General features: G+C 71.8%; 5 protein-coding genes across 6 annotated transcripts in view; 2 read left to right on the top strand and 3 right to left on the bottom strand.

The window, feature by feature from the left end:
- The window catches only part of CDT1 (chromatin licensing and DNA replication factor 1), a 3,357-nt gene extending 3,015 nt beyond the window's left edge, over nt 1-342 (top strand). Inside the window, 1 exon segment of the mRNA XM_054697615.1 lies at nt 1-342. This exon segment is cut by the window's left edge and continues 116 nt beyond it. Coding sequence (XP_054553590.1) covers nt 1-48 — 48 coding nt within the window. The 3' untranslated portion in view covers nt 49-342.
- On the bottom strand, nt 161-2,324 carry APRT (adenine phosphoribosyltransferase). The gene is made up of 5 exons (XM_037515745.2): nt 2,222-2,324; nt 1,948-2,054; nt 1,325-1,458; nt 1,056-1,134; nt 161-947 (listed from the first exon to the last, which is right to left on the bottom strand). Exons 1-5 carry the CDS (start codon nt 2,299-2,301, stop codon nt 805-807), a joined length of 543 nt encoding a protein of 180 aa, XP_037371642.1. The 5' UTR covers nt 2,302-2,324; the 3' UTR covers nt 161-804.
- A 465-nt stretch (nt 2,325-2,789) lies between these two features.
- GALNS (galactosamine (N-acetyl)-6-sulfatase) lies at nt 2,790-16,516 on the bottom strand. The gene is made up of 14 exons (XM_037515741.2): nt 16,393-16,516; nt 13,266-13,389; nt 12,821-12,895; nt 12,148-12,250; nt 10,819-10,962; nt 9,789-9,855; nt 9,593-9,720; nt 9,315-9,454; nt 8,557-8,660; nt 7,030-7,166; nt 6,406-6,508; nt 5,310-5,431; nt 4,793-4,910; nt 2,790-3,399 (listed from the first exon to the last, which is right to left on the bottom strand). The coding sequence occupies exons 1-14, from the start codon at nt 16,510-16,512 to the stop codon at nt 3,313-3,315; spliced, it is 1,572 nt and encodes a 523-aa protein (XP_037371638.1). The 5' UTR covers nt 16,513-16,516; the 3' UTR covers nt 2,790-3,312.
- A 333-nt stretch (nt 16,517-16,849) lies between these two features.
- TRAPPC2L (trafficking protein particle complex subunit 2L) lies at nt 16,850-19,793 on the top strand. 2 transcript variants are annotated; one of them, XM_037515744.2, is made up of 5 exons: nt 16,851-16,927; nt 18,035-18,207; nt 18,669-18,756; nt 18,862-18,941; nt 19,586-19,664. In XM_037515744.2, the coding sequence occupies exons 1-5, from the start codon at nt 16,895-16,897 to the stop codon at nt 19,629-19,631; spliced, it is 420 nt and encodes a 139-aa protein (XP_037371641.1). In that variant the 5' UTR covers nt 16,851-16,894; the 3' UTR covers nt 19,632-19,664. The 2 variants fall into 2 exon arrangements, with proteins under 2 accessions (XP_037371639.1, XP_037371641.1); XM_037515742.2 differs by lacking the exon at nt 18,862-18,941 and having other exon boundaries at nt 16,850-16,927; nt 19,586-19,793.
- Nucleotides 19,794-24,544: 4,751 nt separating this feature from the next.
- On the bottom strand, nt 24,545-39,161 carry CBFA2T3 (CBFA2/RUNX1 partner transcriptional co-repressor 3). The gene is made up of 14 exons (XM_037518045.1): nt 39,033-39,161; nt 38,025-38,031; nt 36,885-36,962; nt 34,098-34,339; nt 33,938-34,027; nt 30,713-30,894; nt 30,006-30,229; nt 28,264-28,349; nt 27,672-27,867; nt 27,152-27,220; nt 26,396-26,586; nt 25,737-25,985; nt 25,449-25,617; nt 24,545-25,071 (listed from the first exon to the last, which is right to left on the bottom strand). Exons 1-14 carry the CDS (start codon nt 39,144-39,146, stop codon nt 24,545-24,547), a joined length of 2,424 nt encoding a protein of 807 aa, XP_037373942.1. The 5' UTR covers nt 39,147-39,161.
- Nucleotides 39,162-64,778: the final 25,617 nt, after the last annotated feature.

Genomic DNA, 64,778 nt, shown 5'->3' with positions numbered 1-64,778 from the left:
GTCACTAGGAAGCTGGGCCGTGTGGCCAAGGCGGAGGCTGCATTGTGAGCCGTGGCCCCCCCCCACCTCGCCGGGCTTTTATCCCTTGCACGGAGGCGCCAAGTTCACTCCACCGCAGACCGCCTCGCCGAGGCCGCCTCTGCCCGGCCGGCCTGGGCTCCCGGCCTGGGGCCCGCCACGTGCACGATTGTCATTAAACTGATTTGCTGGTGACTGGTCTCTGCTGCCGTGGGGTGGTGTCCGAGCCCAGCCCCGTGCTGCTCTTCAGGGCGGGGGGCTTTGCCGCGGATATGTTGAATGACGCCCCTAGAGAGATCTGTGTATTGATGCAGGATGGGGCGAAGACCCCCTCGTGTGGGATGGGAGGGATCCCTCAGAGATGGGGGGACCTGCCACGCTGGTTTTGGGGCAGAGGAGGGGCCTCTGGGAGCTGCTCCCTGCTGGAGCACCCAAAGATCCGTCCCGGGCTCCCAGCGCTGAGACCGAGAAGGTGGTGTCTCAGGGCAGCCGCCCTGCTGCAGGTGGGGTGCCCCCTCACCCCACACACCCCTCCCGGCCTCGGACACCTGGGCAAGTGGTGCGCCAGCAAAACCATTTATTATGTTCGGGCTGTGCTGTTCCAGGGCCAGACCCAAAGGACCCGGGCTTGGCTGCATCTAGGCTGTCGGCTCCAGGCCGGCACCCACTGGAAGGGCCGGGGGGCGGAGAAAGTCACAGGACGTTGTGGGTGGGCAGCCAGTGCGCCCCCCTCCGCCAGCAGCCGCCTGAGGCAGGACCCTGCTTGCTGCAGGTGCCCGGATGGGGTCACTCATACTGCAGCAGGGAGAAGAAAGGCACGGCCCCCAGCGTCTCCCTGCCTTTCAGCGAGGTCAGCTCCACCAGGCTCACGCACTCCAGCACCTCCGCCTGCAGCTGGCCCAGCAGTTCACAGGCGGCACGCATGGTTCCTGGGGGAGGCGGGAGTGAGGCCCCTCGCCTGCGCTGCCCCGGGCTGCAGTCCCACTGCTCGCCAGCGGACCTAGGGTGCCCCCCGCCCCTGTGCCCGGGGCCCTCACCGCCAGTGGCCAGCAGGTCATCCACCACCACCACCTTCTGCCCTGGCTCCAGGGCATCCCTCTGGATTTCCAGCTCAGCCTGTGATGGAAGCGCAGCCTTAGAAGATGGCCTCCGGGCCAGAGTCGCCCCGGCTCCACCTCCTGCCGTGGTCCGCGTGGCCCCGCTCAGTGTCTCGGCCTCTCTGAGCTCTGCGTTGGGTCCTCTTCAACGTGTGCTCTGCCTGCGCAGCTCTCCTGGGGCGGAGGGCCGTGGCGACGAGCCCACTCACCTTCCCGTACTCCAGTGTGTAAGAGGCGGACACGGTGGGGCCGGGCAGTTTCCCCCGCTTCCGGATGAGCAGGCAGCCCAAGCCCAGCTCCTGGGCCAGGGAGGGGCCGAACAGGAAGCCACGGGAGTCCAGGCCTGTCAGGCAGAGCGGGGGTGTCGGGCGCAGCCGTGCGGCTCGGGAGCCGCCAAGGAGCCTGGCCTCGCTGGCTCCAGACAGCCCAGGGGCACCTGCTGACCAGGGCGCGGTAACCTTGGGGCCTCGGGCTATCACCTGACCTTTAACCCGCTACTGCTGAGCCCGGGGGCAGGCTGCGCCGAGGCGGGAGGAGGCCTCCTGAAGGGCACCGCAAGGACGCCTGCTCCGTGGCCCTCCGGGCAGGGGGGCTGGAGCGTCCGAGGAGGTGACCTGCGGGCCGCGCCCGGTCTTGGTGGATTCCCCGCGCCGGGGGAGGCGGGGCCCGGGGAGCCGAGCTCTGGCCGCGCCGGGCGGACGCCACGCGGTCAGGGCGACCCACGCCCGGCTGGGCCGGGAGGTGCCCCGGCGGAGGGGAGTGCCCGCCCGCCAGCGCGCCCACCGAGGCAGGCCCCGGGCGGGGGGCCCTGGGCGCCGCCGCCCGCACTTGCCCGCGATGTAGTCGATGCGGCCGCCGTGCGCCGTCCGCAGGTGCGCGGCCAGGAGGCCGATGCAGGCGCGGAAGGAGTCGGGGTCCTTGAGGAGCGGCGAGATGTCCCTGGGGGCGAGGCAGGTCGCTGACCCGGGCCCGCCCCGCAGCCCCCGGGGCCCGACCCCGGCCCGGCCCGGCCCGGCCCGCCCGCGGCGGAAGGAAGCCCGCGCCCCGCGCCCCGGCCGCCCGGAGCCGCGGCGGGACCCTCGCGTCGCCCGCCCGGCCGGCCGCACCTGAACAGCACGCCCGGGACGGGGAAGTCCGGGAAGCTGCGGATGCGCCGCGCCACCAGCTGCAGCCGCGGGTCCGCCATGTCCACGGCACGCGTGTCCGCGGAGGGCGGGGCGGGGCGGGCGCGCCTGCGCGGGAGAGCGGGGCGGGGCCTGCGCGGGAGGACGGAGGGCGGGGCCTGCGCGGGAGGACGGGGGCGGGGCCTGCGCGGGAGGGCGGGGCGGGGCGGGGCCTGCGCGGAGCGCGGGGCGGGGCGGGGCCTGCGCGGGGCGCCGCGTGTCACGGAGTCGCCGCCGCCAAGGCGCGCCCGTCCCTGCCGTGCCCGACGCGCGGGGGCCGCCCCGGGGGCGTTCGCGCGGGGCCGCCGGGCGAGTCCAGGCCCCAAGACATGCGGCCGCGCAGCTCGGACCAAACTTTGGGGACCCCCCGCGCTTTCGGCCGGGCCGGGCTTGCGCGAGCCCGGGGAGCCCCGCACGGGGCCGAGGCAGCCGGCCGCGTCGCGGCCTCCAGATGCGCGGGGCGCTCGGCGGGAGAGGCGGCGCCCCTGGCCCGGGCGGCGCACCTCGCCAGCCCGCCACGACCTCCTCAAACTGATCCCGTAAGCAGAAGGCCGGGCTGGGTGACCCGCCGTTTATTGCGAGGCTTCTCCCTGCCCACATCGGGCGGGGCAGCTTGGCACGTGGGGCGTCGGGGGGGAAAAGCCCACTCGAGGCAGGGGACCCCAACCTCGGGGGCAGGGCGCGGGTGGGTCTCCTCGGGGAGCTGGAGCTGGGGTGTCCGCTGTCCCCGCTGGGGCTGGGGAGGAAGCGGCTCACGGAGGCCCCCTGCCACCCAGGGTGCTGCTGGGGGGCCACCCGACCTCCGAGTCCAGTGCAAGCCAGCCTGGGGGCGGTCAGCGTCGGGGAGGGGCAGGGGCTGGAGTGATGTGGGGGCCGGGGCAGGGAGTCCAGGCTGGGGTTGCTCGCAGCACCTGCCACGGCTGCGGGCGGCGTCCCTGGCTGTTGGCCTGGCAGCAGCAGGCTGGGCAGAAGGCAGCAGGGCTCCTCCCACGTAGATGCCCCGCGCCTGGGCACTTGCGGCCACAGTGCAGGTGCTAGTGGCGCCAGAAACACTTTTGGGGGACAGATTCCGGGGGCGTCAGGCACTTTCCCAACTTCTCACATCCTGGGGGTGCCCAGTTCTGGAATGAAGATGGAGAACAGGGTTCACGGAGCTCCCGCCCATGCACTGGGGGGGATGCTGCCCCTGCAGCCTCGCTCCGGGCTGCAGAGGAGATGGTGACTGGAGAGGGGCCTCCGAGGGCCCCGGTTCCCCAGTGAGCAGGTCCTGGCCTCCAGGCGGCCCCTGCAGGAAGGGGCAGTGCCACCGAGGAAGGCCGGGCTGAAGGGCCTCTGCACCACTTCCGCCAGGACGCTGCCAGCCCTGCGCGTGCGGCCTGTACCGGGCGTGCTGCGGGGGCCGGGGTGCGGGACGGCAGGGTCCCCGCCTGGGTCTGCTCACTCAGGTCTCAGGGGAGTTGTGCTGGGTCGGCTGCCCCCGGTGTCTGCGTGGGGCGGGGGGGGGAACCAGGCTCATGCTGAGGGTGCTCTCAGGGATGGGACTTCTGCTTGCCGCAGAGCCCCAGGGAGGTCCCCAGCGCTGGGCTGAGCACAGGCTGCCTGTGCTCATGGCAGGCAGAAGCCGCTCACCAGGGTCCCGGCCCTCCTCACTATGCCCCTGGGGCAGCGTGGCAGCTGGCCACTGCTCAGGGGCCACAGCACACAGACCTGGTCACGGGTCAGAGAACACCACCCGAGTCCTCCCTGGGCCAGCCTGATGTGCGAGGCCAGCGCTGAGCTGGGGTATGTGGAAGGGCCCAGGGCTGGGAGCAGGAGCGTGGAGTGGTGGGGGCTGCAGAGTCCTGCACGTACATGAACAGATGCATCACCCACCCCTTCCGTGGCCACCCTGTTGCGGGTGCAGGGGCTGTCCCATGGGACCCAGAGAATGGCTGCAGAGCCTGGCCAAGCCCCTTCCTGCTGGCACCAAGACCCACAGAGGCGCCTGCGGGATGTGGCAGACACGCGGGGCGTCATGGTCACTGGGGGCTGTGCAGGCTCTAGGCTCCTGGGACTGGAGGGCCGGGCTGGGGGGCACTGAGCTGGCCTCCACCGAAGAGGCTAAGCTAAATTGCCCCGGCCTCATGGAGCGTGGGGTGCGGCCTGAACACATGCCTTGCCCAGCTTTGTGTGAAGGGTGCCCGGCAGACCCCCTCACAGGCTCGGAGTCCTTCCCTGACCTGGGTCAGCTGGTCCCCCCACAGGGTGGCCACACCCGCTGGCCGTCGGACCCAAGTGTTCGGGCAGCACAGGTTTTGGCTCACCCTGCATCTGCAGAGAGCACCCCCGTGCCACGCCTGTGCGATGAGACAGCAGCAGCAGAGAAGTGCGGTTCCGGCCGTGTGCAGCGCCCCCTCCCCAGAGCACAGGGCTCCCGGCACTGGCTGGACCCTCGCGGGCCCTGTGGAAGCGACCTGGGAGTGCAGCCCCCAGGGCGCCCCATCCTCCCGGCCCCTGCCAAGCCGGCCCACTCACCATTACAGCCGGGTCGCACACGTTGAGCTGGGGCTGCCCGGGGACCAGGGACTCCCGGTGCTGCCGCACGGCCAGGGTGATCCAGCCGAGCGCCTGCTGGTACTCGGCGTCCTCCAGGCTGCCGGAGAGAGTGCTGGGTCATTGCGGGGCCTGGGGTCGGGGGCTCGCGGGGGGCAGGAGGGACTGGACAGAGAGGCTCTCCCTCCACGGGTGCGTGCCCAGGCCCGGAGCGGCTGCACGGCTGCGCGTTTCTGCACGGAGGGCTGTGGTCCCGGCAGAGGGTGGGAAACCGCAGGCCGGCTCTGAAGGCCCAGCTCAATGCTTTCGAGGAAGCCTCCGACCAGGCCCCAGGAGGTCATGAAGGGGACTGGAGGTGACGCCACCCAGAGGCACGGCCTTGGGCCCAGGCTGGGCTCTGCGCTGTGGGGGCGGGGCGGAGGGGGCAGGCGCAGTGGGTGTGCCAGCGACGGAGCGGAGGCCAGGCTGTGGGTGCAGCGGCTCGGGCGCGCCTGCTCACCTGAGGGGGAACCGCTCCCCGGGGTCGCGCCCCAGGTGGAAGATCAGGGGCAGCTTCGTGTGCTCCTCCTGCGTGTGTGTGGTGACTCCGGGGACGCTCTGCCCGGGGCAGAAGTCGATGCCCTGGAAGGAAGCGGGGATGGTGAGGGCCCCCCTGCGCACCCCCTCCACACCCTCGGGCACCCTGTCCATGTGGGCTCCTCTGCCTGACACATCCGGGGCTCAGTCCCTCCCTACAGGCCACTGACCCCGCATGCTCCCTGGGAGGAGACACTGCCCAACTCTCCCCTCCAGGGTGCGGGGCCACGCCAGAGAGAGACCCGGGAACAAGCCCGGACTCAGGGTGACAGAGCTCGGGGAGCCCCACCCTCGGGGTGCCCTGGCCTGGGCAGGGAGTCAGCAGGGCCAGGGTCTCCCCACCCTGAGGCCTTGCCACCCCAGGGCCCTGCCCACCACCCCGCTCGGCAGCCACCGGAGCACCGAGGCCCCAGGCTGGGGCAGCAGCTGGGGGGCCCTGAAGCCAGGGCTGCACCTAAGAGGGGGTGTGGGCAGCCTGTGGTGGGTTCCCTGGGGGAGCTGGAGAGCAGCTGGGCGTTTCCAAGTGTGGACGGAGACAGGCCGTTTGGATGCAAACCAAGGAGCTGCTTAATGAAGGTCCCCGTTCTCGGGAGGCTGGCGGTGGGAGGCCCTGCCAGGGGTCCCCGCTGAGTCGGCCCCGGCCCTCTGCAGCCCAGGGGCCACGTAGCCAGGGCGGGGTTCTGCTCCTCACACCAAAGCTGGGGGCCGGACAGCACTGACCTCCGGAAGGTGGGCAGGGTAGAGAGAGCTCCTGGGACAGCCCAGGCGCGCCAGCCCGCACAGGGCCCAAGCAGCCCCCCGGCGGGGCGGTCTCGGGTCACCAACGAGCGCGGGTGTCCTGCGCAGAAAGACCTCGACCCGAGGCGGGTGGGCTCTGGGAGACCCAAGTGGACAGGAACTGAGGGGCGGGAGCAGGTCACGGGGCTCCTTACAGCCCAGGCCATCGCCACCTCTGCAGGGGCCCTGCGGCCGCATGCCCGCCCGAGGACCGGGGAGGGGTGGTGCCCGCCCCGCCCCACCTGTCTGAACTCCTCCCAGGAATTGGTCCAGGTCCAGAAGTGAGCCTTGTACCGGCCGAGGGTGACCGCCATCAGCGCGTTGCCCCGGTAATAGAATATGGGCCTGTCGGGGCGGGACCGGGTCAGGACGCTGGCGGGCGGCTCCCGTCTCCAGCCTATGCCAGCGGGAAAAGCAGACACCCCGCCCCCCGGGATTCCCGAGAACGGGCCTGGGCTGGAACGCAGCTGGCTGGGTGTCTCGGCAGGCTGGTGCCTGGGCCTGGGCCTCGCAAGCCCCAGCCCTGCAGTGGTGGGGCCCAGGGGGGACAGCGGCCCCCCAAGGCCTCCCTTGGGCCCTGGGCACCGCAGGCCGCCGGAGCTGGTCCCGCGGGGCAGAGGAGGCTCATTTTGAGCAAAATGGCAGCCGGCCTCGGAGGCAAGAAGCTGAGGGGAGAGGGGCCGGCTCCAGAGCTGGTGGCTCCAGAGCTGGTGATTGGGGCAGCACATGCGCGGCGTGGCTCCCGCCCACGGCCTGAGGCAGGAGCGAGGGGCCCAGGGGAGGAAGAGGCCCTGGACCCCAGAACCAGCCCATGGACCCTGCGTCCGCGCCGCGGGGAGCCCGCCCGTGGGGAGCACGGGGCCCACCTGTCAGTCAGTCGGCCCTGCAGCATGGCGGGGAGGAGGTCCAGGCCGTCCACGACCCTGTCCCGGGGCGGCTGCAGGCCAGCGAGGGACAGGCTGGTGGTGAAGAGGTCCATGACGCTGCCCACCTGAGGGCTCACCTGGGGGGACAGGAGGTGTCGGGACCCGCACACCCGGCCCAGCCCCCAGCCCCACGCGGGGGTGGGGTGTCCGCGTCGCAAATCTGCGACAGGGGCGTGACGGGGCTCTCCAGTGTTCCCCCTTTACCTTTTTAAGGGCCGGAAAAGAAAGGGGGAAGAAGGAAGCTGAGGGAGAGCGGCCCGCGGGCACCTGTGCCCCACACCAGGGACGTGCTGCGGGGGCACGTGGGGTCTCGGGAAGCGATTCCCTGAGGCCGCGCAGCGTGGAGGCCACCGGCAGCCGCCAGCGCTGGGCTCGGGGTCCGCGGCCAGGTGCAGGCAGGCAGCGCGTGGAGGCCCAGGCGGCACAGCACCCGGGCCCAGGCGCCTGGGAACCACGGACCCAGCACGGTGCGCTCCGGGGCGAGGCGCAGGGCGGGCAGAGGGTCCCCACCCGGAGGGCGTCCTCGCGGAGTCTTCTTGGGGCAGCGGGAGAGGGGTCCCGGCCGAGGAGCTGGGCGGGGGCGCCCCTCGCAGGACAGCCACCGGTTCCTGGCCGGCCCTGGAAGGGCTGGAGCCTCACGTCCCTCCAGACCCACGCCCCGTCCTGAGTCTGCCCTCGTTCTCACAGGGGGCACTGGTGACCCCAAGTGACCCACATGCCGAGGGGCCACTGCTCAGGACCCCTGGGGGCCACCGTGGTGGGAGAGGCCAGTCTGTGGGGGGGGGGTGGATGCCAAGGCCCAGGCTAGGGTCTGCTCAGCGAGGCCCACCAGGGACTTGGGCCTCCGTGCGCCGATGGGTGGGTCCCCAAGGACGCCCGCGGGTGTTTCTGGACAGCAGAGGGGAGGGCCCACACGGCCTTCCAGCAGGGAGCAGCCCCGGCCCACCTGGCGGCCTTGGGAAAAGGCAGGAGTCGGGTCTGCCCCGGGGCCCTGGGCAGTGGCCGGGGAGGCCGGCTGGGCGGGACCCGACTGACAGTGGTGAGGGGCGGGCTCTCAGCACCGCGCTTCCGAGACGCCGGACAGGCAGCGACCTGCAGCTGGCATCGTCCTGACGCCGCGTCCGTGGGGCCTGGACCAGGCCGGTGCAGGAGCCCCGCGTGGGGACCCGGCAGAGCGAGGGGCTCCGGGCAGGCCAGCGCAGGGGCCAGCGCCGGGGGCAGACGGCCCTGGTGTAGGAGGGCGGAGGGCGGCAGACGAGCCCGCCGCTCGGGCCGCGAGACGCTCTGGAGACGGGTCTGGACGTGGCGGCCGCGGGGAAGGGGCCCGCTTACCGCGGCAGGAGCCTCCCGCGCCAGGGCGAGTGGCTGGGCCAGGGCAGGGATGCCGCAGGGGACTGTCCAGGGCCCCCCGCTGCCCCGCCCCCTGCTGCAGAGAGGGCTTCCTCACCCCCAGATGCTGAGGCTGACCTGGCCGGCGGGGATGTGGCCGGGCCACCAGGCGATGGCGGGCTCCCGCACCCCGCCCTCGAACGTGGTCTGCTTCCCGCACAGGAAGGGCCCGTTGCTGCCGCCTGCGGAGGGAGAGCCCCGGTGACCCGGGCTGCCAGAGCCAGGGCCAGCAGGACCCCGGGGTGGAGGAAGGCCGACGCCTGCGGGGGCCGAGCCTCGGGGAGGAGACGGGTTCGGCTGCATCAGCCGCCCACATGACACCCGGGGCAGGGCTGGACCAGGGCACCCCCCTCGCCGTGCTGGGCCTCTCGGCCCCCCGCAGCTGCGCTCAGGGAGAGGGGCCCTTCCCCTCCCTCCTGGCCTGGTGGGGAGCCCCAGGGGTGGCCGGCCTCCAGGCCCCCTGAAGACAGAGAGAGGCGCGGGCACTGCAGGGGGCACACGGCCAGGGCTGCTGTGTCTGTGGGAGGTCGCTGGGGACACGTCACCTGCAGCCGGGCAAACCCGAGACCAGCTCGCCCAACATCGCATGGGGCAGGCCGGTCAGGGGCGGGGCCGGGCAGGCGGGAGGAGACCCCATCGGGCCCGCACCCCACGGCGGCACGGGCAGGGGAGCACGCGGCCCATCCTGGAGACCACGCTCCGGCACCGCCGACGCCCTTCCCGGGCTGGGGACGCTGCTCCACGGACTCGTGTGACCCCAGGCCGCTCGGGTCTTCCCTCAGCACAGGGTGGGCCCAGAGCCCCTCCACCTGCCCCGGGGCGGCGGCGGGCCCTGCCTTGTCTGGGGGCAGAGATGAGGGCGGCCCCGTTGTCGGACGTGAAGAACACGAAGGTGTTGTTCGCGGCGCCCAGGTCCTGGAGCAGACTCAGGATCGCCCCGATGCTGTGGTCGATCTCCCGGACGGCATCCCCGTACCTGTGGGCGGAGGTGGCCGGAGACACCCGTCGGCAGAGGGCGGCCGAACCAAACTCCGGGGGCTGGCGGCCGCTGCAGGTGGACCCGTGGCCCTCCCCACTCGGGGCGCAGGGGCCCACGGCCCCGCTTGATACTCACAGCCCACGCCGGCTGCTGCCCAGGAAGCGTCTGGACGCGTAGACGGGGGCGTGCGTGGCGTCCACGGCCCAGTAGAGGAAGAAGGGGCGCTGGGCAGCGTGCTGCCTCTTGATGAAGTCCAGGCCCTCCTGCGAAGCGCCGGCCGTCTGGCTGTGTCCGGGCGGCCTCCCCAACCCCGAGCCCGCCCGCGCCTCACCTGCAGGTAGAGCTGAGTGAGGTTGGCCTCCCCTGTCTTCAGGTTGATGGGAAATTCTTCATAATACCTGAAAGCAACCCAGACCACGGAGAGGTCAGCACGCGGGCGGGACAGGCGCCCCTCCCTGAGCTCAGCGGCGAGGGCGGGACCCGAACATGAGGGAGGACACCAGGGAGCCAGAGGCTGCGCTGCTGCTCGGGCCACGCGTAAGGCCAAAGGGCGAGGGGGGGGTCCTGGCGACCCCCAGAAAGCCAAGGCTTCTCTCTGAGGACACGAGAATGTTCTAGGGCAGCTGACGGCTGCCCGGGCCACGAGCACGAAAATCTGCCCACCACGTGCTGCCGAATTGTCTGCCCAAAGCCGGGCGCCTGTTTACAGAGACCCCGGGCCTCCCCGGGGGCGCAGGCGGTTGAGCGCAGCACCGGGAAGCTGTCCGCAGCCTCTGCAGCACCGGTTCCATCCCCGCTGGCCGCGGAGCAACCCACACGGCGAGCAGAACCCCGTCTCCCCGCTGCTCCCCTCAGCAGTGGCTTTCAGTCCTTCTGCCTGTTCTGCTCCCCACTCTGTCTCTGGGGAGTCCTCTCACCCCCGCGCCTCTGGCCTGTACCCCGGTTCTTGTATAGATAAATAAATCTTACAAAATCATGGCGTTAAAAACACCCATTCCAATTAATAAAAAACAAAACGAAAGCGTGACCCGCCCTGCCCTTTGGTCCCTCGGCGCGTGAGGGGAGCACCTGTGAACCACCCAGCCGGGACACAGCAGGGCAGCGGGACAAGCGGAGCTGCCCAAGTCTGAGCGCGCCTGGCCTGGCCTCAGTACACCAGCCCAGAGACCCGCGGCCACCCCCTTGGCCACCCCGGGCCCAGGAGGGCTCAGCCCCGGTGGGGGTTTGGGAGGGGCGCAGCCCCGCACATCTGGAGCCCGCCCACGCCAGCGGCGCTCCCGAGCCCTGGGCTCCCGGCTCTGGGCGCAGGACGGCCGCGGGGCAGGGCGTCCAGACCTGGAGCCCAGCGGAGGGACGGTTACCTGCCGACCATCTCCCAGTCTCTGTACACGGGGATGTTGGGCCGGACCCTGTTGTCGTAGGGTCCAAAGTGGCAGTTGGGGGAGCCAAACCACTCGTCGAATCCATGCTTCAGGGGGTGGTATTTAGGCCTGTGGCCCAGGTGCCTAGAACAGGAACCCAAGACACCTCAGGGGCCCTGCACAGGGACCCCCAAAGTTCTGGCTGCGCATCCAACCACCTTCACAGAAGACTTAACGGGCCAGCCCCAGCGCACCGAGCCCTGGCCCTCGAGGGGTGCACCGGGATCCCTGCCCCGGGCTGCCCAGGCTAGAGAGTGTCCGGCAGCACCGCACGGGCGCGGGAGGCGGAGGCCAGCAGGCAGGGCGCTCAAGCATCCGTCCAGGGGCTGGGTGGGCTCAGGGAGTTGGTGCTCGTGAGGCACATCCCCTCCCGCCCAGAACCCCGAGCCCGCCCATCTCCAGCCACCTCTGCCCAGGCCTCCCAGAGTGGTCCTCAGAGGCCAGGGCCCCTGAGCCCGCCTCAGCACTTATCCAGCCCTGGGGGCCACGTCGGGCGTCTCTGGGCCCTGTTGAGCCCACCCCCGCACCTCTCCTCCACAGTCCTGACCCTCACAAGCCCACTGACACGCCCATTCCCACCCGCGTCCATGACCCTAAGCAGAGGCCACCAGGCCCAGAGGCAGAGCTGGGGCGCGGCGGGGTCTCCTCAGCCCAGAGCCCTGCCTCAATGCCCTGGGGGCTTCCCGGCCCATCGGGGAGCCCCACAGCGCCTGCAGCAGCCCCCACACCCGCCCCGCGAGCCATGTACGTGGGCAGGCGCCGCAGGAGAGGGCGCCTGAGTGCAGCACAGGGCAGAGGGCGCCTCGGCAGTGCATGCGGGAGACCGAGGGAGGGGCCAGGGAAGGCGGCCTGGGGCTTGCTGAGCTCCCGGTGTGGGAAGGAAAGGGCGGCCTGACCTCCACGACGCCGCCTCAGGGCTGTGCGCTCCGAGCCTGGAGCGGCTGCGCCACGCGCTCAAGGCCACGTCCACAGCGTGACGGGGCGCGGCCCCTGAGTCATCACTGCGGTGGCCCCGCGCTGACCGTCCCCTCCTCGCGCCTCCATTTCACCCCGGCAGCGCCCCGTGCCTGCGGGTGGTGCAGCGCCGCAGGCAGAAGTGGAGCAGAGCAAGGCCGATGGGGCGGGCCCCCATGCAGGAGGCCCGGGCATCGCCTAAGGTGGGCCGAGGACACGCACGGGGCCAGACACAGACCTCCCGCCCCGTCTCCGTGGCTGGGCGCACACGCGAGTGCCAGGATGGCGCCTGGCAGTGCCGGCGAGCGGACTCACCACTTGCCCACGATCTTGCTGGCGTAGCCGGCCTCCTTCAGGAGCTCGGGCAGCAGGCGCTCGGAGTCGGGGATGCCGCCCGTGACCTCCTGGGGCGTGTAGGCTGCAAGGGCAAGGCTGTGAGAGTCCGCCCAGCGGCCGCCACCAGTGTCCTTACCTGGCCATGGATCTGAGCGCTGGCCTGCGGGGCCCACGGGCAGGGTCCTGGGCACTGCACCTCCTAGTTGGCACCAGGGCCCAGGGCCAACCCCGCCTCGGGGGCCTGCGCGGTCAGAGTCCCCGGCCTGCCCTGCGCTCCCTTCTCCGGAGCCGGCTGGTCTGGGAGACGGCTCCTGGGGACAACGGTGCGCGCGCCCGCTTCCTGAGGTCGCACCCGAACCCACAGCCTGTCCGCCCGCATGCTCCGCCCCCCCCCCCCAGCCGTTCTGGGGAGGGCGCCCCCCCCTCCTGCCAGACCCGCTGGGCGGTGCCGGGGAACAGGGCAGGCCACAGCGCCAGCCTCTGCCGTCCAGGGGAGGGGAGGAGCCCGCCGCGCTCTCCGACAAACACCGTTTCGACCGGGGCCGCCGCCTGCTTTACGTGTTCTAACAAGACCCTCGGCGCCGCTCAGGGGAGGGCGCCCTGCGCCCCCGCGTCCCCTCCTGCCCGAGCAGCAGCGCCGCGTGGGGCCTACCGTTCCTGGCGTGGCCGTTGGTGGTGTAGAAGCCGTTGCGGATGGGCAGCCGCCCCGTGAGCAGGGCCGCCCTCGCTGCGCGGGGTGAGAAAACCAGCTCGATGAGTGGGGGCTCCCCAGGCGGCGGTGACCCGGGACCCGTGCTCCTCAACCCGTGGCCTCGAGGCGCCTGGCGGGGCGGACCGTGCCTGAGGCCGGTCGCAGGGCCTGCAGCTCAGAGCCCCTCCCAGGACTGCCGTCCTGACGCCCCGCCCTGCCCGCTCCCTCCTGAGGTGGGTTTGTGCCGCTTCCTCTCCGCCTGGCCGCCGCCTGCGCCGCGGGTCCTGCTCGCCGCGAGCACAGTGGCCAGCACAGGCAGCAAGGTCCCCCAAGCCCTGCCCAGCTTCCTGGCTCCGGTGGCCCTGCACCCTTCGCTGAGGGGGTGGGACTCCTGCCCCACACTCACACGGGGAGCACAGGGGGTTGGCCGCGTAGAAGTTCGTGAAAAGCATCCCTTCTGCTGCCATTCGGTCCAAGTTCGGGGTCTCCCGGGAGGGCTCTCCGTACACCCCCAGATCGCCCCACCCCATCTGCGGGGAAGAATGTGGAGGGTAGAAGCAAGCTCCTCTGTCTAGGGGCAGAGAGACCAGGAGGGGCTGCCTTGCGCCCACAGCAGCAGCGCCCCCACCAAGCCTGGCCTGGTTGGGCACCGGGGGTCGGCTGCTGCCCCAGGACAGTCCTCGTGCCCACCTTTGCACAGCCTCAGATGCCAGCGTGGGGCTCACAGGGCAGCAGCCACAAACCCAGCCCTGCCTTCCACACAGAGGCCAGCCCGTGCCCAAGTGCAGGTGCAGAGGTGAAGGCAGCGGGGACCCGCCAAGCTACAGGGCCAGCGACCCGGCGGCCGACCCCAGGGAGCCGACTGACATGGAAAGGGGAGCCACAGCCACAGGAGCATGACCCTGAGGCCCAGCGGGCACCCTGGAGCCCCCAAGGGCGGGGCTCGGGCCCTGGGAATGGGACCATGTTTGCACAGTGGGTACGACCAGCAGACTGTGTGGGTGCGGGGGCCGGGCCCAAGCTGGAGACGGGCTGTGTGCATAGAAGGCATTGTGCCGGCCCAGGGGGTGCCCAGATGGGCCCGCATCCCAGGCGGGAGCCCCAGTGGGCTGCAGTGGGTCCAGAGGCACCCGGCACCTGAGGGTACCTCCCAGAGTAAGGCAGGGGCTGAGCAAGGCAGAGGCCCCCAAATTCCAGCTCCCAGATGCAGCCAAGGGCCCCTGCTCGAGACCACCGTCACTGCTCGCTCACGTCCAGCTGTGAAGGAGTCAGTGACCCCACCCGCACCGAGAGGGGCGAAGGCACCTCCTCTCTCCTGGCTGTGGCTCCTGCTCATGGGGGCAGAAGCCAGCCGACCGGGGCCCTGGCCCCCCCCTCACTCCCCTCTGTGGGTGGGAACTTCAAGGCTCCTGAGCGCCAGGACCCTGGTCACTGGCCACGAGGGGCTTCTACCGACAATGGGGCCCGTACGCGTCCATGTGGTGCGCTGGCCCTGCAGGCTAGCCCGGGGTGACACAGCAGCTGGCCCTGGGGCTCTGACTCCGACAGAGTCGGGGTAACCCTTCCCCATTCTGATTCACCCAGGCAAAGAGACTCAGGAGCCCTCAGGGCCCGCCGCCGCCAGGGCCACAGCTGCGTGCCAGGCTCCCAGGCCCTGCCCGGCCAGACCTGGGGAAGAGCCAGTCCCTGCGGAGACCGTCTCAGCCCCCACCCTTGCTGGCGCGCGTGCACAGGCTGTCTGGCTCTGAGGGTACAGGAGGCACAACCGCCCCGACGGCCGGGGGCCCTGTAAGCCCTTTGTGGGGGCCTGAGGCCGGAGTCCGGCTGGCCAGAGCCCCCCCCTGGTCAACTCGGCTCAGGGCAGCGCCCCTCCCCCCCAGGCCTATTGCTCATGAGGGTGGGCGAGGCCACGTGGGGACAGGGCAGGTGAGAGGGCAGAGCCAGGGGGGTGTTTGGGGGTGGTGCCGGGTCCCAGGGCCTGAGGCTAGGCGGTCACAGTTGGGGGAGCTGGGATCCCCATTTTTGCTTTCACTCTTCATGCGCCAGGGAAGTCCTAACCGGCACACAGGCTGAATGGAACAGGGGCCTCAGACTTTGGGGTGCAGCCATCCAAGCAGCACTCGGCCACAGGAGAGCACTGGCAGGGGAGCCCTCGACCACCCCGGACTTGGTGGGTGCGGCAGGGTCCTGCTCACAGGGCGCCCTCACATCACCTCCCTCAGAAAAAATATGTGCTGACGCCACCCACTACTCAAGACCCCCAGAGACCTCGGAGGCCCCCATGTGTGCTTTGCAGCAGCCGCCTTCGAGAGCCAACAGAGACGCGTGTTGAACGCGGATGTCCAGAGCATCATGGTTCCAACGAGGCCCCGACTCCAGCAAGAAGCGCCCTGTCCCCAGGCCAGCCCTCACCGGTGCGCGGGCCCCTCCAGATCCGGGGAGGCCATCAGAACCGCCCAAAGGGGCGGCCCCGTTGCGACTGGATATGAAACAGGAACCAGTGTCCGTGACTACGTCTGTGGGCTTCCTGAGCATGCTTGGCCGCCTGGCCGTGAGGGCCAGGGACCGGGGCGCTAGCTGCGGGCACTGGGGGGCTGGGGCTCCCCAGTGGGTTTTTATCAGTTACTTAGTAACAATCACGAGCTCAGAGTTACTCTCCTTCTCCCTGGCGGGAGGTGCCTGGGGACTTCAGAGCCGGTGGCCAGCCCCCCAGAAGCACGCCTGTCATTAGGGGCATGAACACTGCTCAGCGAGACTCCGTGCTGGCCGGCTGACAGGTATGCAGCGTCCTGGGGGGCTGTCCTCCAGCCACTCCGGGGTGAGGAAAGGGCCCCCTGGCATCTCCCGGTCACCCCAGACTTGGGGGGCCTGGCGGGCAGCTCGGCTTCTGGCTGGAGTCCCGCCACCAGTGACTGCGCCGACCAGGTGACCCTGCAGACCAGGTGACCACGGTGACCAGGTGACCGCGCCGACCAGGTGACCCTGCAGACCAGGTGACCGCGCCGACCAGGTGACCCCGCAGACCAGGTGACCTTGCAGACCAGGTGACTGTGCTGACCAGATGACTGCAGAGACCAGGTGACCGTGGAGACCAGGTGACCACGGCCTAGCACTGCACACACCGACAGGTGCCTTCTTCCCGCCCACAGAAGTGCCCTCGGGCCAGTCCCCAGCAGGGTGGGAGCAGCCTGGGGGGACGGCTGGGGCAGCAGGCGGGCAGCACCCCGGCAGGCGTGCAGGCCCCGGCGTTGGTGGGCGCGGTGCCCCCTTCCCTGCCCAGACGCTGGGCAGTGAGGTGGGGGGCTGGGCTGCCGCCCCCGCCCTCCCAGAGCCCGGGGACAGGAAACCGACCGGCTCCAGGACGGCGGACGTGGACGGTGCCGCCCCTGCTGGGCCGCAGCCTCGGGGAGGGCGGGGGCAGTGGGGGGCCCCCGCGGCCGGCCCCACGGTGGACCCGAGCCCAGGCCCTCGGCGCGCCCACGCCCCCCGGTGCCCGCGGGCCCAGGCCTTCCGCGGCTCCCGCCCGCACTCACGTCGTCCATGAGCATGAGGAGGATGTTGGGGGGACGCGGGACGCCCGCGGCCTCCAGCCCCCAGGCGCCCAGCACGAGCAGCAACAGCCGCCACGCCGTCGCCTCAGCCGCCTCCGCCATGACCGCCGCGGCGACCGGTGCCCGGAACCCGACGGGCGAGCGCGACCCCCGGCGGGGCGGGGCGGGGCGGGGCCTGCGGAGACGGGCGGGGCCTGCGGAGACGGGCGGGCGGGGCGGGGCCTGCGGAGACGGGCGGGGCCTGCGGAGACGGGCGGGCGGGCGGGGCCTGCGGAGACGGGCGGGGGCGGAGACGGGCGGGGCCTGCGGAGACGGGCGGGCGGGGCGGGGCCTGCGGAGACGGGCGGGGCCTGCGGAGACGGGCGGGCGGGGCGGGGCCTGCGGAGGGACGGGGCGGGGCCAGGGCGTCAGCGCGACAGAAGGAGGCGGGCTCTGAGAGCCGCGTGACCCCGGGGGTCACGTGACGCGCGCCGAGCCTCTCAAGATGGCGGTCTGCGTAGCGGTGATCGCCAAGGAGGTGCGTAGCGGCCCGGCGCCCCCGCAGCTCGCTCCCCGGTGCGGGCGGAGGGCGGGGGCGACGGGCGGCGGCGGACCCCTGCCCGGAGCCCGGCCGGGCCTCTCGCCTGCGCTCCGTGCGCTCTCAGAGGGCTCCGGCCCTGCCCCGGCCTCCGCGCCCCCTGCCCCTGCCGCGAGCCGGCTGCGCCGTCCCGCCGCCTCCCGTCCGCTGCGCCGCGGCCACTGCGCTGTCGTCCCGCCGAGCGGATGTGCCGCGGCGCTGCCCACGACTTCCCGGGACTTCGCGGTGCCTTAGGACGAGACCCGCGTAGCCGGGCGTCCCCCCAGGCCGCATCGCGCTCACACCCCCCTCCAGCCTGCGGCCTCCCTGCGCTCACCTCTGGGCCCTCGCGGGGTGGCCGTCTGCGCGCGGCTGCTGCACGGCTCCGCCTCGTCTTTGCCTTTTCTGGAGGATCGGATCGTGAGGCCGTCCTGCCTTAGTATTTGCCGTCATCTGTGTGTTATTTGTTGGCCAGTTTGTCGGTGTCTCCCTCGCAGCCGTCAGCTTGGGTGGGGTAGGGACAGCATGCTGCTCACATCCGCGCTGCGCCGGGCACACGACCGTGGAGGGGGCTGTATGTGGCCTGGGGGGTCCCTAGGAGAAGCCGACATGCCCTGGGTAGGACGTTTGGCAGCGCAGACACCACGGAGGTTTGGGCGGATCTTGAAGGGCTTGATGAATGGGCAGGCCCAGTGTCTCTCCAGGAGGGAGAGGTGGCAGCAGGTGATGGACGGGAGGTACTAGCTTTGGGGGGCCAGGGGGAGAGGTGGACCTTGCCCCGAGGGAGGCAGCTGCAGTCTGTGCGCTGACAGAGCTGGTTGTCAGGCCACACCCAGACGCGTTCTTCTGAACCACCTTCTCTCTCCTGCCCATTTAGCAGTATAGACATATGCAGGTGTTGTAGATGACATTGGGTCCCCTGAAGGGTGGACCCCCAGCAGTTCTTGTGAGCACTGGGCTTTAAAGAATGAGGGTGTGCCTGTGGCCAGTTGGAGATTGGCCAGGGACTCTGGCCGGGGTGACTGTGGCCTGGGTTCTCACTTCAACTGCCGTCGTCTTTTCTTGCAGAATTACCCCCTTTACATCCGCAGCATCCCCACGGAGAATGAGTTGAAGTTCCATTACATGGTGCACACATCGCTGGACGTGGTGGATGAGAAGATCTCCGCCATGGGGAAGGCCCTGGTGGACCAGCGGGAGCTCTACCTGGGCCTGCTGTACCCCACAGAGGACTACAAGGTGTATCCTTTGGGTGGGAGGCTCTCCCACAGGCCGCACAGAGGTGGCACCGGGCCGCATGCTTTTGGGCTGCTCGGTTTCTTCCCAGGCGGCTGTGCCGCTTGCCCTCCGTGGGATCCCTCTGAGCACCATGATCTGTGGGACTCCAGACCTTTAGCATGAGGGGTGTATGCCTGGCGGGGTTTGCTGTATTCTCAAGACCTTTGTGGCTCGCCCTGCAAAAGGAACTGATTCAGAAAGAGGGTGAGTGCTCCAGGGTCTGGGCAGGCGGATTCCAAGTGTGAATCAGTATAGGGCCCAGCTGCAGGCTTGCGCTGCCCACAAACCCCAGGGCTGCCCGGAAATGTGCCTACATGGTGCCTCGTGGGGGTGCGGTCTGGCCCACCTGCCCTGAGGTGGGTGTCTTGCTTCTTGGGTGGAGCTGGTCTGGGTGCTGTTTCGTGCTCCCTGACCTACTGTGCAGCTACGGCTACGTGACCAACTCCAAGGTGAAGTTCGTCATGGTGGTAGACTCCTCCAACACGGCCCTGCGGGACAATGAGATCCGCAGCGTAAGTGCCGGGTTGTGTGGCCCTGGAGGGCTGCTGCTTCTCTTCCCCTTGACTGGGGGGAGGCGAGGCGTCTGTGTGACACCCAAGGGCGGGCTCTCACCACAGATGTTCCGGAAGCTGCACGCCTCCTACACGGATGTGATGTGCAACCCCTTCTACAACCCAGGGGACCGCATCCAGTCCAGGTGGGCATCCCGCGGGTCGCCCTGCTGACCAATGGGGAGGGGTGGTCTTCCTCAGGGAGGGGTGCTGCTCCCCTGGGCAGGATTCTGACACCCCAGGACCCCAGCTTCCTGGACAGGCTCTTCCTAGGAGAGCAGAGCTGGGGGCAGAGCTCGCCTATGTGGTTTCCCAGGTGTGCTGGGCAGGGGCACCTCCACAGAACCCCGGAGGTGGGATTGTGGACAGGCCTCTGGCAAAGCGCTGCCTCATTGAGCGTGTGATGTAGAGGCCAGCTGCAGGCCCCTCCCAGGCAGCTTTTGGATTGATACGTTAGAACGTCACCGAGACACCCCCTGGGAGGTGCCCACGAGCTCATGCTCCCTGGTGTTTCCTGTCCCCCAGGCCCTGTTCCCAGAGCTCCTGCAGGCAGCAAGGGTATGCGCCATACCCAAGCCAGGGCTTTCTCATAGTATCCCCTTAGCCGCAACTGTGTCTGGGGTCCCACATGCAGAACCCCTGATCTCTGGGCCTCGCAGGGCAGGAAACCAGCCAGGAAAGGGAGGCGGTAGGAGGGATGTACGCTGGCCTCTGTGCACCCGGGACTGGGCTGCGGGGCAGCTAGGCTGGAGGCAGCGCCTGCCGCGCTGACTGGCTCCTCTCCCCGCAGGGCCTTCGACGGCATGGTGACGTCCATGATGATCCAGGTCTGCTGACAAGAGAAGCGGCTGCTCGTTGCGTGGCCTTTACCCTCCCGTCTATCGCTTCTGTGTCTCCTTGCGTGTCCTGGCCGCGCAGGCGCGTGTCCACTAAAGTCGTGTAAGGTTAGAGTTGGCTTCTTTCTTCTGTATCAGCAGAGGATTTGACACTGGGCTTTTGGGGTGGGGGCAGAGGTCAGGGTGCAGACAGCCGGACACCACTGTCCCCAGGCGTGCGGGGGCGTGGGGTGGCAGGACCCAGGAAACTTGGAGCCCTGCAGTGAGGAGGCGGGTCTGCGGTGTGGAGGGGCGGGGGGGTCCGGCCTCTGCTCTGTCCCGTGTTCTGCCGCACCCTCCGTGGGCTGGTGGTTGGGGTGGCCTGGGAGGGCAGCCTCCCCGAGCTCCAGGAGCCTCTGGCCACTGCTGCGAGGAGCCTGGGCGCCTGTTGGGGCATGGTGTTCGCCAATCCCCTGAGGCCCAGACCCCAGGCAGGCTGGCCGGCAGGGGGTACGCTGGAGGGAGAGCTGACTTTCCGCCTCCCAGAACCTTAGCAGAGCCCAGAGGATGAGCCTGGCTCGTTACCTCAACCCCTGCGATTAGGGAGCGGGCTCTGGCCCTCGTCGCGGGCAGCGCGGCCCAGGCAGGGGAGGCAACGAGGCCACTGGGCCCGCTGCCTAGGTGCGGCAGGGCCATCTGAGGCGTGGGCCCGGGCAGTGGGTGCACCTCCCGGCTGCTGGAGGGGGGCCTATGACCGGAGGGAGGGAGGGGGCTGTCCCACGGTGGGGAGGCGTCAGCAGGCTGGGAGGGGCTCTGCGGTCCACCATCCGTGGGGAGCGCGGTGGTGATGCTCGTGCTGACAGGAGCGCGTTCAGACTAAGCGCAACTGGGAGGCCCGGCGGGGCTGAGCAGGACCGACCGGCCCCTGTTCGTGGCCTTTCTTCGCTGTCCAGCGTCGAGTCTGCAGCTCTGTTGGACCCCCTGTCCCGGGTAGCACGTGGCTCTGGTGGGTCTGCAGCGCCTCCGACCTCATCTTCCCCGCCGGGGCTTCGGTGAACCGAGCTCCGGAGCCGCGGAGACAGCCGAGGGCACTCGGGGCGGGCGCGGTGGGGGGACTGGCAGGAAAGGCACTTTAAAGTGGACTGCAGCGGGCATACGGGGTGCCCTGCCCTCGTCCCTTCCTCCCGCGCGGGGACGTCCACGTGGGGTAGCTGGAGGCGCGCAGCCGTCCGAGAGCGTGAGGACGCCCCGGGACGGGGAGCTCGGCGCTGGGCTCCGCTGACACGCCGGCTTGGACGGCTTGCGTCCCGCGTCTTTCCCCGTGAGACAATAAACCCTGCCTTGCTGACGCCGCTGCTCTTTGGGCTTCTGCGGGCGCGGCCGACCGGCCTGTAGATGGCCCTCGCCCCAGGGGCCTCGCGTGCTCCGCGGCCGGACGTCAGCTGTGGCCTCTGCTGTCACGCAGAGCTGGCGGGCATGTTCACATTCCTGCCCCGAGCCCAGCCTCGGCTGCCGGCCCCTGGCCCCACAGAGCTCACAAGCAGGCTCCTGCCCTTGTCAGCCCTGGGCCGCTGCTCTGGGGCTCCCCGCGCCACGGTGTGGTCTGCTCAGGGACCCGCTGCCCACGGGCGGCCCCTTGTGCTCGCGCAGCCCGCGGCCCTCTGGGGTGAGGGAGAGGCAGGGCCGCACGGAGGTAGCAAGGCTGCGCCCGGCACCCTCCCCCTGTGTGGGAGCGGCGTCCCAGCCCCCATCAGGAGGCTGGACAAGGGTCCTCTCACCTCTGGGGCCAGAGCATCTCCTCCCGCCCCCCGGGGTCCCCACTCCTGCCTGCCTCCGCTGGGCGCGCCACGTGGCTGCTACCTGGTCAGGGGCTGGGCATGCAGCCAGGCCCGCCCCTCCAGGGGAGAGCAGGAGGCTGAGTTTTGTCCTCTCCTCTGTGCCACCCCACCCCTGCCCCGAGCGGGGTCCAGCCCTGGGCCTCAGGGCGGGGATGCCCTCTGGAGCCAGGCCGCTGCAGGGTAGGAGCCTGCCTACCCACACGGTAGGCAGCCGAGGAGAAGCGTGGAGGCCAGGCCCTGGGCAGCCCGCCTGCCCACCAGCACCTGCCCGCTAGGGCTTCTGGGAGTTCTCAGCCCTCCTGGCCTGCTGGTCCCGATGAGCACATAACATAAGCTGGCTCTGCTGGGCCCAGCTTCCAGGCCTGGCTGCTGGGCTCTGAGGGCTGGGCTGGGACTGCTGGGCTCCGTGTCCCCCCCTTCACCCCACGGACACCTCCAGACATGCCAGGTGGAGACAGGCGGGCAGCTGAGGCAGAGAATGGGAGACGGCCGCCCTGCTGTTTCGGCTCTGCTGTGTTCCCGTGAGGCCTGAGTAGGAAGCCCCCTGGGGTGGGGGCCAGACGTGGGGCCCACATAGCTCGCTCAGTGTTCTAATTCCAGGGGTGGGCCACGGCCGTGAGCAAATCAGCCGAGCCGGCAGAAGCGTGGAATCAGAGGGGGCTTCCGGGGGAGGGGGCACGTACCATGCTTTCCCAGACAGGGCAGACAGAACTGAGCTGAGGCTGCCTGGGGGAGGAAGCTTGAGCGAAGGCCGGGAGGTCAGAGTCCCTGCTGGCTGGTGGGGGTGGGTCCTGCATCTCTCCTGCTGCCCCAATCCCTCCCATGCCCCCTGACCCTCGCCATTACACGCTGGGCCAGCTTTCCGGTGGGACCCACTTCAAGGAAGCCAGATCCTGCCCTGGCCACAGCGTGTGCTGGTGACACCAAGTGCAGGTCAGCTGAGCCTGGGGTCCTGCCTCTGCCCCCAGCCTCCTGCAGGGGCTGCGAGCCGGCGTGCTGGGCCCTATCGTGGCTCCAAGCTGCTGCTCCCGCCTCATCCGCCTGGGCTCAGTCCTGGGGTGGCCTCTGTGCCTCTCCCTCCTGCCAAGGGAGCCCAGGGCGTGTTGCCCGCCCTCCGGGCCCTGGCTGGTTGTTCCTGGCTTGGTCAGCTCCTTCCCTGAATGTCTGCGTTTGGAGAAGGAGGAAGGTAGAGGCTGGGATGGAACTGGGCGTCTGCTGGGACCCCAGTTCTTTCCTCATCTCCACAAAGGCTGAACGGCAGCAGCGTGGTGGCTTCTTGGCAAAGGCTTTTCTGGGCACTCTCACCATTGGTGAGGCCTGGCCCAAGGGCCTCCCAGCCCCCACCCCTCCAATGCCAGTGTTCCGGGCCAGGGACACCCTCTCCAGGCGCCACACGGCTGCCCACACTTGCATGCCTGCGACACCAGGGGGCACTGTTGCCATGCGCTTCGCGTGCTGCCTCTGGGAGGCCTCCCTGATTGCTCCTCCTCCCTCCATGGTCCCTGTGCCCGCTGGCCCTCTGGTCTGCTGTGCGAGCCACACGCCCCAGGTCTCCCCTGGCTGGCCAGAACGCCCCACGGGCCGTGTCCACGTCTGCTGAGGAGGTAGAAGCCTATAACACAGGCAGGTCAGGACCCCGGCCTGTGTGGGTCTCGCCCCAGCCGGCCTGCCACCCCCACGTGGGGGCAGGGCAGGGCAGCAGCTGTGTCCAAGCTGAGAATGCTGGACTCAGGCCTGGCCCGGCCGCCTCCCCGAGCTCGGCCCTCTGAGGTGGAAGAGCTCGGTCAACACCCTCTGCTGACGCTGCGACACCCAGCAGAGCCCCTGCCTGCCCTGGCGCGGGCAGCACCGCCCCCCGCCGCCTCTCCAGCGACGCCCTTCCAGATACACCGTGGCCCAGGCCCGCGGTATTAATAACACTCGCCCGGGCTGCCGCGGTGGGAGCCCCGGCCCGCGCCCGGCTCTGGACAGCCCGCCCCAGCTCGGGATCAAGGTGTCCCTTCCCTCCTCGCCCTCCCCCGGGGCCCAGCCCCTCAGGGCGCCGTCCGCCCCACCCGGAGCCCGAGGCGGGGCAGTGGCACATGTGCAGGCGTCCGCCTCACTTCCGCACGCAGGTGCCAACCTGATGGCGTGAGACGCGCCGAGAGCGGGGCAGCCACCCTGGACACCCGCTCCCGGAGGACGCCCGCTCCGTGCACCTCCTCTGGGGAGCTGAAAAACAGAAGGGCAGGCAGAGGAAGCGGGGCCCCCCACCCACTGACCGTCCTGCCGCGAGAAACACCCCTCACCCGGGCCGTGGACGACCTGCCAGCCCTCGTGGGTGGGGCTGCCGCGCCCCCGTTCAGGCTCTAGGGCCAGGCTGAAGCGGGGCACCTGCCGCCAGGGCCCCGGCCTGGCCAGGCTGACCCAAAGGAGCAGAAAGCAAGCAAGACGGGGTGCGCTGGGTGCTGGGACCAGAGGAGAGACGCCGTCCTGTGTCGGGGCCCCGCCAGGGAAGGCGCTGCCCTCGGGATGGCCCTGTCAGGCCGGAGCCCTGAGACTGGCCCGTCCCCCCGCCCGACCCCGCAGGGGCCCTGCAGGCCGGCAGAGCCGAGCCGGTTCCCCAGGGGAGCGGCCGTGCCCAGCACCGCCTCGGGAGCAGACCCAAGGCCACCCCTCCGGGGGACAGGTGTGTGTTGGGGGCACTTCTGAAATCGCCCTTTTTAATCATTCAGCCTCACGAGAGAGAAGGCGGGGCCCAGACGCCACTGTCTGCCCCGGGCGGGTCCCACCCCGCCTGTGCCCTCCTGAACCCGCTGAGGGGAGCCTCTGGGCGTTGGGCCCACGGCCTGGCCTGGGGCGGGCAGGCGCTGGGGGTGCCGGTCAGCTCTCGCGGTCAGCTCTGCCTCCCGGGGCTCAGGACGGCGGGGCCGACCCCGGCCTCCGGTGCTGGGTTCTTACCGCTGAAAAGTACCCCGTCGCGCAGACCCCCCCGGGCGCCTCCGGGCCAGCTTCGGCCGCCTCAGAGGAAATGCCGCGAGCTTCCACGCGCCGCCGTTTCTGACTCCCTTTTATTTGGCAGAATCCTCCCCCCGGCACCGCGCCCGTCCCCGGGGACTATGTACATTCACATTCTCGGACACGGCCCCCGCCTCGGGCGCCCGGCGCCTGCTTCCGTGGCTGGCCGGGCGCCTCACAGCACGCAGGGTGCCCGCTGCGCCGTCCCCCGACGAGGACCCGGGCGGCTCCTCGTTCCTGCACCTCCTCCTCGGACGGCCGGGGCTCGGGGCAGGCGAGGGCGTGGGGGTGTCCCCGGGTCGCCCCGCAGCGCAGCTGGGCAGCGGCGCAGGTGCTGTGCACAGCCACTGAGTCTTGGGGGACGGTGCTGGGTTTTTTCTGCAAAAGTGTGAGGACGCGGAGGCCGTGGCGGGCCGGCGGCCGGGAGAAGAGGTAGCGGAGGGCAGCCGCGGAGGGCCGGCCGGGCTTGCCTCCGGCCCTGAGAGCTGTCGAGCCCCGGCGTAGGATCGCCGCCGTGCGGCTCTCGGAAGGACCCGGCGCGGGGTTCCGTCGGCAGAAAAGCAAGACGTGACAGAGCCCGCGCGGCGGGGACGGGCCGCTGGAGCCGCGGAGGAAGAAGCCGCGGCCTGTCGGGGGCGAGACCCCACCAGCCCGTCGCCCAACCCCCCAAAAAGGATCAGGCAAGAGAAGGGGCGGACGAGGGCGCGTGGCGGGGCTTGGGGGCGCGGGGCGGCGCCCTGGGCCGCAGTCGCGGGGCTCCCGTCACCTCGCGGCGCGGCTGCTTGGATTTGTGCTCGGAGCCCGCGGCCGACGCTGGAGGAGAGAAACCTGAAGCCACAGCTGCGTCGAGTGGGGCACGTCCTCTGCCGCCTCCCGCGCCAGGGCGGCGGCCCCCGCGGCGCAGCTCGGGTCTCCGGCGGGAGCGGGTTTTCTTTTCCCCTTTAATCCGCAGCGGGGCCCGGAGGCGTCTGCGTGCGCTTCTGAGCGGCTGTCCCCGCCCTGCCCTCCCTCCGTCCTTCGGGGAACGGCAGCCGCCAGCGCCGGGCAGCGGGGCTCTTCGCTGGAGGGAAGGCGCCGGCGGGGCCGCCGGGACGAAGGGGCGTGAGGCCGGGCCGGGGCCCCCGCGGCTCGCGGTGGCTGAGGACGTGGCGTTGGAGGCGGTTCTGTGTTTTCTTTTGGAGAGAAGCGGTAGCAGCAGACGCCGCGGCCGGGGCCGGGCCGGGCGGGGCGGGCAGCGGGGGCGGTGGCGGGGGCCGGGCAGCAGGGTCTGGGCGGGTCAGCGGGGGGCGGCGTCCGGCGGGCCCGGGGAGCCGGGGCGAGAGGGCCCCGCGGAGCCGGCCTCGCAGGGGCTGGCGGCGCCCACGGGCAGGCAGGGGGCGGCGGGCGGGCCGGGCGCGGCGGCCGCGGGGCCCTGCAGGCTCTGGCCGCACACGTGGTGGTGCTTCTCCCAGTCCTTGTGCTGGCAGAAGGAGCCGCAGTAGCGCGCCGCGTTGCAGCCGCTGCAGGTCTCGCTGGCCTTGCGCCCGCAGTTCCAGCAGCTCTGGTCGCGAGAGCGGGCGGTCAGGGCAGGCCCGGAGCAGCAGCCCGCCTGCCGAGCGGGCACGCTCCCCGAGCCGCGCGCACCCAGCCCGCCGGGCGTCACGCGAGGAGAGGAGCGTGGCAGGTGGGCCGCGCCCATGGGCGTCTGGCCGTCGCAGTGCCAGGCGGGCACGGGGGCAGGCTGCTGCTGCGTCGCACGACCCCGCCGGTTCCAGTTGGGTCCCCTCGCTCGCAGGGCCGCAGGTCTCCACCAGGAGGGCCCACAGCCCCTTCCCTCTCCTCCAGGAAGCCCTCCCGGCCTCCCCGGAGCTCCCGTACCGGAATTTGGAGCCGGGGAGAATAAAGGCGGCCAGGCTGCGCGGTGGGGTGGGGGCCAGGCACGGGCCTGTGCGGGGGTGGGGGCAGCCCTACCTCACTGGAGTCCTCCTGCTGGTTCACGACCGTCAGCGCGTCCTCGGAGGCCTGCCGGCGCGCCTCGGCCAGGGCCCGCTGCATCTTGGCGCGCTCGGTGCTGATGAGCTCGTGGGCCTTGCGCTCCGCGTCCGACACCGCCTTCTGCAGCTCCGACATGGCCTGCCGCTTCACCTCGTTCACCGCCTCCTCTGCGGGGGGGCGGCCCCGTCACGAGAGAGCCGGGAGCCCTGGCCGCCGCCCCGCGCCCTGTGAGACCCAGGGCCACAGTGCTCGCCCCACGCAGAGGGGCTCAGACCAGCAGGCAGAGGCAGCTGGAGGCGGAGCTGGAGGCAGGAAGGGGGTCTGGCCACCCCTGTGCTGATGAGGCTGGGCAGGGCCCAGGAATCTGCATCCCAGCACCTTCCAGGTGCTGCTGCTGCTGCTGCTGCTGCGGGTCCCGGGCCCCATGCTGACAGCAGCTGCGCTTCCCCCAGGGGCAGCCTGCCTCCTCCAACCCCTCGGACGCAGCACTGAGCCCACTGCTCTCCCCACACACCACCTTCGGCCTGTTAGGCTCTGGCTAGTGGCCACCCGGTGTTGGCCAGCGACAGCCCTGCCCCGCACAGGTTGCTCCAAGGCACCCCAAGCCCGCAGGCCTGTAAGGCCCAAGATTTTGCCACAAGTCGGGCACAGCTGAGCCCCTGCCCCCCATATGCGGGGCAGTGGGGAGTGTGGCCTGCCCACCCCTGGCTCCCTCTTGGGGTCCCCACTCACCAGCCTTCCTCCAGATCTCCTCGGGCATGTAGCCTGCGAGGGTCCTGGGCAGGAGCTCCCGGGGGGCATCTAGAACATAGGGGCTGCGTCACGCACGGGCCGGCTGCTGGCCCCGGGGCCCCCCTGGTTGAAGCCCTGCAGCAGCTGCTGGGTGGGCAGGTGCTGTCGGGAAAGGGACTCGGGTGCTGACGGGCCTTGAATTGGGGTGGGAGCCGGGCCCTCCCGGCCTCTCGGTGTCCACGAGCGTGGCGAGAGCCAACGGGCCTTCCCAGCCCTGTTGCTTGGCGTGTGATGGGTGCTGGCCGTGGCGCCCCTCCACGCACACACGACACTAGGTCAGGCCTCCTGCCACCCCGTGCATCCCAGCTCTCTGCACACACGCCCCATGCACCCCAGCGCTCTGCATGTCCACCCTGCCCCATGTACCCCAGCTCTCTGCACGCCCACCCCACCCACCCCAGCTCTTGGCACGCACACCCCGTGCACCCAGCTTTTGGCACGCCAGCCCCGCCCTGCGCACCTAGCTGAGCCCCCTCTGCACCCATGGAGCTGCCGAGGGGCCGGATGCCAGGCACCGGGCCCTTCTTGGGGTCCTCGGAGTCGCTGCAGCGCCGGCTCCAGTGGTTGAGGGCCTCACGGTCGGCCTCCTGGCAGCGCCGCAGCACAGTGAGTGAACGCCGCGTCTTCTCCGCCATGTCCATGATGCAGTTCAGGAGCTGCGGGCGGGGTCTGAGCTTGGGCACGGCCCACCGGGCGGGGGTGGGGGGGCGGGGAGGGCTGGAGCAGGGGTCACTTTCAGCCCAGACCCCCAGCCTGGGCACCAGGCTCGCCGGCAAGTGTGCTGGAACTCAGGGCCTCGGGCTCTGCCCCCACGCTCCAGGATCAGGCCTGCCGCGGGGGCGCCGGTCACTCCTGTGTGCCCCCGGCCCAAGGCAGCGTGCGGCGGCTGATCCTGAAGATGGTGCGAGTGGCCCCCACATCCCGCGTTACTCTGGGGAAACTCCAGGCAGAGGAGGGGCCTTCTGAGGAGCTGACCAGAGGGGTGGTCACTCTGCCCCCACCCTCAGGTGGCCCTGGGACGTGCAGCCCCTCAGCCGGGCCTGGACACTCACGTTGTTGAGGTGCTTCCACTCCTCGGCCCACTCGCGCTCCGTGAGCCTGTGGTCAATCACCTCCTCCGGCCTGGACCCGTGTACCACTGCGGGAGGGGTGGACGCTGAGGCCCCTGCTGAGCCCAGGCCGCCTGCCCACCTGCCCAGCCCCAGGCCAGCCTGTGTCCCCGGCCCAGGGAGCCGCGCTGGCGTGTGAACCTGCCCACGTGTGCCCTCCTGGCTGTACCGCCAGGCCCACTGGGACAGCGGGTCAGGCAAGCTGCTGCCCACACTCATTCCCAAGGGAGCCCTGGGCCCCGACTGGCCCCTCTCTCTGCCTCAGTCTCCCTCTCCGGACCCCACAGGAGGAGACGGGGCCCGAGAGCTGCCCGGGGTCTGTGAGGCCCCCCCCCCCCGCCCTGTGTTAGCCCCAGGGTCTGCTTTACAGAAGAGGACACTGGGCTGGCGCGGGACTGTGCTGGCCCAAGGGCGGTGGGGTCGGTCAGAACCGGCTTTGGCTGGCTTGGCCAGACCGGACGGTGGGGCTCTGCACCCCAGAAACCAGCATGCCCGAGGCTCTGTCCTCGCCCTGCTCCCTGTGCTGGGTGCCCTCCGAGACGCTGCCCGGGCCTGTACTGGGTGCCCAGGTTGGTGGACACCTCCTGGGGCTGGGCACTGTCCGCTTAGGCCCTCAGCATCCTGGCCTCCCAAACCCGCCTGCCCCCGAAACCGTAGAGGACTACTTGGCCGACGAGGTGCCCACCGCCCTGCCCTGTGCCAAAGCCCCAACCAAAATAGAGGCTGAGACGTGCCGGCAGCTGGCGTTTATTTTTGCAGTCGCTGGACGGGCGGGAGTTAGCACCTGCCTGACCCCGGCTGCCACCCGCAGACGTGTCACCTGCTGCCCGGCCCCGGGAGCCTCTGCAGGGCTGAGGCGGCGCTGGCCCTGCCCAGGAGGCCTGTGTCCCTGCACCAGGATGGTTGAGGTGCCCTGGGTGGGCCCTGTGCCCCCACACCAGGGCCGCTGGCCCCTACCCGCAGGCGGGGGGGGCGGCAGCAGCTGTGTTGGCTGCTCCCCACGGCGTGTGCCCGCTCCTGGGAGCCAGCCCACCAAGCACATGGGCAGGAGGTCGTGTGACCACCCAAGGGTGCACCGTGGGGTGCAGGGCTTGAGGCCAGGCATCCACATGTGCTCACCCTGCCCATAAGCAGGTCTCCGGCCTGGACACTGCCCCTCTGCGCGGCTGAAGCTGTTTTGGGCCCTGCTGGGAGATGAAGTCCCCCCAGAGGCCTCTAACCCGAGGGCTGTGTGCCGGGCAGGCGGCCAGTGCCCCTCAGGCTCAACGTCCCGCAGACTCGGGCCTGCCCCACCAGCGGGGGGTCCCAGGATGGACACCTGCAGCCATGGCCCCCCACCTGGGGAGAACGGGCCCTAAGGGAGGGTACCCAGGCCAAGAAGATGCTCTCCTGCAGAGGCGTCCGGGGGGGCACAGCTCAGCCCGGCCCTGGGCGGGACCCCCACTCTAGTTCCCAGTCCACACCGCTTCCTCAGCAGCCTCCCGGACAGGCTGAGGCGTTCTGCTGTGTCCCGGGTACCTGCTGTGCCCGTGGGCTCCCACCGACCCAGTCTGGCCCTGCTCATCCAGCTCCTGGGGGCTCCCGCTGGCCCACCTGGCCCACTGGCCTGCCCAGGCTGACCCGCCCCAGCCCCTGACACCCAGCTAGGCTGACCCACCGGGCCCCTCACACCGCCGGCCCCTCACCCAGCTGCCGAGGGCGGTCCCGCAGCTCCCGGGGGTCGGCGTGGCGGTAGGCGTCCCGCAGGTGGTGGGCGGTGGCCATATCCTCCAGCCGGAAGTGCGGGGGTGGCGTGGGGTGTGGGGGCCCGTGGGTGGGGCTGTAGCGCTGGGCGGGGCTCAGGGTGCAGGGACGCTTGCTGAGGTGGTCGGGATGCAGCGGGTCCCGGTCCGACCCGTTCTCTTTGGTCCTGGAGTGGGTGGGGCACAGATATGGGCCACGGGCCTGGCGGAGCCCCGGCAGGTGCCAGGCTGCGGCGTGGGCAGAGGGGGCGTGGCGGAGCCCGGCAGCGGGAGCAGCTCCTCCCTGCGTCCTCTGGGGCTGTCCGGGGGCCCTGGCCCTGGCCCTCCCGGAGCCCAGGGTGCGCGAAGCCTGGCCTGCTGTCAGGGGAAGGGGAGGGGGACCCCAGCTGCCATAGCCAGACGCAGTCACCCCGACAGCGGTGGCCTCCTGGGGGGGTGTGCAGGCCTCGGCCCCCCGGTGCTCAGGGCCATCCCCAGCACGGATGGAAGAGCCGGGCAGACCCTCCTGCCTCTTCCCCGGCACGCGTCCTCGGCCTGACCGGAGGCCTCCTGGGATGGCTGCGCCTGCCCAGCCCGCTCCCAGCGGACGCCCCGCCTCAGCCCGGCCGCCGCTCCCTGCTGGCCCCAGCGCCCGCCCAGCACACCCGCACCTGTCTGGCGACCTCCTCTTGCCGTTCTCGCGGGCGTCCAGCAGGAGCTCGGAGGAGTCGACCGGGGAGGAGGCGCTGGCATCCAGCAGCAGCTGCTCGTGCTGGGCCAGGTACTGGGCGGGCGTCTGCTTGGCCAGGCGGGCGCAGTGCAGGAGCTCTCGCTGCAGCAGCGGCAGGTTTGCCTGTGGGCAGGAGGGGCAGGTCTCTGGCTGTGTGACTCGGGGAGCTGCGCCCTCTGGTCCCCGGGACGGGCACTTCCTGGTGATGCCCGGGGCAAGCGGGAGCCTCGGGGGACCCTGTCCCCCAGCGTGCACAGCAATTTGGGGTGCAGGGGGGGCCCAGATTCTGGGTCAGATTCTGAGTCACCTGGCTCCCTCCCCCCGGGGCGTCGAGGCAGGAGAGGCCTGCAGAGAAGACCTTGCTGGTGCCCGGTGCCACGCGTGACTGTGTGGAGGGGGAAACTGAGGCTCAGAGAGGGGAGCACGGCTGCCTGCGAGCAGGGGGCTGTGTGGCTGCTCTGACCCGAGTGCACCCGGTTGAGGTCCACCGAGCCCCACTTCCTGTGGGCTCCAGCAGTCCTGGGGTGCCTTGGTCTGGAGCATGGGCACCGTGCGCCCCCCAGGGTCTCGCAGCCGCCTGCAGGGGGACATTTGACGTGGCTCCGCATTTGCGGGTGAGGACACGGCACAGCGGGTGGGGGTGGAGCGACGTCCCGTGGGGGTGCTGACGGGAAGGTGGCCCCGCCCGCCACGCCTGTGGGGCCGCAATGCCCTGGCCCTGGCGCCAGGCCCCCAAGCCCTCTGGGCTGCCGGCGGCTCCTCAGGCGCCTTCCCCGGAGTCTCCCACAGCTTCCGCGGGGGCCGGCCGGGCCCGAGGACACTGGACAGGGGCCCAGCGGCCCTAAGTATTTGTAAATAAACCCGGTCCCAACTTTCTCACGGTGCTTTCGAGCTGCCTTTGCCGCCCCGCACCCCGTCAGTGTGTCCACCCGGACCCGCCGGCAGCCCGTGCGTCCTGTCAGGCAGCGCCGGCTGCCAGGCCTGTTTTTCTGTTTGGATAGCTGAACCGGGGCCAGCCCGCCATCTGTCGAGCACGTTAGCAGCAGGAGCTGGGAAACGCGGCCCCGGGAGGCCTGTGGACGCCAGCATCCTCTCCATCCCGGCCCCGGGGCCGCCCGCTCGGCAGGGCGGGGGCAGCAGGGCACCGGCTGGTGGCTGTCAGGGCCTCACAAACATCTGGATTCCTGGCCGGCTGGGGCCAGCTGGGAACCGGCAGTGGGCGGGCGGGAGGGGCTGCCCCTGCTCCCGCTCAGCCGGTGGGGTCGGGTCAGGAGACGGAGCGGGGGCCCAGGGCCCTGCTGGGGGCAGTGAGGACCCTGGCATAGAAGAAATGGGGTGGAGACCTGGGCACAGATTCTGCCCTGTTCCCAGGGCCCCGCTGAGATGCTGGCAGCAGAGCGGTCACTGAGCCCTCCAGACCCCACCCGCGTCTGACGCTGCAGGAAGGCGGGGAGACCCTCTTCACAGCTGGGAGCTCGGCCCGCGCGTGTGAGCAGGACAGCGCGGCTCCGCGTCACAGGGCTGGAGGGCTCCCGCCTTGAGCGCTCCGTCAAAAGCCTACGTGGCCAGCCTGCCCTTGGCGTGCACTGTGGCCTCTGGTGTGCTCTGTAACTGGGCGGTGGAGGCGCCTGTGGCCCGGGGCACTCCGTGGGAATGAAGCCCCAGCCCCCTGGGAGGCTGAAGTGGGACCCGGGCTGACCCCAGGGCAGGGCTGACATTCACACAGCCTCTCTCCAGGGGAGGACAGCCCGAGGGCCACTGCCCACGCGGCCCTGGGCCACGCAGACCCTCGGAGGCTCAGGCCAGCTCCTTGCCCACCGCCCTGGACGCCGAGCTGTGTCTTTGACACCCCGCTGGCCAGGGCCACGCATGAGGCCGGGAGCCGCTGTGGGCAGAGGGAGGCCGCGCAGGGACCTCAGCGTCCTTCTGGCCCGCGCTGGGCCTGGGGGGTGCACAGTGGTTGGGCTGTGGCCGGGCAGGGGTGACCGCAGGGACCGGTCTCCGGGATGAACAGGGGTGGCGAGGCGCTGGCAGCTGCTGTAAACATCTGACCTCACAGAACAAGCATCGAGTGTCCCCTAGACGGGGCTGCGGCCAGCAGCCTGCGGGAGGGGGAGCAAGGCCCGTGGGGCAGGTGGTCGCCAGATGGGCCGCCGGCCCTGCCAGCAGCAGGAGGGTGAGGGGGGGTGTCGGGGGGCAGGGGCTACAGGGGGCCAAGTGCTGCCTGGGGCCTCGGCGCCATCTCAGTGGCAGCAGGTGGACCTCAGGGCCTCAGTTTCCCCACCGGCTAGTGGCAAGCAGCGGCAGGGCCTGCGCTGGCCTCAGGGGCTGCTGGGAGGGGCCAACTGGCCACCAGCCATGGGCAGCACACCTCTACAGCACGTCAACCTGTCTCCAGAGGACACCGCCCTGATGAGCAGGTGTGGATGCCCAGGGTAGACCCTGCGGCTGGGGCCCGGTGCACACAGCCACAGGGGGCAGCAGGTGTGGCCTGCGGGCAGCAGCTACATGACAAAGTTGGGCTCTGGCTGCAGCCTCTGGCAGGGTCTGTCCTGAAGGCCACCCCTGGGGCTGGAGAGGCCTTGTGCTGGCACCTGGGCCACAGGGCGGTGTCTCCCAAGTGGGCCGCATGGAAACCAACCCCAGAGGGGGCCCTAGAGGCACGAGGCGGCTAAAGGGCCTCCATCAAGTGCTCCTGGGCAGGGCCTTGTGCCGCCCTGTGGGCAGTGAAGACCCGAGAAGGGGCTGGGCGGGAGCACGTCCACTCCACGAGCCCTTGAGCTACCCAGCGCCTGCTCTGGGCCACGGGCTGGGTTGTGGGGCCTGCACTGCTCCCAGCCCTCCAGCCCCACAGGCTGTCCTGCCCGCGCTGGCCGTGGCCAGGGGCTCTGCCCGGCTGCCCTCCCCACCCGGCCCTCAGCAGGTCACGGCCTCATGCTGCGTTGGCCCCGGGCCCCGTCCTCTCTGCATGCGACGTGTCCCCAGCTTGGCCCAGTCTGGGAGTGCAGGGCTGGTGGAAGCAGCTGACCGGGTGGCCGGCCGAACCCGCCCAGCAGGCTCCGTAAGGGTCGGCTCTGACCGGTCAGCGCTGCTCCGGGACAGGAGCTGGAGCACGGTGGGAGGAGCGAGGCTGGCCATGCAGCCAGGCATGGGGGCTGGGCCTTACCTTCAAGAAGGGGATGACAAAGGGCCGCAGCGGGAAGTTGGTGGCCTCCTGCAGCTTGGAGTGGAACTCCTCGATGGTCAGTGTGGAGTTCTGGGGAGAGGGGCGGGGTGAGCCATTGCTGCTGCTGCCGCCCGCCCAGCCCGGTGTGGGGGGCACTCACCACGAGCCCCAGCACCAGCGCGCGCACACGCTCTCCGATCTCGGGGGAGATGTCGCCGCCGAACTGCTGCAGGGTGCTGAGGAAGCGCTTGAGCTTGCTGAGCTGCCGTGCCCCGCAGGCCGGGGGCAGGTGCTGCGTGGACAGCGAGGCTGTGGATGAGGCGGCCGGGCCATTGCTAAAGCCGCTGGGCGTGGACGGGGCACCGCTGACGGCTGTGGGCGAGTGGCTGCTGCCGTTCATCACTGTGGAGGGTAAAGGGCGCATGAGGGCGGAGGGCAGAGGGCGCGTGAGGGTGGCAGAGGAAGCCCTGGGTGCCCTGGCAAATGCCCCTGTGGCTCCCACAGACCCCAGTGGTAAGGGGAGCTGAGTGTGGCTGTGACCTGGGCCTGGCACCCACCCGGCACTGCCCCTTCCTCCCGGCCGCGCAGTCCGGCCTCCAGACCTAGCAGGGACGCCTGCCTCCCAGCCAGGACAGCCACAGGCAGGGTCCACCCTCAGGGTCCACTAGCCCACTGCCCTTCTCTGGGGTGAGGCCGCAAGCCCCCGAAGTCTGGGAATCCACCATCCAGCATGCCACCCCCAGCTCTGCTGCCCGCAGGGGCCCAGGGCCAGCTGCTGGAGCTGGGCAGGCTAAGGGCTGGTGCCCAGGACACGTGGGGCTGGACCCTGGCGGCAGCTCGGGTCACTGCAGCATTGCCGTGCATGGGGTCCGCACAGTGGTGTCGGGGCCTGCGGGACACGAGCCGGGCCCAGGCCAGCACCAGCAGGCACCCAGGCCAGCCTCCGGGGCAGCGCCTCAGCCTGCAGCCTGGCCAGCCCCTCGCACCAGTGCCCTGCCTGAGCAGCCTGGCCACAGCCGCCCAAAGACGACAGTGGAGGGGGCTCTGGGAGGGGGATGGAAGCCCACATGCACGCACACACACGTGCACCCACATGAACACACGCAGCACACGTGTGCACACACGCACGCCGCGCCCACTCAGCCCCGGCAGCAAGGGCCCTGCCTGGCCCTGGGCCGCGGGGCCTGTGCCTTCCGGCCCTGGTGGGGTGAGCCCCGTACAGATGCCCCACCAGCGGCGCCTTCTGGGAGCAGCTCCCACTGACCTTCCTGCCAGAGCCCCAGAGCCCTCCTGCTTGCTCAGGCCCCGTGGCCAAGGGCCGGGCCCTGGGCAGCCAGGCGCCCACACCCACAGCTGCCCACCACAGGTGCGGGACCGTGGCTGAGTGCCGGTGCCGTGGGGCCAGTCCGGGACTGGCTGGACCTGCCCAGGGGCCTCCATCCGCCTCTGCAGAGGTGCGTGGGCACGTGTGGGGCACACCGCCTTGGACAGACCCAGCCCGCCGGCGGGCAGGGACAGCGCGGGCTGGGCATGACCATCAGGCCTGGCCTCTGTATCTCGTCTGCAAACAGCCCTGACCTGGACCAGAGTGGGTGCTGGGGGCCGGGGACAGGTGCTGGTGCCCTCTGCCTGTGCCCGCCCGCAGAACCAGCTTACCCCTGCCACTCAGGGCCGGGCAGCCTCAAGCTGGGAGCCGGGGGAGCAGGGCCAGGGCTGCCACCTGATGCAGGCAGGCGGGGTGCCCCTCCCTCGGGAAGGGATGGCCGCGGGGAGCAGACCCCCCCCTCGCTCTACAGAGTAGCTGGCGACGTCCGCTGGGAGCACTGAGAGCCGCTCCTCCGCCCCAGGGGCACCGCGGGCTGGCTGGCCGCAGCAGGCTGCCCCACCCGCCCGCCCTGCTCAGGAATGGAGCATGGAGCTAGGAGGGGCACGCGCCGTCCCCACCGCTCCCTGGGCAGCGTCCACTCTCCACTCAGCGCCGGCCACTGTGAACACGGCTGCCCCCAGGGACGCCGACACTTGCCTGGCGGTCAAGGCCCACGACAGTCTCCGGCTGTCACTGCGGAGACTGTCACCGCGGAGACACCCGGGGCCGCGAGGCCTCGCCGCTGGCTCCCTGCACTGTTGCTGGGTGGGCTGCCCCGGGGGGCCCGGGCTTCCCCAGCTCCCCACACTGGCCGCTGTCCACCCTCCACCACCCTGGTCGGGGCGGGCTGCCTCCCGCCGCTCCTTACCAGCCTGGCCCTGGAGCCTGGGTCCTGCCGGAGGCCTGCTGGCCCACGTTCCCTCCCGCGGCTGCCGGGCAGTCTCAGCAGCTTGCTAAAGAGACGCCGAAAATAACCCCAGGCCACAAGTGCCTTCATTCCCACAACAGGTGTGTTACTAAGTTAGACCGCACACGTGTCCCCAGCTGAGGTTTGGGGGCACACACTAGCACCCCTGCAGCTCCCCAGGCCTGTGGCCGGGGCGGGGGCGGGCTGGGACGAGGACCCTTCCGCCAGCCCCTGCTGGCCGGGAGCCCAGGGTCCTTGTGGGCAGCACTGCTGTCCAGGGACGTGGGGACGGGCGTGAACGAGGCATGTGTGTCTCTCCAGCATCTCTGTGGTCTGTCCCCGGTGCCGGCTGCACACCTGGGCTGACCGGCCTGTCCAGACCAGTGCTCTGGACGTGGCCCCCCACTGGAGCCTTCGGCTCTGCACACCCGCTAGGCCCCCGCACTGGACAGACAGGCCTCCTGGCGGCCAGCGCCTGAGCCCTGGTGTTCACAGGTGAGGCACAGGCACCGGCCAGGTGACTTGGGGCTGTGGAGGTCGGAGAGGCCACCCCGGCCGCCAGCCCCTCCGCTCTCGGGGTGCCGCCGTGGGCGCCTCGCAAGGCCTCCCAGGGAGAGGGCCAGGCGGGGCACAGGGAGGCCGTTTGGAGCCGCGGTTTTTGTTATTTTACTTACAGAGACAGACCATAGACCATTTTAAGCAGCCATGAAAACGGCCGGGCGGCAGAGACATCACAGGCCCGTCCTCTCGATCTGTGAGCAAAATAAGAAAAACGCGGTCAGGACGGCCTGCGGGGGCTCCTTCCTGCGCATGGCGCCCCCAGCCAGTCCCTGCCCTCTGCCTCCTGGGGCAGCTCTGGGGTTGGGACCCCCACGGGCCACCACCATGGGCCTCTGCAAAGGAATGCGGTTGGGCGGGGGGCCCTTCCAGGGTCACCTCTGGCGGGACCTCCTGGGGGTCTGCGAGAGTCCTGGAGTGGCCATCGGCCAGGCAGGAGACCTGGGTGCAGCCTGGTGACCCTACTGGGCCAGAGCCGCTCCCGGCTGGTGTCTCCACGGACAGACGGTGGGTGGGGTGGCTGGCGGCGGAGCCGTGGCTGGCAGAGCCCATCTGTCTGAGCTGATGTGTGCGGCGGCGCAGCGGGAGGAGCCCCAGGCAGTGCAGGGAGTGAGCCCCCCGTCACCAGGGTCAGCCAAGGGCAGGGCCTTCCCGGCTGCAGAGAAGCTGGCGCGAGACCTGCTCTTGGCTTCTGCATGCTCTCACACTCCCGCCCCCCCCCGTGCCACCCCGCAGCCCAGCGCCAACGTGCGCGTGTCCGGCAGCTGCGGGCAAGGAGGCCACAGCTCGGGCTGTGGTCAAGGTCAGCCTCTGGGCAGCTGGGCACGCTGGTGGCCTGGGCAGCGCTGAGCGTGGCGGCTGTGTCTGTGCCGGCTGCCACAAGCCAGGCACACCCCACGGCTAACCACGGGCTTCTGGGGGCTCCTGGGGTTAGGAGCGAAGCCGAGGCCACCCTGAGCCCTGGGGGACACTCTGCAGGGGACACGTGACAGTGCCCACTCTGGGCAACAGTGCTGCTGGTCTCCCCATGCGCACGGAGAGAGGCCCTCGGTGCCAGGAGCGCCAGCGCAGAATGGAGGGGCCCGGGGGTGCAGGGGAACCCCACGCCACACCACAGTCCAGCAGCAGCCCCAGGCTGCTGGACCCAGAGGGCCAGCATGTCCGCTGACCCGTCCCCGGCCAGGACATCGGGCTCCCACTCCAGGGCACTCGGGAACGCGGCCCCACTGGGAAGGGACCCCGGCAGGCAGACACACGCTTGTGCTGGGGCTGCTTCTTGGGACCCACACTCAGGGGCTGCAGTTTAGGGGTGCCCACACGCTTCTGCGCACAAGCGGTTCCACCGTGATCTCCTTCCCCCACTGAGCCAACCAGTGCCCCCTCACCACCGCTGAGGTCAGGTCGGGCCCGCACGGGCCTCGTGGCAGCCTCAGCCGCCCGCCACGGGAAGGCGGCTCCTCTGGGCCAGCCCAGCGTGGCCGCTGCAGCGGGTGGGGCCTGAGGGCTGCTGGGTGCCGGCTGCCGTGCCCTGTGGGGGTGGGCCCGCAGGGAGGGTGATCGGCGGCCAGGAGGGCCCCGCTTTCGGACATCAACCATTGACCATGTCCACCAAACGCAGGCAGAAAGTGGACCAGAGACCGGCTCAAGCCAGCCCCACACGTGGGGCCTGCCTGGGCCCCGGCCGAGCGCTGAGAAGCGGCTGCCCCGTCCCAGGGGTGGGCCCAGCACCCTGCCCCCCGGGGGGACGGGCCAGCCCTACGGTGGCCCAGGAGGCAGGGCCGAGGGTGGTGGTGGATGCAACGGGACAGAGGAAGTAGCTGGGATGGGTGGGAACCGGGGTCCACGAGGCTAAGGAATGTGGGGTCTCCAGAGAGGGGGTGACACGGGGGAGGGGCCTCTGGCCTCTGGCCCTGGATGTGGGGGCCATGGACACTCCCACCCTGTCGCCGCAGAGCCCCGGCAGGCCCGGGTCTGGGGGCAGCGGACACCGACCCGCACGTGGCCCGAGCCCGGTCGCCCCCTCGCAGTGGCTCAGGCCCCAGAGTCACAGGCCCCGGCATCTGCCCAAAGGACGGGGCTGCGGGGTGGTAGGGTTATCCCTAACGCTAGCCCTAACCCTCACGGGCCACGCAGCCACCCCCCGAAGCGGCCCCGCTCCCGAAGCTCTGGCTGTGGCACGGCGAGCTTCCCGCCCGCCCCGGGCCCAGCGGGCACCCACGGGGGCAGCCCGGCAGCCCCAGCGCCCCAGCCCGCCCGGTACTCACTGGCGTGGGGCGTGAGGGGGGCTGGCGCGCGGGCCCCTGGGAGGCGGCAGGCGGCGGCATGCTGGGGGGTGTGGCCCGGGGCTGCGTCTTCACCTCGGCGGGCGAGTCCGGCATCGCTGTGGCCTTCTCCTTGTCAGCTGTGGGCGCTGGGTGGGGAAGAGAGAGGCGGTGAGGCAGGCTGTGGCACAGAGGGGCGTTGCCTGTGGGCAGCCCTGGGGCCAGGGTCGGCCCCCGGGCAGTGGTGCGCACCCTCCATCAGCCCCTCCCGAGGCAGCCCCCATCTGACCCAGCAGGTCGGTGGCCCGAGAACCTGCGTTTCTAATAGACCCGGTGAGCCTGCTGCCACCGCCGGGCCCCTTGTTCTCGCTGGCAAGCGGCTCATCTGGGGCGTCCTGGGAGAAACCGGGGGTGGGCCACCTGGGTCAGCTGGGCCTGATGTGATCACCTCCTGGACTGCCCAGGCCGCGGACGTGGCCGAGCTCGCCTGGGCCAGGCTGGGCCACTCAAAGCTCTGGCTGTGGCCAGGCCAGCGGGTGATGCCCCCGGACGCTGTCCAGATTCCCAAGTGGCCCGAAGGTCAGGTGCAGAGAGGGCACAGTGGGCAAGGCATGACCGTGGCTGGGGGTACCAGAGCCCCGGCCCCACAGAGCCAGGCCAGGGCAGACCCTCCCGGCCCCAGGCTGCTCCAGAACCAGCAGCTGCTCATCTTCCCTGAGGTGCAGAGGGGGAGCCCCACGCTCCCCTTCTCAGTTCAGGGTCAGCCAAGGCCCAAAGGGGGCAGCAGCTGGGATCTGGAGTGGCCAGCTGCTCGGACTCCATGGCCGGGCCTCAAGCGGCCCCGGCTCTCCCTGCCGATCCAGCGAGTCCCGCAGGCAGGCGGGCAGCTGCACACGGGCAGGCTCGGATCCGAGCCATTGCGGACACTCCTGGCCCAGCAGACCTCGGTGACCGACGCGGCCCAGGCCAGACCTGCCACCCCTTGCGCTCCAGAGCAGGCCTCCCGGGGTCCGGCCCAGAGCGGGCAGCACGGAGCCCCGTGGGCCCCCGGAGCGGGGAGGGCGGCCAGTGCCTGGCACCTGCTGCCCTCAGCTGCAGCGCTGGCTGCCCTCCCGGCTCGCCCGCCCGCAGGAGGCTCCAGCCGGCACACGTGTGCCGCAGCTGTGGGCGCCCGTCAGCGCGGCTCTGGGCGGCTCTGGCCAGCCCCGGCGACAACCAAAGAAGGCAAGTGTGGCTGCCGGCGGGGGTGCGACTGTCCCGCCGCCTTCACCTGACCAGGCCACCCACGACAGGCCGCCCGCGAGGCACCTGGACGCCAGGCTGGGCACAGGGCACAGGCCTGCAGAGGCCCTCCTTGCCAGCCAGCTGTGCTGACCACCCCGTCACCCTGACCACGGCCTGTTTAGTAACTGCTGGCCGTCGGCAGAGCGGACATGGGGGACAGGGTGCCACATCGCACTGGCCCTGAGAGCCGGCTGCGGATGCTGGATGGGCCCCGGGAGTGTGGCAGCCGGCCCCCTTACAGATGGGGTGACAGGCCCCGCGTGCCAGTGACCGGCGTCCCGCGTGAGAGCCGGAATCTCAGGGCCTGTGGGCCATGAGGATGGTCAGAGCAGACCAGCGGACACGGCTCCAGGCCTCCCTGGGGCTGCTGCGCCAGGCAGCCCAGCCAGGGTCCAGTGCACGTAGGGAAGGTGGCTGGAGTCTGGAGAGGGCCTCGACCCCCGCAGGCATTGGGGCGAGAATGAGGCCCCTTGTGGGGGGCGTGCCCCGGCCCGGAGGAGCCTGCCGGAGTGTGGGGGCGCCTTGAAGACACCGGGGCACAGAGACAGGCAGCACCTGCTCTCTCACCAGCGGGCCGGGGCACAGAGGCCGCGCACCGTCCAGCTCTCACAGCGGAGGGGCTGGGCAGGGCCCAGCAGATAGGCCCACGAGGCCTGCCGACCGCCTGCCTCCCCCCGGTCTGCTCTGCTCCTACTTGGCCCCCCAGGACTTCTGTGTTGTCCCTCCCCGGCAGGGGCAGCGCCTGTTGGCGTCTTGATGTCCGGCTGAGCACCCCCGAGTCCCCTGGGGCCGGACTTCCTCCTCCAGCCACGGGCCCGTGGCCTCCCGGGCTGAGAACGTTCCCAGCCCCCCACGGTGCTCCCGGCCCGGGCGAGACCCGTCCCTCCCAGACGGTGGCTCCATTCCCAGCTGACCGTCCCTGACCCTCTGAGAGGGACGCAGCTCTGTGCCGGCGGGCCTGGTGGGACAGGGCAGGGAACGTGGCAGAGCAAGCCCTGCCCTCGCTGTCCCCGCCAGCCCGCTCCCAGCCCAGGGCCAGGCCCTGGGGGCGCCCACCGCCTGCCCACCCGGCTTGGTCCGTGTTCCCGCCGGAAACGAGCAGCCCCACTCGGTCTCCAGGCCCCAGGTCTCTGTGTTCTCAGGTGACCCGCGTGGGCCCGCACCTGCTGTCACCCTGTCGGTGCAGTGCCGTCTGCGACCGCTGCCCCCTCGTGCAGCCCTGAGCCGCGAGGTGTCAGCAGGTGCTCGACACGGTGAGGACGAGGCCGCACCGCCCTCGTGCGGCCAGGCGGGCGGCCCCCACACGTGGGCCGGTGAGCACCCCCAGGTGCGCGGCGGGAAGACCCCGTTGGTGGGAGAGTGCTGCAGCCTGGCCGGTGCCCAGCCGGGGCCGGTGTGACCGCCTTTCGGGCCCTTCTTGCTCCCGGCCCCGGGTTGCGGGGGCTGGGGTGTGTGCGGGATGGCGGACGTGGCAGCGGGCAGTGCGGCCCCGGGCCTGGGTGTGAGCCAGGGACACGCTCAGGCCAGCCCTGCGGGACGGGACACTCAGGAGGACCCAGGCACGGTGGGCAGAGCTGCTGACCGCAGACCTGACGGCCAGCCGGGCTGGGTGGTGGGAGCCCCGTGCCCGCTGGCCGGCAGCCCGAGGCTGTTCTGGGAGCCATTCACGCCAACAGCCACGCCACGTTCTGCGCAGGACCTGGACGCGCTGGGCTGGGGACCCGAGCCGGGCCTGTGGGCAGCAGCTCCCCCCCAGGCTTTGCTCAAGGGACCCCCAGACAGTGCTCGGCAGCTCTGTTTACGGCGATCACAGCGGGGACAGATAACAGGGCTCGTCGAGGCAACACCAGTGTCCAAGCCTCAAGGTGGTCGGGCCCTGTGGGCGCGCCCAGGGACGGGTGGACGTTGGGAGGGATGGAAGCCGCAGGAAGACACCGGAGAAGGGGCCCCGGCCTCGGGGACAAGTCGCCGCCAGGTCCCACCGACTGCAGACTCCCGGCCAGGGCCCGCGGCCCCTCAGACCCGGCCCGTGGGTGGCTCTGCAGCCTGGTGCCGGGCAGAGTTGGGGGAGAGGGCGGGAGCTCAGGGTGGCCAGCAGGGACACCTCCAGGCGCCCCGGCCCTGCGCTGCCTCCCAGATGTGACGCCTGCAGCCCCGCGGCCCAGCCAGAGGAAGCAGGCTCTGCCCCACGGGTGGGGGCAGGGGCACACAGGTGTCCACACAGCAGCCAAGGCCGCCCTGGGCGCGTCAGGGCAGAGCGTGTGGGTCTGTGCGTGTGGCTGTAGGGGCTGTGGCCCCAGGAGGGTGCAGGGCACCCCCGGACAGCCAAGGCCAGCCTAACGTGCACACGAGCAGGACAGGCCCATCCACTCTGGCCCCTCACACCATGCCCTGGACTCGTAATTGAGACCGCTGCCCCCAGCTGGCTAGACCCGCAGCCCCCGGGAAGGAGGGTGCCCCGTGCAGAGTGGGGGCAGCAGGCGCCAGGGCACCCCCTGGGCCAGGGTCCCAGATGTTGCGGAAGCTTCTAGAAGTGGCGAGGCTGAGCCAGCCCAGAGGCAGCAGAGCCTGTACCCCTGAGGAAGCGGGGAGGGGGCTGGCTCAGGCCCAGGCAAGGGGTGCAGGGGGTGCGCAGGGCTGTCCACAGGCTTGGAGGGTCTGCAGAGCCGCCACAACTCCCTGCCGGCGCCCGGGAGGGCTTAGCTGGTTCCCAGAGCGTCTTCGTCTGAGAAGCGGGAACTTGGCTGCGCGGCCCCTGGGCTCCTGGGGCGCTGCCGGAGCCTAAGCCCATGCTGCGCCCCGGGACACTACATGATCACCAGGGGACCCCCGCCCGCCCGCGTGCCCGCTCCCTGCCTCACACGGGGCTCGAGGAGGGCTGCTGGGCAGGCTCTGGGCCGGCTCCCCTGCCTGCCTGCCTCCCGGTCGCTCCCAGAGGCCTTGGAGGGGCCCCGCACACGGTGTGCGGCCTGCGGGGAGAGGCAGCCCCATGGCCCCTGGCGCTCAGTGGACGCGTGAAGCCGGCCCAGCCAGGCACAGGCACACCCCCCCTCCTCCCAGCCCCTGGACATCCAGGGGGCCGTCCCTGACCCCCACGCCCAGGGACGAAGCCTCGAGGAGCCCGGCAGGCCCATGCCCCTGCCATGCAGCCTCCCTGGGCGCCGGCCCCGCTTCCTCCCCTGCCTGGCGGGCAGGAGGCCCGGCCCCTGGGGGCCTTCGGCCTGGGCTGCAGCCACTGACCGCTCTTCACACGAGCTGAGCTCCAGGCCGCCCCTCTCCCACGGGGACACAGAAACAGGCCATTCTTTTCCCCCAGAACCACTGAACTGTCCCAGAAACTCCAACCCCAGAGCCCCCGGACGGCGTAGCCTGATGCCCCACAGCCGTGCGCAGCACAGAGCAGGCTGCTGGGGCCTCGCCGAGCCCCCGCACACCTCACGCCCACACCGGCGGCCACCTGCTCCCCCTCAGGAGGCTGGGCCGCAACCAGCGGCTCAGGCCTGGCCGGCACCCGCTCCCCGGCCCCTGGCCCCGCGCGGTTCTCCGGGACCCTTCCAGATGCCTCGGAGTGACCACAAGCCGCATGTTTACCCTCGGGCACGGAAGGCCGCTGGGGCTGCGCGGGGCTGCTCCTGGTCCGCACAGACGGCCCAGCAGGCCCGGTCTCCTGCCCGCTCCTGTCCAGCGGGGACGGCCAGCCCTTCCCACGGTGTCGCCGCGCACACAGACACGCAGCAGGCTGGCATCCAGCAAGCGCCAACCGGCACTGACATGTCAACGGCAGCTCCTCTCAACACTCGCTTCCCGGAAGGGCGCCCCTGCCTCGTCCGTCCACCCGGGGGCCCGGGCAGGTGGGCAGAGCCCGGCCCACAGGCCCGTGTCCACCGTCAAGCTGCCCTCCCAGCAGCAGCACCCCCGGCCCCCGGCCCCCGTCTGGTGGTCTGGAGGCGAGAGCCGCGGGCCCGGGGACGGCATGGGCGGCCCTGCTGTCCCCACGCGGAGCCCCCCCTCCCCGAGGTCGGGAAGCAGCCTCGGAAGCGACCTTTCCCACAGATGTTTCCTCCGGGCGTGAAGCCCTCCCGCGGCCTCCCGGGGCCCCTCTGCTCCGAGCAGGCCCGGCCGGGGCTCCAGCCCTTCTGTGCAGGAGGGGAGGGAAATACCAAAAAGACGGTTTCGAGCGCCTCTGCCATTGTTTATGTAAACAGGTAAATTGTTTCCTGCCTCAATTAAAAACATCTGCCACATAAATGAATACCAATTAACTCATCCTGTTTTTAATTACTCTGTTAATTACACGCAGGCAGCAGAAAGGGTGGCTGGGAGAAGGGGAGCGGGGCGCGGCCCTCCCCCCGCTTGGCGAGATCCCAACACTGTCTGGCTCCTGGTGGATGCGGGTGGCAGCGAGGCCCTGGCTGGCTGCCAGCCGGGATTCCCCGCTCGGGCGGCGGGGCCACCTCCTCCCGGGCCTGCGCCGGGCGCCCGCACCCCACCAGCCCCCTCCCCCGACCCGCCGGGGAGGGAAGCAGGGCTCGGACGGCCTCCCCAGGGCTGCCGGGGCTCGGACCCCCATCGGAGCGGCCCCTCGCCCACCCTCCCGCCCCGCCTCGTCCGACCGCGGCCCCTAGCGTGCTCACGCTCTGGCAAGCCCACTGAGCGAGCCGGACCCGCGTCCACGAGGACCCTAGAGGGGCTGTGGGAGCTGCCGCCAGGCTGGCACGGCCAGGGGGTGAGCCCAGCCCCGCGGTGGGGTGCGGCCCTGTGGGCAGCACAGCGGCCAGGCTCACGTGCAGCTGGGGGCCAGGTCTGGGGAGGGACCTCCGTGCGGGCCACGCCTGGGGCGCCCCAAGTGACCATGGCTGTCCAGTGTCCACTTCCTCCCCGGTGTCTGCAGCCGAGCCAGTCAGGCCTTCCGGCCGCAGTGGCCGAGCTGCCCCAGGGCACTGCTGTGTCCAGCAGGCTCAAGGGGAGGGGGACACAGCCTGGCCGTGGGGAGCATCGTGTGGGAGGTACCTCACAGTGAGGCGTCAGGGCCCATTCACCCCACAGGGGGAAGCCAAGGCCTGCGGGGTTCCAGAACAATCTGTCTGTGTGCACCCCGTGGGGCACTCAGGGGACAGCGTGCGGCTGCCCCCGGCAAACCCCTTTCAGTGTGAGCCTGGGGCAGAGGCCGAGGGCCCTCTGGGGCCGGATCCCAAGGGCGGACAGAGGCACAGCCGACGCCGCTCGCGTTTCCTGCCGGGGAGCGCCCAGCGCCGGCCACGGGGGCAGTGCTGGGTCTGACCGCAGTGGGCCCCACAGGGGCCCGCCCAAGCCCAGCAGCCACCTCGCCCCAAGGCAGCCCCTCACAGCCCCCCACATTTGGCACAGGCCCCAAAGAGAGCCAGGCCTGGAGCCACTATAGCGCACGGCGAGGGCCACAGGCTTCAGGGGAGCGGGACATGCGTCCACCACCACCGCGGTCACCGGCTGGCCCCAGTGTCCTGCATGAGAAATGAGGCCCTTGGCCTCGCCTTGAAGCGTGGGCCGGGACTGCGGTGTCCCTGCAGGCTCACTGCTCCCCGCCCGCCTCTCCTTCCAGGCAGGCCCCCAGGCTGACCCCGTGGCAGGCAGCCGCAGGCTGCGGCAGTCGGGGACACGCTGTAGCAGACCCCTGGCCACGCCCGCCCGCCACCGCGAGGGGTGGGCAGTTTCCCTGGCGCCCATGACCCCTTTGGAGGATAAAGCGACCCTGCCAGCGGGCGCCGAGGGGCCCCTGCGTGCGGCTCTGGGCCTGGCCGCCTGGGGAGGCTCCCGGCACGGGCCCTGCCCCGAGCCGAGGCAGTGGGGAGGCCGGGAGGCAGAGGCCCAGGCGGCAGAGGGAGGCCGGGAGGCCGGGAGCCCCTCACCCTGCACACGGCCCCGGAGGGCCAGGCACCGGCACGTGGGGACCCCAGGCCCGAGAGGCCACGCAGCCATGGACAGCGCCTGCTGCTGCGCTGGCCCAGGGCCGCGGGCGCCACGTGGACCCCGGCCTGGTGACCAGCCGTCCGGAGCGCGCCAACCCACGGAGGCTGGCGGGTGGGTGAATGGAGGCGGGTGGCCGAGGGTCGGGGCCTCCCCGCCCCACGGCGTGTTCCCGGCAAAGTCACAGAATCTCCCCCCCACGGGGGAGACGGGCGGCCGGACACCCTGGGGCCGTGGGTCAGTGCGGCCCACTCGCCGGGGTCAGGCGCAGGTTGGAGGGTCCGAGCCAGGCCGCAGGTAGGACCCCGCGCGGCTCCTGTGGACGGGCTCAGGGAGGGCGGGAGCTGCCGGGCCCGTCGCGGCCGAGCGGGCGGAGGGTCTGCTGGGGCTGCCCGCCCTCCCCAGCCTTGGGCGGAAGCCAGGCGGGCAGATGGGCCTGGCGCTGGTGCAGCCGCGGCAGCTGCTCCCGGAGGCGGCGCGGCCCGGGCTGCTCGCCTCCCTCCCGGGCGGGCCTTCTGGATGTTTTGACTCATCCCGCCAAGCGGCCTGGGAACCTCGAGGAGCCGCGAGGCCGGGCCGCTCCGCCAAACAGCCCAGGGGCTCTTGCGGAGGAGGCGTCTCCCGCTGGACAGCAGCCCCAAGCCAGCAGCAGGCCAGGAGTGGCGCCTCCGCCCCCCGCCGCAGAGCCTCGCAGGGCACCTCGGGGCCACGCCTGTCGCCAGCCCTGGCTGGGGCCTGACCCCTGGCAGCCCCTGTGCTGTGTCCGGGGTGGCTGTGGACCCCCGGGGCTTCCAGCGAGCCTTCTGGGGGCTCAAGGTGCAGACATGGCCTGGGGGCTCTGAGCACTGTTCCTGCAGCCCTGGGCCAGTCTGTGTGGGGCGAACCCTGGTGAGGACGGCAGGGCGGGGAGCAGAGTGTCTGCGCAACCAAACACGGGGACAGCTTGCAGGCCGCTGGCCCCGCTGTTCAAACAAGGTCTCCAGGCGCCGGGCGAGGTGCCCAGACCTGCCGTGACCTTGGGCGAGGCCTGGAGGAGGGGGCGCCCTCGCAGGTGAGACGGGCTGCCCGCGGGGCCTCCTCTGTGCCAGGGGCTTGTCTGGGCTGCGGGAGCAGAGTCCTGGCCCCACAGAAGCCCTCCAGGGCGGGCCCAGAAGGAGCGCGGTGGGGGCGGAGCGGGGAGGGGGTCTTCCTCAGCAGGCCTGGGGGATGCGGGTGTGCAGGGACGGTGCAGGCAAGGGAGCTGCTGGCGCAAAGGCCCCAGGGCCAAGGGGTTGGGCCTGACAGAACACGGAGGTGCGGGCGCCGCCCCTCCCCACAGGCAGGGCAGGGAACCGGGAGGGGACCTGGGCTGCCCCGGGCCCCAGGTGCCGCGACTGTTTGTGGAACCAAACACAGCGACAGCTTGCAGGCCTCCAGGCCTCCGAGCCTGGCTGTTCAAACTGCGCCTGCCGGTGCAGGCGAGGCGTCCCGGCCCGCGGTGACCCAGGACCATGGCGCCCTCACGGGGTCCTGACGCGGGCGCCCCGGGCCCAGCGGGTGGGCACGGTCCGGCTCATTCAGCTCCAGAAACCCAGGGGACGCTCACCGGGCCCCGAGTCCAGGAGCCATGTCCACCCCATCCACACACAGACGCCCACGGCACACGTTCCGCAGCGCCCTGGGGAGAGGCCGCGGCAGCCGATGAGTACCGGGAGGGCACAGGGGGCACAGCCCGAGAGGCAGGGCCCGCCACCAGGGAGCAGCAAGGGGAGCGCAGGCGGGGGTGGGGGAGGGCGGAGTGGGGGCACCGGTGGGGACGTCTTCCCTTTTTGGGGAGAGTTTGGGAGGCGGGCGGTGTGAGGACCATGTCCTCAGCGCCACGGACCGGACCCCCGGGGAACTGTGCGGTTGTCACGGGGCCCGGACCACCGCGGCAGCCCCAGGACGGAGCCGGGGTCAGAGACCCGGGCACCCACCTCCCCTGCAGCCGACGGAGGAGCAACCCGCGTGTCCCCGCGACGTGCACGCTGACCGTGCAGAAGGCCACAGGGGCCGCAGGGGCCCGCAGCACGGGGCTGGGAGCACTGCCGGGGCCGGGGGGCTCGGGCACTGGTGAGTGACCCCAGGGCCCCACAGGCTGAGCGGGAACTGGGCCGAGGGAGGCGTGGGGGACGCGATTTCGGCCGGGGACGAGGAGCGCCTGGGCCGGGGGTGGACGGTGACTTGGACCCACCCGCTGCCACTGCCCTGCGCGGGAGGTGAGTCTTCCTGCTGCGTTTATTTTACCAAAATAAAAAGACCCACAAGGAGGTGACACAGGCGGCTGGGCCTGCTGCCTCCGCGTAGGATGGGGGACCGGGAGGGTGAGGGCAGAGGGTGTGCTGAACCCCAGCGGCCGCAGCCTGACCGTGGCCTTCCTCCCCTGACCTGGGCCCTGCCGACCTGGGGACGCCCGCGTGGGCGGTGGGGGGGGGGCGCTTGCTGGCCCCAGCCCACGCGCCTGGAGGAGGTGCTGCAGCAAGGAGCGCCTGCCCGGGTGCTGGTGACCATCCAGCTCGCTCGCGCCCACGCACACGCCGGCACACGCCTGCACGCACCCCGTCCCAGGACAGGCCCTCAGGGCCGAGGCAGCCGCGGGAAAGCTCTGTGTACACAACCTCACCACCAGGACCCCGCCCAGCTCGGCCCCGGGCGTGAGGGCCACGGGCTAGAGGGCGGAGGCGCGTCCAGGGTCTTGGCCCTCCCAGTACTGGCGCCAGCAAGGGCACCAGCGCCTCCTGTGACCTGCCCCTGAGCCAGCACAGCACAGCCCGAGCCCCCGCCAGGGCTCAGCAGCGAGCGTGCAGCCCGGGGAGGGTCAGCAGGCAGAGGAGGACACACGGCGGCTGGGGCCGAGAGCAACCCTGGAGGCTGATGCAGCGCTAAGCTCCTCTGTGCCACAGCCCATGGAGGCAGAGTGAGGGAGCCCTGGACGGTCCCCGTGGGTGGAGGTGACAGTCCCTGGAATAGTCCACGTGGATGGAGATGACAGTGCCCAGGACAGTCCATGTGGATGGAGGTGACAGTATCTGTGACGGCCCACGTGGGTGGAGGTGACAGTCCCTAGAACAGTCCATGCGGATGGAGGTGATAGTGTCCAGGACGGCCCACATGGCTGGAGGTGACAGTGTCCAGATGGTCCACGTGGGTGGAGGTGACAGTGTCCGGGACGGCCCACGTGGATGGAGGTGACAGTCCCTAGAACAGTCCATGCGGATGGAGATGATAGTGTCCAGGACAGCCCACGTGGGTGGAGGCGACAGTGTCCAGGATGGTCCACGTGGATGGAGGTGACAGTTCCTAGAACAGTCCACGTGGGTGGAGATGACAGTGTCCGGGATGGTCCACGTGGGTGGAGGTGACAGTGTCTGGGGCGGCCCGTGTGGGTGGAGGTGACTGTCCTGACACTGCAGAGGAGACGTCTCTTGGGCAGCCTCGCTGGGCCCGGGGCCTCACTGGTGTCACTTGTGGTGGCGGGTTCTGGGGCGGCGGTTCTGCCCGAGCCTGTGTCCCCGGCTGGGCCCTGTGTCCCCGTGGCCGCAGGCAGTGGTGGGATGAGCGGCCTGGAGGGGCTGCCTGCCCTTCTGCGGGCTCTGTCTTCAGGATGTCCAGCCCCGCGGGCGCCCATGAGCCCACGTGGGCGAGCAGCCTCTCCAGAGCCACCTGGAGCCGTCCTCCCTGGGGTGCCCATGCGGCACTCCAGGGACACCCCACCCAGCACCCGCCCTGCTGCCTGCGCTGCGTGTCCCCCGCCTGTCTCAGGGCCTCATCTCCAAAGGCGGACTGACTGGCCTGGCACCTCCCGCGACCCGACTCCCGGACGGAGGTGCTCCTGGCAGTGCCTGTGTCCCCAGCCTCTGGGGCCTCCCCGAGTGCCGCTGGGGGACATGCACAGTCGGACGTCAGGGGCCAAGGAACAGGATTTCAGTAACCAGAGGTCAGCTGCAGGGGTCACGTCAAGCCAAACACCCAAGTCTGCGCCCATCCTGGCCCTTCCCAGTGGCTGTGGCCGTGGGTCCAAGTCCTGTGTCCACCTGGCTCGCGGCGCCGGCCCTTTGGAACGTCCCTATGAGGCACAGCCCCTGTAGGGTGGGGGGTTCTGAAGGGGCCAGGACCCGGCACGGGAAGGCATGCCTCAGAGCACGCTGATCCCCCGGCCCCTTGGTGAGCTGGACACGGTGGCAGGCGCAGGGGGGCCGGCCACCCCTCCACGGGGTCTCAGTCCTCCCGCGAACCTCCACGAGGCCATCCAGTCCACACTCCCATAGACGGACACGGCCTAGGCAGACCCACAGCCTGCCCCCGGGGAGCCCTGGCCCCACAGGCCCCCAGATGGACACCCGCCGGCCACACGGTCAGCGTCCCCCTGCACCTCTGCACAGCAGCTCCTGGCACTGGCACGTCAGGATCAGGCTGCAAGCGAGCTCTTGCCTGGCCCCACGCAGCCCCCACGGAACTGGCCACTGGCCTGCCCCGCCCGGGCCTCAGCTTCCAGGCCTGGAGGATGGGCAGCAAGGTCCAGCCCTCAGGACTGCCGAGGGGCTGGGGCATGAGGCACAGGGATGCAGCGTGGCTGCTGCATTATCAGTCGACCCCGTGGGGGGACACAGGTGCTCAGCCAGCTCTGCTTGGGGAGGGAGCCCTGGCCCGGCACACCCCACTCCTGCTCCCCAGGCGCACGGCGGGGTGGGGAGATGGGCAGGTCAGTTGGGAAGGACAGCAGGAAACGCCGGAGGGGCTGGCTGACCCAGGGCTCAGGTGCGCCCCCACCTGGCCCCAGGGGCCGTGGTGCATGTCCCAGCTGAGCCCCACCAGCTTGCGGCCACGTCCAGGGCAGGGCGCCACATCTGGAACACAAGCCCTGGTCAGCACTGAGCGCAGCCACCAGTGCCCACGGGAGGGGACACTGCCCGGCCGGCCACGGGGGCTCGGCCGGGTTGCCGCCGTCCGTGGGAGTGACTGTGGGGGGCCGTCAGACCCGGCGCCCGCTCCCTGCCGTGAGAAGCCCCACCTCCCCGCAGGGGGGCACAGCCCCACCCAGTGGGCGCCTCCTCCCGCCGCCCCGCTGAGGAAGCGCCTACTGTGCGCCAGCCCTCCTGCACAGGGCGCGCTGCAGCCCGGCCGGCCTGGGGCTGTGCATTAGCCACACAGCCTGCGGGTCTGCAGGTCCTTGCGTAGGAAGAAAATTAATTTCTTCCAGTCATGCAGAAATTAAAGTAAGCGGAGCCAAGTCACAGCGATTTCCTGGAGGTGGGGGCTGGCGTCGGACAGCCCGGGACGGAGGAAGAGCACAGGGCTGCGGGGTTGGTGGGCCAGACGCGGCCTGCCAGGCCAGGGGGACAGGCATGGACCCCATATGCGCCCCAGCCATGCCGACCAGACCCCCCAGAGAGAGGACCCCAGCAGCAACCAGCCCCGCCGGGGCCCCGGCCCCCGGCACAGCGCCGTCTCTGCCCTTGCGGCTGGAGCGTGGGCCCAGCGGCCAGCACCCAGGGGCTCCCGGGCACAGACCAGGTGGGTGGCCCCTGCGCTCTGCCTCCCGCGGCGCCAGGGAGTCTGCTGGTCCCGCCCAGAGCGTGGGGACAGGGAGAGGCCCCAGCGCCCGTCACGGTTCCAGCGCCCCCGTTGTGCCGGGAATCTGTGCGGGGCCTTCCTCGCGGCCCCTGCCAGGGGCAGGATGCCAGGGGCCCTCGCGCTGCCGGGCGCACCCCGGCCCGCCTCCTCTCCCGGGCCTCCACCTCGGAACTTTCTCAGATCCGCAGGGACGGTGCGCAGCGCCGGACGCAGGACGGCAGCCCCTCCCTGGTCCCCGCACCCCGGCCCCTCGAGGGCGGCCGGAGCCTCGCCTGGCCCCGCAGGAAGCGCGGCCGGCGCACACTGAGCGGTCCGGCCCGGCCGCCGGTCACGCCGCAGCCGGACGGGCGGCTCTGCGCGTCCCCAGGGCGCGGCCTCCTGGCTCTGGGCGGCGGGGCGGCGGGAAGCGGGGCGGCCGGGGCGCTCCACCAGCAGCGAGTCCCGGCTCTGCCCCCGCCGCGCCCGCGCCCTCGGCTCCGCGCCGGCCGCCCCGCGTGGACGGTCCCAGGGCGTGGGCGCCGGCCGGGCCGTCCGGACCCGCCAGCCTCCCCCGCCGGGCCGCGCGCCGGGCCGCTGGGGCCTCCCCGCGGGCTTCGCCCCGAACCCCACCTGCAGCCGCCCTGGAGGGGCCGGGGGTCCACACAGAGGGGGCGGCCGGGGACCGACCCCTTCCCGGGCAGGCCGCGCCCCCCGCCCCCCGGGGCTTCCCGCCCGCCCCGCGGTCCCCGCCCCGCCGGCCCCCCCCCCCCCGCCGCCGCGGCGCCAACTTTGCAAAGTGGGGGGCGCGGGGCGCCGCGGCGGGGGCGCGGGGACCTCGGGCGGCACTGGCGGTCGGGGCCCGCGGGCGGGGCGCTCCGGGCGGCTCTGGAGGCTGCTCCGCGCCCGGCCCCGCCCGCGCCCCTCGGGGCGCCGCGCGCCTCGTCTCGGCCGCCGGCTCAGGAGCGCGGGGGGCCGGGGCGGCCGCGGGGCCCGGGAACAAAGCGCGCGGCCTCCCCGCGCTCCGGCCCGCGCCCCCGCGCCCCCCGCGCCCCGCGTGCCCCCGCGCCCCCCGCGCCCCGCGTGCCCCGCGTGCCCCCGCGCCCCCCGCGCCCCGCGTGCCCCCCGCGCCCCCCGCGCCCCCCGCGCCCCCCGCGCTCCCCGCCCCCCGCGGCCCCCCGCGCCACCTGCCGCCCCGCGCCCGTCGCCCGCCCCCCCGGGGCGCCGGCGCGGAGAGGGGCCCGGGGGCGCGGGGCCGCCCCGCCGAAGCCGCGCCTCCCCCCGCGCATGGCCCGGCGCCCCGCGAGGTCAGGGCCCGGGGCCCGGGCGCGGGGCGCGGGTCCTCGGGCGGCGCGGGCGCGGGGCGCGGGGGCCTCCCCTGCCCGCGGCACCCCGGGGCTCCGGGGCTCCGAGGCCGCGCCCCGGGCGGGCGGCGGGTCCGGGAGCCGAGCGCGCCGCGCGCCACCCACCTCAGCAGTCGGCGCCGCCGCCTCGCAGTTTGGGGAGCCGCGGCGTCTGCGCCCGGGCGGGAGGCGAGCGGAGCCCCCCAACGCCGCCGCGCCCCCCGCCCGCCGCCTGCGCGGGAGCGCCCGGGCCGCCGCCGCGCTCGGCCAGCAGGGGGCGCCCCCCGCCGTCCCCCGCCGCCCGCCCGCCCGCCCGGCCCCCCGGCCCCGGCCCCCCCCCCGCCCAGGCCCGGCCCCCCCGCCGCCCGCCCCCGCCCCCGCCGCGCCCGCGCCCCCGCCCCGGCCCCCGCCCAGGCCCGCCCCCCGCCGCCCGCCCGCCCGCCCGGCCCCGCCGCCCCCCGGCCCCGCCCCGGCCCCCCGCCCAGCCGGCCCCCCCGCCGCCCGCCCCCGCCCCGGCCCCCGCCCCAGGCCCGGCCCCCCGCCGCCCGCCCGCCCGCCCGGCCCCGCCGCCCCCCGGCCCCGCCGCGTGGCCCTGGCGTGCCTGCCGCGCCCCCACGAGCCCCCCACGCGTGCAGTGACCGGGCCCCCGCGGGGCCAGAGCAAGGCGGAGGCGGGCCTGGGCCGGCCGGGCCGACGGAACCTGCTCCCCGGTGCCGGCGGCCAGAGCGCGGCCTGTGCCGCTGCCGCCCGCCCCAGCCTCGCCCACCTGCGGGCCCAGCGCCCGCCGCGAGCCCCGCCCGCCCGGGAGCCGGACGCGCACCCGGCCTGCGGGCGCCCTGCGCGGGGTGAGTGCGGCGGAGGGAGGGGGGCGCCCGCCTGCCCCAAGGCCCCGGTTTCAGAGGGGCCGCCTCGGGACCCAGAGCCCAGGGCCCCTCCCTAGGCTCCCGCTCCCCGAGCCCGCGCCCAGGCTGTGGCGGGGGGGCCCGAGGACAGCGGCGGCTGCAGCGGGAGGCGGCTGAGCCCCTGTCCCGCAGAGGACACCCGCCGCGCCCCAGGGTGACGCCAGGCCTGGCCGGTGCCGTCAGCGGCTGCGAGTCCCACCCGAGAAACCGAGGCCGGTGGGGAGGGAGACGCCGCCGCAGGGCTTTGGCGGTGGCTGGGGCGGCAGCTCGGCCCGTGCGCACCCGGCCGGTTCCGCCGCTGCGGGCGGCTGCCGTCCCCTCAAGGTGGAGACGAGTCGCGGCCACAGAGCCCCTGCGGTGGAGGGTGCGGCCCTCCCCGCTGCCGTGGCCTGCCTGGGCCCCGAGGGGTCGCAGACCCAGGCGCGCCCTGAGAGGCGGAGCTGCCCGAGGGGCAGTGGAGGGCCCGGCAGCCCTGCGGGCGGCCCCAGAGCAGGCGGGGGCCTGGGGAGAGGCCGCCTTGATGGACGCGGTCTCGGCCCTGCCTGCAGGAAGGCCCTCTGGCCCTCTCCAGCTGCACGCTCCCCCGGTCTGCAGGCCATGGGGAGCAGGGCCGCACCCCCCTGTCAAGCCCAAAGCTTGGGGCTTTGACATGCGCAGGTTCCAGACACACAGCTCCCGCCACCTCCCGCAGCCGGGGCCTGCCCTGCGCCCCCCACTCCTGCAGCCAGGGCCCGTCTTCCCAGCGCCCAGGGGCCCCCTCCGGGGCAGCAGGCCTGGGGCTGTGTTTGGCTCATGGGGACCCTGAGGCGAGGTGTTCCAGGCTGGGGGACACCAGGCCGCCCGCGCAGGAGGCCAGGCCACCAGCACAAATTCTGAGTGGCCGTGGACCTGCCAAACGTGTCAGTCTCGTCCTGCCCGTGTGGACGGCAAGCGGCTACCGGGGCACAGACCTGGCGCCTACTCGGAGGGACTTGGCGCCACCGTGATTTGCGGCCCCCGCGGCCCCCGCGGCCCCCGCGGCCAGCTCGCAGACACACAGACACCCCCAGCGCTGCCCCCAGGGCTCCCGACGGCCTCCAGAGCCGGGTGGAAAGTCAGCTTGGGGGGCTGGACTTCGTCAACATTTAAGGCTGCACCGAGCACGGCAGGCTGGCGACTGTGAGAAAGTGTTTGCAGGACGGCGCGAGGTGCAGGCGGTCGCCGAGACACACAGACAAGTCTCAGGACTCAAGCACGGGAGAAAAAAAAATTAAAAAATGGGCACAAGACACGGTCAGACCCTCGCTAAGAAGACACATGGGGCCTCCCCGGTGGCGCAGCGGGTTGAGCGCCGCACTATGAAGCTGTCCGCAGCCTCCGCAGCGCGGGTTCGATCCCCACCGGTGGGGGAGCAACCCACAGGGCCCGGCAGACCCCTCCTGTCTCCCCGCTGCTCCCCTCAGCAGTGGATTTCAGTCAGTCGGCCTGCTCTGCTCCCCACTCTGGCTCCGGCGGGTTCTCTCACCCTCCCGCGCCTCTCGCCTGTACCCTGGCTCTTGTATAAATAAATAAATCTTTATAAAAAAAAAAAAAAGACACGTGGACGGCAAATAGGCACCGGGCCTCGCGGTCCGTCCCAGGGACACGCACGCGGCCAGCGCCCCGGGGAGCCCAGGCAGGCAGGCTGGGGCCTTGCTCCTGGGGAGGCAGGACAGCACAGCCACCTGGGAGGACGTCCCAGAGGAACGTGCCGCCCCCGCCCACGCCAGCGCCGGGCTCCCTGGTGCAGACCCGTGAGCTGACTGCGCCCACAGCTGCCCGGGGCCTGCCCCCGTCTCCGAGGATTCAAGAGGGAGCGAGAGGAGGGATCGTTCTGGATGCCTCTCCCGACGACCCAAGTGCAAGGCTGGGGGGAGACTGTTCACCGGGCTCAGGGGGCGGCCATGGCGCTGCAGGGGCCAGCTGGGGGCAGCCATGTGGTGACCAGCTGGACTGTCCTGGTCACGCCCCCCACAGGGCATTTGGCGATGGTGGTCAAGAGCTGTGCGTCCACCCAGCGGCTTCTGTATAGGCCTCCCCAGCAGGGGTGCTCGTTACGTGGACAGCGGGCTGTAAGGACCAGGCCAGGAGGGCAGGGCACCCACGGGGGGCTGTGGTCGGGTCAGGCCCACACTTAGGCCCCTCCCCGGCCGCCCCAGAGCCGGTGAAGCAGAGTCAGACCCCGGGTGGGTCAGAAGCAGGTTCTGCCTTTGGCCTGAGGCCACGGGCCCGGACAGCCGGCGGCTGAGCACCCGGAGCAGCGGCCACGGCTCTGCCCAGTGTCCTTGCGTGCGGGCCCCACTCGTCCTCCAGGGGCGGGGCTGGCAGGACCCGCCCACGGGCTCGGAGGAGACTGGGGATGCCTTGTGAGGACTCCGGCCCCCGGAGGGAGCGGGCAGAGGAGGGCGCCGCCTCTGGTGCCAGCAGACACAGGGAGATGCCAGCACGGGGACCAACCTCCCGGGGTGCCCACCAAAGCTTCCCGGGGCCGGTGATGGGCCTGGGCCCCACGTCCCGCGCTGACCAGTGTCCAGCCCTCACCCCACGCAAGTCTCGGGCAGCTCTGCCAGCTGCTGGTCATCCCTGGGGCTGGACCCTGTGGCGGCCTCCAGGGGCGTAAGGACAGGACGTGGGCCTGCCCCCTGCAGAGACAGCCCCTGCCGCCGCCCGTGAGCCTCCTCGCTCTGTGCCCCCAGCCTGGTCCCTGCGGCCATGTCCGGGGCCGTTAGGGGATGGTCAGAGCAGGCAGGCCCAGAGGCGAGAGCAGATGACCGGAGGCAGGGGCAGGGTGTGGTGACTGCCGAGGGGCGCGGGTGCCTTTGGGGTGACGCCCAGACGCCCCGCGCCGCCCGCCTCCGAGGGGGTAGCACGAGCGTGAGCTGCTTTTCTGCAAAGTCGGCTGACACCAAAGTGGATGGGAACTGGCCCTGCCGGGAGGGGGACGTCCTCCAGCACAGGGGGGCACCCCGGCCACCCCAGGAGGAAGGGCTGCGCCTGCGGCCGAGGGCAGAAACCTCGGCCAGCCAAGAGCCTGCAGTCCCGGGAGAAGCTGAGGGAGGTGCGGCCGCCTGATGGGGAACTCCTCGGGCAGCGAAGGGGAAGTTTGCTGGGGGTTAGCATGAAGCAGGGGGTGGGCGGGAATGGGCGTAAACACCCCCACTCGGCGCCATGGGGACACTGGGGCTGGGGGGCCCGGGCTCCTGGAGCGGGGCGCCGGTCGCCCCCTAACCGTCCACCCATCAGGCCGCCTCCTGTGCATCTGTGGCCACACGGCCCCCCTGGGGGCGGGATCCTGCCCCGCACGCCCCACACGTCCTGCCACACCTGCCTGCCCACGTGCTCCCTGTCCTCCTCGCCACGCGTGGCTCCAGCCAAGTCAGAGCCGGAGTCAGAGGCGAGACACTGTCTGCCTGACGAGCGGACGGTCCTGGTGCCCGGGGCACTCCCCGCGAGGCCCAGCCCTGCCCGCTTGGCTGCGGGGTGGCAACGCCACTCTCCGGGATTCAAATTTTAAAATGAAAGCTGCTAAGTCTTCAGGCTCAAGGCTTTCTGGAAGCCGGGTCCCCAGCGGGGCAGAGCGCCCAGCACCCCACGCTGGGCCCTGAGCAGTGGCCGCCCCTCCGTCCGCCCAGCGTGGCCGAGACAGCCCCACAGGCTGAGCAGGGCCCTGCGAGGGCGGCCCCCTCTGGCCCCGCGGGCCCACCTCACACCTCTGTGCCCGGGCGGGTGAAGGCTGGTCCTTCTGTGACCCCATAGCCAGGAGGGGGAACAGCCAACAGTCACCTCACAAGCTTCTGGAGCCGCCCAGGACCACCATTTCCACCACGCCGGACGCCAGCCCCGGAAGAGGGCCCGAAGGCCGGCCAGGGAGGCTGCTGTGCAGAACGTCCCCCTTAACGGGGCTCAGCTTTTCAAAAACACTTTGGGGTACACAAGCGAAGAGAAGTAAAACCACCAGGCCACCAACTTTGAGAATGGACCTGGCATCCGGCCCGCGAATGGTGTCCCCGGCCAGGGCAGACGCCCCCTCTGTGACAGCAGGCAGGACGGTGCGGGGGCCCAGGAAGGCTGGTGCAGCGGCTGCAGGGACTCCACAGGGTCCCCCCAGGACTGTGCCCTTCCTGGACCCGAGGCGGACGCTCCGACCCAGCGCAGTGGCTGCAGCTGCCCCTCCTGGAGCCCACCTGTGCCTGCCTGTCCCTCACCTGCTCCTACGCCCGGACCGCGCCCCACCTGGGGGACACCGAGCCCTGTCCGGAAAGGACGGCAGCCCAGACCCTCCATGTGGCCCCAGAGGTGCTCGCCTGCCCGCCCTCCTCTCCACCAGGGTTGGGGGCGGCTCCAGGCCGCCCCAGCGCAGGGCCGCGTGGCGGGGAGCGGCACACACCAGAACCACCCAGGGCAGGAGCAGGCCCCGGGCACCCCGGAGGCCCAGGTTGCAGAAGAGGAAGCAGAGGGCGGCAGGGTGGGGTCCGGCAGCTGCCCGCGGGCTCCCAGCAGCTCCTGACCCGGCGTGGGGGCCCAGGGTGGCCCGCGGGGGGCGCGGTCCTGCCGCGGTGAGCCCACGCCTGGAGCGCATCCCCCGCCCCGGCCTTCCCGGAGTGTGAATCACTTCGTGTCTGAGCGGGACAAGCTGCCCAGCCGGGGAGCCCCGTGGGCCCCCAGGGCCTCCCGCCCTGTCTGGAAGCAGCTGCCCAGGCCTCGCGCCGCGGCCCAGCGGGGAAGAGCAAGGCGTGTTCGAGGTGCTGAGTCCTGCCCTGGCCCGGGCCGGCGCCTCCCGCGGGTCCAAGTGGGTGGCCGGGCCCCGCACCCTCCTCGTGCGCGAGGACAGAGTCTGGCCCGCTGGCCCGGCGGGGGGCAGGCAGGGCCACTGGGCCGGAGAGCCGGCCCCGGGCGGCTGCGGCGCGGGCAGAGGGCGTGGGGCCGGGCGGGGCCGCGCACGGGGTCCAGCTGGCTGTGCCATGGGGAAGCACCTGGAGGTTTCAGTTTCCGACCGGAAGCGCCTGGTCCCATCTCCCCGCAGCTGCATGGTGGCCGCCCTCCCAGGCGGGCAAGGACCCCCCCCAGGAGCCAGGGCTGTGCAGCCCAGGCCGGCCTCCTGCACTGGGGACTTGGGGTGCCCAGCCCGGGGGTGGGACCAGGGAGGACGGTCGCACCTGCGCTGTCTGTCACTCTGTCGCCTGCTCTGGAATGTGGGGCCCAACCCTTCGCCCAGAAAATAAACGCAGCTGGGGCGGGGCAGGAGCCGGCTCTGAGGACCGCCCGCGTCCAGGGCTGGCGGGGGGTGGGGCACGATGACCCCTGGGCCCCGCGGGCTGCGCGGACGGGGCCCCTCAGGGGCGCGAGGACGGCTGCCCCTGCACTCCCCGGGCTCTCTCCGCCCCTCTGGGTCTGTGGGGCTGGGGCTTTCCACACACTCAGAACGCGCCCTGCTTGGGAGGAAGGAGGAACCCCGGGAGTCCGGCTGGGTGAACACCCCAGTTCCTTCTCTGCCAGGCTCAGGTGGCCTTGGGGCGCGTGGCATGGAGTGGGGGGAGGAGCCTGGGCCTGGGGACCTCCCTCGCCAGACCCCGGCCTACGGGGGGCCGGCAGTCTGTGGGGGTCTGTTCCCCGCCAGCCCCTCCATCCCAGCCAAGAGCCGCTGTGACCTCTGGCCTCCCCAGGCCAGCATGGGGCGGGGGGTACCCCAGCCGAGCACACCCCGGGGAAGGTCATGTCCCTGAGGGCCTCCCCGCCCCCTCCCCGGGGCCCCTTAGCAGCGTTCGCTCGCTCTGCGGCCAGGCCCTGGGCTCCGCCTCGCCGGCCAGGGGTGCCGTGGATGCCGGCCGGGCCCCTGGCTGGAGGGCCGAGCTCCCCGCTGTCCCACCTGTGTGCCCGCCCCTCGGCCTCCCCTCGAGGCTGCAGGCAGCCCGGCGCCGTCCCCACCGCTGGCCCCAGGGTGAGACGCAAACACCCACGTGCCCCTCGACGTCAGGTGGAGAGAGGACCCCAATTTCCCGAAGGCTTCAAAGCCGCAGAGGGGGTTTCGCCCTGGGGACAGCCGGGTCCTTGGATGCTGGCAGGCGGCGGCGGCGGCCAGCACAGGGCTCCTTGGGGCGCCCGTGGGTCCTCGGTGGTCTGGCCGTCACCCGCGGAGAGGGGGGGCACGGGGTCCCTCTCCTCTGGGGACCGCTCCCCCGGGGGGTGCTGGCTGACTGCAGCGCAGTCAGGGAGCCCCAGCCTGACAGCGACTTCCGTGTGACCTCGGGGGGCCCCTTGACCTGATTCGTGCCCCCATCTCCACCACCAGGCCACGCCGCCTCTGCAGGTGGCCGGGAGGGCCTTGCGCCAGGCTGTCAAAGGTCCCGAAGGGGGTGCCTGCCCTCCCGGTCTGCAGAGAGCCCCAGGCCCCCTGGACCCCTGCCGTCCCCATGTCTGCCCCAGGCAGGTCACGACCCACTCGGGGCACCCACGCTGTGGAGGAACAAGCCTCCCAGCAGGACAGCTGAGCCCCCAATGCCGCCAGAGCAGAGGCTGCAGCCGAGGAGGGAGCCCTGAAGTCTCGGACCCGCAGGCGAGCCTGAGGCGGCCGCTCGCTGCCCTTGCCCTGCTGGCTCCGGAGCTGGCTGGGGGGGAGGACAGAGGGGACCGGACCCCACGACTGAGGGAGGGTGAGCTGGACACAGGAGCAGGTGGAGGGCGAGGTGTGGCTGTCAGAGGCCAGGCCGGCCCTGCCCGCTGGGACCCGCCGGGTGTGGGCTGCCGGCCCCTCGGCCCTGTGTCCCGTCCTCCAGGCTGCGTCCTCGCCGGCTGCCGGGCCTCGGCCCTGCCCTGGAGAGCTGCTGTCTGCTGAGGGGCCACCCCTGGGCTCTGGGAGCACGGCCGTCTGGGCCCCGAAGAGGCTGGGACACCAGGCTGTCCGTCTGCAGAGGCCGCTGCCAGGGGGCAGAGGACGAGGTCCCAGCACTGTCCACGCGGTCCTTACGCCCCTCGGAGGGGTGCCTCCCAGGCCTGGGCTAGCAGGGCCCGGGTCCCATCCCACTGGACAGGAGGCTACCGGGGCCACCTTAACTCCAGGCGTGACCTAGTCCCCAAAAGCCTCAGCCTTGCTGTGGTGCGAGACAGAAGTGGACACGGCTGGGGGGCAGAAGGGACGCGGCTGGGGACAGTGGGGGACACAGCTGGGGTTGGCCGAGTCCCCACAGCTCCCTCCTGCTGGGCAGGCTGTCCTCGCACCCAGGCCCCGGGGACACCTCGGGAGGTCAAGGACCCGCCCCGTCCCTGAATTTCAGGAGGACGCCCAGACCCCCAGCTGCCCTCTGGGGCCGCCCCGCGGTGCCCCTGCAGGCCGGTCTCCTCTCCTGGAGGCTGGCACAGGGAGACCGCAGGCCCAGGAGCCAGCGGCTGGGTCCAGCTCTGGCCAGGCCAGTGGCTCCTATCGATGGTGCCTCTGCCCACGGATGTGGACTGTGGACCCCGACTCAGACCCGCCTGCTGCCCCGCGGCGTGGCCAGCGGGATCCTGCTGCGGGGTGGCCATGACGGCCGGGCGCCCGGGCGTAGCCTGGGCTCGGCTTCCCACGGTCACCTCTGCAGCGACGGCGGGAGGCCCTGGCTGGGCACCGCAGTCCCCGCCCCCGCTGTGCTGCCCTTCCGGGGCTGCGGGCGCCTGGCATCTCCCGGGGGGCTGGGCACCCGCCACCTGCAGCCGGGAAGTGAAAGTGCGAGAACGCCCCCCGCCGGCACCGGGCGGCCACACGGGCCTTCTCGGTCGTGCTGAGAAGCGAAAGTCGTCCCGCCGCCGGCCCCTCGGGCCTCTCCCCCGGGAAGCTGGCGGGATGGATGGCAGCGAGCCGGGCGTGCTCCGCCCTCACCGCGGGTTCAGCTGTGTCCTCCTGCCCTGGGGGGCTCTCCTGCGGGCCGGAGGGGCGGCCTCTGCACACTCGCGGGCGCGGGGACCCGCTCGCCCCAGGACCCGGGGCTCCCGCCGCCCGGGAATTGGGCTGGAGGCTGCAGGCGCCCCCTTGTCTGGTGGCCTGGGGGGCTGACCCGGTGACCCCCCCAGGGCACGGGAGATGGGGGGACGAGGAGGGCAGCGGCTGTGTGTCCTGCTGGCCTCTCCCCCGAGGGCCGCGGTGCCCTGGACCCTTCTCCCGGCCCTCTCGGGCCTCCCCTCACCACCCCCAGCACCACCTTCGCAAACGGCCCCCAGCAGCCCGCACTCTGGCTCTGCCAGGACCGCCTGACGGGGGCTGGGTCAGCCCCGCTCCCTGCGGGACACCTGCCCACCACCGCCCTGCGGGCCAGCGGGGCCCTGTCCACCTCTGCCCTTGCGGGTGTGCCCGTGGCCCTCGGGGCTTCCCTGGTGGTGCTCACAGGCACGTGGGCCTGGGCTCCCCCGCCTGCAGCCCGTCTGTGCCGCCAGCAAGAGGCGGGCGCTGGGGCCGTGGCGTGCCCGGGGCCGGGCGGGGACGGGGAGCCGGGTGGACACACGTCCGCGTGGGCGGCGGCCCCACAAAGTCAGACGGCAGAGCTGCACACGGGGGCGTCCACCATGTCCCAGCCAGAGGCCCGTGGCCGCCTCCCCGTGCCAGCCCACCAGCTGCAGGCCAGGGCCGCCCACTGCCCTGTGCCGCGGGAGCCCGGCCACGAGGTGGAGAGGAGACGTGGCCGGCGCTGAGTGGCCAGAGGGCCAGAGGCCTCCTGGGCTCAGGGCGCAGCCGCTGGTGTCAGGCCCGGGACCGGGGGCACACGCGGGCCTGTCTCCGCAGGGGACGTCGCCCAAGCAGGGGTGTCCTGGCCTGGGCGTGCAGGGAGGGCCCGTGCGGGGCGTGACTTCAGGGAACGGGGCTGCTGGGCGAAGCTGGCGCTGGACGGGAGGGCTGGCCAGTGGCCCCAGGCTTCCCGCCCACACAGCCCCTCACAGGGGAGAGGATGCACCGCCCAGCCCGGCCCTCCAGGCCTTCCTCTGCCTGGGCCGGGGGCTCCACCGCCCTCGGGCTCCCTCTGCCACCGCGGGGGCTGTGCCCAGGGGCACGGAAGGTGCAGGTCGAGCCCCCCCCCACCCCCACGGCGCGTTCAGGCTTCGCTCTGAGAACAGAAGAATCCCGCACTTCAGCTTGCAGCAACGCCACCTCCTCCACCCCTGGGGGTTCACACCGTTGCTGTCGGGGTCCCCAGGTCTGGCACAGACCCCTGAGAAGCTGCAGGGAGGAGCTGGGCCCGGGCCCCGCCCCGGCCCCAAGCCCCAGCCTGCCGGCTGCCGCGCCCCTGAGACCTCCCGGCACTGCAGAGCTGTTTTGGGGGGCAGGGGATCCCGCATCCCCCGCCCCCCTCCACCCTGTGGCTGTGGTCAGCCCCGAGGGGCCAGGGCTTTTGAGAAGATGGGATTTGAGCGCCAAAGAGACAGAGAGAGTCTCAGGGCTGGGACCCTCCCCAGGCGAGCACCCACCCTGCACCCTAGACAAACAGCCCCGGCCCCTCCAAATGCAGCCGCCCCAGTGAGCAGAGGCCCTGGCACCTCTGTGCCCGGGGTCACCAGGGGGTGCACAATCACAGGTTTGTCCTGACACGGCCTCACACCCCCCATGGTCGACCCAGTGCCAGCAGCCGGCAGCCGGCACGGAGCCCGCGCCTGGCCCCTCTCCCGGCCCCGGGGGACAGGACGGGTCAGACGCACAGGAAGCTGAGCCCAGCTGGGGAGGGGCTGCCCCAGGGCACACAGCGGCCCCCCCCAGGAAAGGAGAGGCGCCTCCTGGAGCCGGACGGGACCAGCCTGCAGCCGGCCGGAGGCAGCCCCACGCGCCCGGGTCCCATCACCACAGACCAGATGCCTGCGACTGGCTGTGATTGTGAAATGGGCATTTACACACCGGCCATTGCAGCTGGGCATGCATCCGCTTGGGGGGGCTGACCCTGGGGGCCCCCGGACAGTGGCAGAGGGGGGTCGGCCCAGGGAAACGTGGTGACCGTGCTGGGCCGCTGGCCGGGGCTGCTCTGACTGTCGAGCTGCGCGCTCCGGAGCCCGGCCACGTGGCCGTGACTGCAGGGTGACCAGCTGGCCCCCAGGGACTTTGAGCTGGGGTCGGGGTGCCAGGGAGCCTGCAGCAGGGGAAGGGCTGGGTCCTCCTGTCCCCTCCCCACTGGCACCAGCCCCAAGCACAGGAGCCCTGGAGTGAGGACCTGGGGTTTCAGCAGCTCTGGGGTGGGGTGCTGGACTCCCCTGCCCGCTAGCCTCAGTTTCCTCAGCCACCTCCAAGTTTTGGGGGCTCCCGGGAGGAGGGCCCTCTGTGCCCCCCACCCGTCTGCACACCACCTTTGCCCGCTGAGAACAGAGACCCCTCCTAGAGGCCCAGCGCCCTCCTGCTGCCAGCACCTGCCTCCGGGTGGGGCCGCGCCCGGCCTGGCACCTGCCGGGCCCTCGGGGCCGCCTGCCCAGCTGTGCGGGCTGTGCCGGGCCGCGCTGGTGTTTGAGGTGAGTCAACAGGGCAGGCTCGGCTGTCAACAGAGCCACACGGCGGCAGCTTGGAGATGTCACCCTCCCGCCACCTGCGCCCCCGCCCGCCGCCCCGGCTCCGGTCGCTTACCTGGGCCGCCCTTCCTGGGACCCCGGGGTGCCGAGCAGCTGGTGGATGCCAGGAGCCTGCTGTCCGGCGTGGGGGACGCCCGGGACATGGAGCTGGAGGTGGGCGGGGCACCGCGACCTGGCGCTGG

This window comes from Talpa occidentalis, unplaced genomic scaffold (assembly GCF_014898055.3).
Source record: "Talpa occidentalis isolate TD23 unplaced genomic scaffold, MPIMG_talOcc4v2.1 talOcc4.17, whole genome shotgun sequence".
NCBI lineage: Eukaryota > Metazoa > Chordata > Mammalia > Eulipotyphla > Talpidae > Talpa > Talpa occidentalis.
This window is presented reverse-complemented; position numbering and strand designations above follow the sequence as displayed.

Bases quoted from the DNA above. Each gene is read 5' to 3' on its own strand.
- APRT (XM_037515745.2), bottom strand. From the start codon at position 2,301: ATGGCGGACCCGCGGCTGCAGCTGGTGGCGCGGCGCATCCGCAGCTTC. The intron at 1,459-1,947 runs GCAAGTGCGGGC...TCTGCCTGACAG, and splicing joins CCGCATCGACTACATCGCGG to GCCTGGACTCCCGTGGCTTC. The intron at 948-1,055 runs GTGAGGGCCCCG...CGCCTCCCCCAG, and splicing joins TGACCTGCTGGCCACTGGCG to GAACCATGCGTGCCGCCTGT.
- GALNS (XM_037515741.2), bottom strand. From the start codon at position 16,512: ATGGCGGAGGCGGCTGAGGCGACGGCGTGGCGGCTGTTGCTGCTCGTG. The intron at 12,251-12,820 runs GTAGGCCCCACG...TTGCCCTTGCAG, and splicing joins CAACGGCCACGCCAGGAACG to CCTACACGCCCCAGGAGGTC. The intron at 9,856-10,818 runs GTAACCGTCCCT...GGTTGCTTTCAG, and splicing joins GACTGGGAGATGGTCGGCAG to GTATTATGAAGAATTTCCCA.
- TRAPPC2L (XM_037515742.2), top strand. From the start codon at position 16,895: ATGGCGGTCTGCGTAGCGGTGATCGCCAAGGAG. The intron at 16,928-18,034 runs GTGCGTAGCGGC...CTTTTCTTGCAG, and splicing joins TAGCGGTGATCGCCAAGGAG to AATTACCCCCTTTACATCCG. The intron at 18,208-18,668 runs GTATCCTTTGGG...CCTACTGTGCAG, and splicing joins CCCACAGAGGACTACAAGGT to CTACGGCTACGTGACCAACT.
- CBFA2T3 (XM_037518045.1), bottom strand. From the start codon at position 39,146: ATGCCGGACTCGCCCGCCGAGGTGAAGACGCAGCCCCGGGCCACACCC. The intron at 27,221-27,671 runs GTGCGCAGGGCG...CCTATGTTCTAG, and splicing joins TGCAGAGGGGGCTCAGCTAG to ATGCCCCCCGGGAGCTCCTG. The intron at 25,986-26,395 runs GTAGGGCTGCCC...TCTCGCGACCAG, and splicing joins AGCAGGAGGACTCCAGTGAG to AGCTGCTGGAACTGCGGGCG.